Genomic DNA, 72089 nt, shown 5'->3' on the forward strand with positions numbered 1-72089 from the left:
TTCACTTTAATGGAACAGTGATGGTAGGACTGTTACACCTTTATTTTGCTGCCGATTTATTGAGAACGTCTTCACCGCCGACACAGATTATTCAGTGGTAGGTAGGTAATGGTATGTTGCACAGGTAACCGACATGCCCTGTGCTGCCTACCTAATGGAAGCTGTTCCTCAAGGTGCTGGATAGAGCCTGCGAATGGGACTTGCAAGGGATATGTAAGCTATGAGCTTTGGGGTGGCAGGATCACCCGACTGTTAGCATCCTCCCACACATTGTGGAGTGAGATGCCACTCTATTGTATTGTATTTGGTACTTATTGAGCGGTGCAGACTATCGCCAAAGTGCATGAAGGCACTGGGGAGTAACAGCAGAGAGCTACAAAGCTCGACGAACCCAATAGTTAAAGCAAATAAGTCTTCAAAGTTTTGCGAAAACTCAGATAATCAGATATCGCTCGAAGTCGAGAGGGAAGAGAATTCCATAACATTGGAGCACGGACAGAAAAAGAGCGGCCTCCAGCCTGCATGTTACAAAACCCCGGGATGCTCAATAGAAGTTGCACAGAGGATAATAGGCGTATCAAGAGAATATAGCAAGTCAGCTTGGATTGAAGGTAGAGGGCCTCCATTTGATGAATAGCCCAGTGTGCAATCCACAGAACTTTAAAGTCAATACGGCTTTTCACCGGAAGCCAATGAAGTTGCTGAAGTAAGGAAGAGGTATGGGCCAGCCTTGGAGAATCCAGGGCTCGACGCACAGTAGAATTCTGTAAGATCTGCAGACGCTGCCTTAAAAACTCAGGCTGGCCTAAGTAGATGTCATTGCAGTAATCCAGAGAACCCATAATGGATGATGTTAAACTGGAAGAATGATGCTCAACTGGAAGGAAAAGAAGAATCTTTTTGAAAAGTTTCAGTTTAAGGAAGCCAGTAGAACAAACTGACGAAATCCGGGGTTTCCTAGAGCCTGAGGGTAGAAGTTTGTTCTCAAGTCTCTTAACTGATACACTAGGAGCCGGGCAAGGGCCCCAAGAGTCAGACCAGTCCCCTACATTCCAAGACTCCTTAGGGCTAGGTGAACCAAACACCAAGATCTCTGTCTTATCCCCATTTAACTTTAAATTTCCTAACAACCAGTCTCTAATGAATGTCAAACAAGATCTCAATTTAGAAGGGGGATCTAACTTAGGTGTACCAAGGTGGAATATCAATTGAGAATCCTCGGCGTATGTGTACAAACACACATCCTGTCTCTCAATGAGGTCAGCAAGGGGGCAAAGATATACATTGAAAAAAATGGGAGAGAGGGAAGACCCTTGAGGGACACCACAAGTCACAGTCATAGGTGAAGAGCAATAACGAAAAACTGTGATCTGTGAGAAAAGAGGAGAACCAGGCTAAAGACAAGCCAGACACGCCTGATCCTTCTAGATGATGAAGTAAGATGTCATGCTCAATGGTATCCAAGGTCGCGGAGAGGTCCAAGAGGGTCAATACTCCAGCCTCCCCACCCCCACGGTCCCTCAGCAGAGCCATGTCGTCCAAAATGAAGATCAATGCAAGATGAGTCAGAAGCAAAAGAAAGGGGTCCATTAACCACTCTCCAAGTTGGAACGAAAAAAACCAGAAAAGAACATTCTCAAACACAGGTTTACTTCCCACCGACAAACTGAATGAATATCAAAGATCAGAGAGTGCATCGAAATGAGATTTAAGAGTGCATGAACAAAATCAGAAATATATGCAAAAGGTCTGGAAGGCCCTCTACCGAGAACGAAAACAGACCAAATAACCTGTTCTCTACGTAGGTTCCCACTCGGGAGGGTTTACATCCCTGTTTTAGCACTCTGTACCTTTCACAGAGGAGAAATATCAATTTGTATCTCAGTCTGGTTTTACCCACTGGGCAGTCCAGCACAGAAATGCTAGGCAATTCCCATCTGAACAAGAGTACCAACAGCAACTTCAGACACGTGTTTCGGTCTAGTCGGCCGCATCAATGAGGTGAATCTCTGCCTCTCTAAGCACAATGAGCAATGTGTCCATGTCTGGATTACCCTGGGTAACTCAGGGTGAAAACCTAAGTCCCTAAAAATAGAAATATGATTCTTTCCAGGTCTGAGATTGACTCCACTAACATAAATGGCATTGACCAAGAGTGAAACTGTACACACAGGTCTGAGATTACCATCCACTGACTGGTACCATGCTCCAAAGTGTGAGGCTACCACTCAATAAATGACTCTGTTTAAAGGTGTGAGGCTCAAACCAAAATGCAGAGACTGTTCCCAAGAAGACGCTTCATGCCCAATGAGCCAATGGTTTGAGTCCCTCACTGCATCAGTGAGAGTTCACTCCAAGGTTTGCAAGACACAGACAATAAAGGTCCTTTTATATAGGTGTGAGATTTGCACCAAAAGCGTGAGATTGTGCTCCAAGACATGAGCGCCACCCTCGGTGAGGGAGTCTAGGCTCTGGGGTATGGCATAATCAGTCAGTGGGATTGAGTTCCAAGGTGAGAAATTCAAGCCAAATGAGTGAGATAGAAGTCCCAGATGAGACCCACAACAAATGACTACCACTTTATTGAAAGTAGTGAAATGTACATAGAATGTGCTAAGAGGCTCACATCAGTTGAGTGGGATGATACGTCAAAGTGTGAGGCTCACAAACAGTAGGTCAGACCCTGCTACAAGATAAGGCCCCAGCTCAGTGAGTGAGACTGTGCTCCCATGTGTCAGATGCATCCAATGATTGAGACAGTAAATCCATGTGTTAGATGAAATGCCTTACCATGAGAAAGACCAGCCCAATGAGGGAGACTACCCTCTGAGGGATGAGTCTTTCACCCAAGGTGCCAGAAACTCTTAAGTCTGAAGTTCACATTCTGAATGGGCTTATGTCTTTGTTAGGTTTCAGGATTCAGAAGGTGTTATTAGGTATGCGACCTCCTAGATGTGATTAATCTGTTAGCAATTCTTGTGCAGCTCTTGAAATGAAATTATAAGAGATTGATTCCATACTCTCTTTTTCCCTTCTCCATCTAGTGGCATGTCATCTTGCTGATTAGCTTATCTGAATCGGTTCAATACAAGATTCTATGGAAGGACATATTCAATTAATTTCTCCTGTTTTTAGTAAGTATATGGTGCTTTGCAAACAACGTATTTGTCATCATTGCAGTAAGACTGATATCATTCATTAGTGTAGATATCCAGATGGATACCCTCCAACACATGAATACATGGGGGTAAGCAGCACTCTCGGAAGGTAACACATTTATGTTATTGATTAACTCTTTAGAAACTGGACAGTGTTTTGAATTAATCTCAGGAAGAGTAACTGTGTGTATTTAATGACTTTCAGCAAAACTCTTTTTGGGCGAGCACCACTTTTGGTGAAAATAGCTATTTGTAAAATGTGTTTATTTCCTTTAAGAAATATATGCTCCTGTTTCCACTTGTACTGTGGGACAAGAATACAATATGATCATTGCCCTTTGGTATGGCAACCCAAGGAATTGGAAGCGCCTCTTGCGTGTATAACACACCAAAGCCATCTTGTATACTCATGATATGTTCATATGAGGGGTTCAGTTATTGTAATTTACTAATTATTTCACAAAATACATTTAAATTCTTAACTCCCAAATTCATGTTTTCATTAAAAGTGTATTTAATCCAAACACACAGGCAAACCTAGACGTCCAATGCATTTCGGTCCTTTGACCATCTTTTGGGATCAGAATCTACAAAATAATAAGTAAACATAATTGGTATTGCAACAAATATTTCTGTCACCTACCCATTAAAAAGTAAAAGCGCATTCTTGAAAAAGTGAACAGAAAAGGCGAGATCTCCCTGCCTGCCTGTTTATCATTTTTATTTACATCTGTATTCAGATCTAAAAAGTATATATATTCCATAATTCAATGAAAAAACGTTGTTAAAAGGACGTTATGGCTACAAGTGAAACCGAAAAACCCCAGAAATTCTGGGTGTTAGTCTTAGCAGTGCACTGTGGTGGCGTGAGTTATGGTTGCTTAGCTTACCATAACTGGCGATTTTCTGGGGTTTTTGCAACTTAACCATAACGTCCCTTTAACAAAGTTTTTTAATTGAATTTCATAGGTTTTTATTAGTGCAACTTAACCATAACGTTCCTTTAACAAAGTTTTTTCATTGAATTTCATAGGTTTTTATTAGTGCAACTTAACCATAACGCCCCCTTAACAAAGTTTTTTCATTGAATTTCATAGGTTTTATTAGTCCAACTTAACCATAGCGTCCCTGTAACAAAGTTTTTTCAGTGAATTTCATGGGTTTTTACCAGTGCATGCTATTGTCCTACAACTTACTAATATCATACCTAGCCAATATAGCAATATTTGTGTCCAATTTACAAAGTGTCACCTTAACACTGTCATTTCCTACCTTCTAGAATCATTTTTAACACTTCTATACACTTTTTGCAACTATTTCAACTAGTTTTGCATCCGTAGACGTCTCCGAACATCTGACTTCGTTGCGGACCTTCCAGACAGTGCCACATGACCATACGCTGGCGCGCAGCATGATGACGTGTCCGAGAACCCGTTCGTACTTCACAATAAAATCCATGCTTCACGGACAGTTCGGAACTGCATTTTCTACTAATCTAGAAACTTTCAACTTCAAAATTTCCCTTGCACAGCTCCAACATCTATTGCTACTCATTATCCATTAACAATCTAGTACACAGTACATACTTTTAACAAAACTGCTATTTATCTTATCTTGGCATCAGCTAATGCCATCCTTCCTCCCCAAGAGCCACCACCACTGCTGTAATCACGGAGCATGAGAAACACTGCCCCCTACCTTAGAAATAACACACACGCAACATTTTCCCCTGTCCACCTACCCCTCCATATTAGTGTTTGGTGCCTCTTCCCTCATTTCCCTCCCCACCTCTCGTTCTTAGCTCTCCTGCCAAAAAAACAAAATACATCCAAAAACATCAAAAGAAATGTTCCTTTAGGAACCACATTTCACAGTTAAAAAATAGAACTAAAAATATAAGTATAGACTCCATCTACTTTATATTTCTCAGTAAAGTACATAGACTCAATAAGGTTTTCAATATTTCAATTTGCATTTTGTGTTATGCTAATGGGAATATTGTGGCGTTCATCCTCCGTTCCAGGGCCTGGAACGGTGGATACCGGCCCGGCAGCCCAAGTTATCAGCCCACGCGCAGCAAGGGTGGATAACGAGTTCTGTGGACCATTATCCCCCCATTCCAGCCCCTGTAATAGGGGATGAAGGCCATTAGCACCCTAGGTTCCCAAATCGGGAACTCAGGGTGCTAAAAAAAAAGGATTTCTTTTCCTACACCGGGACGCCTCCAGCGTCCCGGTGTAGGAAGGAAAATCCTTTTCCAAGATGGCAACCATTTAATCCTGTGTTGTCCCCCTTTCCGATGGATACCTTCCAAGATCTGAAAATGCATTTCTGACACTTGATGCTTTATTTCCAGAAAATCTTGTGTGACTGGTGATCTTATGTTCATAGTTCGTAAATTAGAATGGTGTTCATTCCAACCCAGTTTTGCCTTGCGTGTTGACTGTCCTACAGAATATTTGCCACTACCCGTTTGGGTCTAAGACCTAATTTGAACATTTTTGTGAAAAAATCTGAAGAACTTTCAATGGAGCTCAACATAGGGAAAACTAAGGTTATGGTGTTTGGTCGCAAGTGCAGCAAGAAAATAAGCTTGAGGGTCTCAATTGAAGAGTGTGTTTTAGAACAGGTATGTTTTTATGACTATTTAGGGATTAGGTTTACAGAAGATTTATCATGGTCGAGCCATTGTACCAAAGGTGTGGCCACCATAGACAAGTATAGTAGTGAAATACGGCATTTGTTTGATAAGCATGGGAAAGGTGCAATTTGACCCGTCCTTAGTTTTTACAAGGCCCAGGGATGTGCAGCAACCCTATACGGAGCTGAAATGTGGGGTCATTGCGCTTGTGCACAGCTTAATGTGGTTGATAATTGTTTCTTGAGGTTCTTACTTATGCAACCAAAGGGAGCCCCAATGGCCAGTTTACGTTGGGAATGTGATCTCAAGCCCTTCCATGAAGTGGTAGCAAGTAAGACATTACTATTTTGGGTGAGACTTTGGAACACACCAGAACTTGTAAAATATAGGGAGGTGATTTAAAGTTTGCAGAATGTACCTGTGTCAAGCTCACTCCCTTCGTTCAGGCATATTCGCAAAGGGCTTGAGAATCTGAATTTGTCATCGTTCTGGTCCAACCCTATGGAGTTACCCCCAGGACCAAGAAGGTACTTCAATCAAAGTATCATGACGCCACAATCAGGAATATGGAGAGGGTGTGTATTGTGTTAAAAATGGGTGCACCATATCTAAAGTCAAAGCAAACCGAATGGTTTAAGCCTTGTTTGGATTGTGTGGTACCTGGGTATGCTCATGCCCTATGTCTGCAGCACTGCACAAACACATTTACAGCAAAATGGTAGAGTCCCCCAGTTGTCAGATGTAAAGTCTGTGGCAATATGGTGGAATCGGTTAAACATTTCGTACTTTTTTGTCCTGGATACTCGGATCTCAGGAGAGGCTATTTGGTGCCCCTTTTTAAGTTAAGGGGCATCAGACAAACTGATGCAGCTGTGGTATACTGTAAAAGTACAATTTAGCTGAATGCAGTTTATTACATAACAATATTTCTCCTCAGTGCCTGGTTACAAAGATCTAAATTGTTATTATAAGAATGTGAAATTCTACTTTTTATTGGACTACTAGTTTTAATTATCCTTTATGTTTTATTTCTTGTATGACCAATGTGCAGATCATATCTGTAATTGGTATATGTGTTTTACTTTTTTAACTCCTCTAATTCTGTTGATAATGTAATGATGATTATATGGTTAGTATTACCGAATAAAGTTTTGTTTGAACACACACAATTTACAACATTCTTAGTGTCACATGTGTCAAAATCGGCAAAATAAATCTTTTTGCCTGTTTTTGGATGATGTACTACATTGCCTTCCAATACAAAATTGCAATTGGAACACTGCAGACATGGGTAAGTACGACATATGTTCTGCTCTTTCACTGTATGCTTTATATCACATGTCCTTCAGATTTGTACTCCTGGTATATGCAAACAATGGTGCCTCTCTATATATATGTCCCAATATTGTGTCCTCTACTAATACATGCCAATGTTTCTGCACTATTTTCTTGATCCTTTGACGCTGATTTGAGTATTTAGACACATATACTAATAATGGTTTGGGTTTTGTTGTTACTTTAGTAAGTTCTCTTTTGTTTGTGTTTGTACATAATCTGTGCAAAAGATTGTTGTGATCTGTGGCTTTCCTGTACAATGTGGTTGCTAACCCATCTGCCTTGTGTGTTATCGTGACATCCAAAAAGTTCACTGTGTGCTTATCATGCACTGTGACAAATTGTATCCAGTCATCAGTGTTGTTCACATTTTCAGTGAATGACAGAAATTCTTCCTCAGTGCCTGTCCATATGCCAAACACATCCTCATTAAATCTCCCCCAATATTTTACATAGTTTTGAGAAATATGATGAGGTTAAATAGGTTCTGCTTCATATTTATGCATGAATGCATTTGCATAACTGGGGGCCATAGTGGCCCCCATAGAAGTTCCTGACACTTGGAAATAACACTGGTCCTTAAATCTAAAGAAAACGTTTTCTGCAATAAGCTCAAGTAAAGTCATTAAGAATTCTCTCGAAGCTTTGGTGTCATCTGATTTGAGTAACATCCACGTGTGGCACTATAAATAATGCTGCTTCATTAATTTGCAATAACTGGTGAACAAGCCTTATACACCCAGTAATTAATTTATAAATATATGATGGACAATAACTCATAGGCAGGCATAGTGTAGAATATACGGATTGAGGGGTCTTTTGTATCACAATAATTGACAGGGACACATTAGGTGTAAAATAATTGGTAGGTAGGATATCTCACTGTATTCAGTGCTTGCCTCAGAAATATGTCTTTAGCCTGTAAGACACAGGTTCAAATTCTCGAATTCTTGCAGAGCCCCCTCAGGCTTTCATGCTTCCAATGCCAATTTGTGTACAATTACAATGGGCAAGAACAACACACAGTACTACACCACTTAGAAGTGTGAGTACTATCAAGTGATATACAAAACTGGGATATTGTGTGCATATTAAATGAAGAGCAGGTATTTGATAGCACATTAACTGATGGGTGCGATTTTTCAGACACATGAACTGGCTGTCATGAATGAACATCTGTCATAATACTGGATGATCAGTCAGGCATTTGGGAGCAGGGTACAATATACACACCCTCTGCTCTGTGGGGCAGATGGTGGGGCTGAGAAACCTGGACACAGTGACGGCCATTGTCATATTCTCTGATACAGGAATTTTGATGGACATATGTTTCCGGTGCGTGCACCACGACACACTTTGATGGATGTTCTTTGCAATGAGCAGTGGTGTTGCCTAATGGGCGCCCCACTGGAACATGCTATTGATTCTGCCGAGGTAGGTAGATTGTAAAGTAGTGCCTTGCTTCATGAGTACTCCTTCCCAGCTGTCTTTCATATGCAACATTTTAGCCAAAAATGTGCTTTAAAATGCAACATTTGCAGGGTAATTCATAGAATTTCGCTGAAAAGTGTCGCAAGCGGCTGGCGCAGAGTGTCCGCGTGCGATTGACTGCGCCAGGCACGTGCGCTAAAACCGATTTCCGCGCACAGCGTATTCATGGATTTCATGCTCCCAAACCAGCCGTGGCGCAGAGTATCGCAGCGACCCTGCAGCAGCGCCAGTAACGCCCCCAAGAACGCCCTCGCGCAAGGAAAAGCCATCAAAATCGCTAAATCATCGCAAAGGGCTGCGCTAACCCTGGACCAGTTTACAGGGCTGCCAAACAAGGAACGCAAAGCGGGTAACGTGCATATCAGGGGTACGCGTGAAGTCATACACGCGATTAGCCAGGGTACGTGTATTACAGGGGTACGCGGGAAGTTTAACACGCGATTGGCCAGGGTACGTGTATTACAGGGGTACGCGGGAAGTTTAACACGCGATTAGCCAGGGTAAGTGTATTACAGGGGTACGCGGGAAGTTTAACACGCGATTGGCCAGGGTACGTGTATTACAGGGGTACGCGGGAAGTTTAACACGCGATTGGCCAGGGTACGTGTATTACAGGGGTACGCGGGAAGTTTAACACGCGATTAGCCAGGGTAAGTGTATTACAGGGGTACGCGGGAAGTTTAACACGCGATTAGCCAGGGTACGTGTATTACAGGGGTACGCGGGAAGTTTAACACGCGATTGGCCAGGGTACGTGTATTACAGGGGTACGCGGGAAGTTTAACACGTGATTGGCCAGGGTACGTGTATTACAGGGGTACGCGTGAAGTTATACACGCGATTAGCCAGGGTACGTGTATTACAGGGGTACGCGGGAAGTTTAACACGCGATTGGCCAGGGTACGTGTATTACAGGGGTACGTGGGAAGTTTAACACGCGATTAGGCAGGGTACGTGTATTACAGGGGTACGCGGGAAGTTTAACACGCGATTGGCCAGGGTACGTGTATAACAGGGGTATGCGGGAAGTTTAACACGCGATTAGCCAGGGTACGTGTATTACAGGGGTACGCGGGAAGTTTAACACGCGATTGGCCAGGGTAAGTGTATTACAGGGGTACGCGGGAAGTTTAACACGCGATTGGCCAGGGTACGTGTATTACAGGGGTACGCGGGAAGTTTAACACGCGATTAGGCAGGGTACGTGTATTACAGGGGTACGCGGGAAGTTTAACACGCGATTGGCCAGGGTACGTGTATAACAGGGGTATGCGGGAAGTTTAACACGCGATTAGCCAGGGTACGTGTATCACAGGGGTACGCGGGAAGTTTAACACGCGATTGGCCAGGGTACGTGTATTACAGGGGTATTCGGGAAGTTTAACACGCGATTGGCCAGGGTACGTGTATTACAGGGGTACGCGGGAAGTTTAACACGCGATTGGCCAGGGTACGTGTATTACAGGGGTACGCGGGAAGTTTAACACGCGATTAGCCAGGGTAAGTGTATTACAGGGGTACGCGGGAAGTTTAACACGCGATTAGCCAGGGTACGTGTATTACAGGGGTACGCGGGAAGTTTAACACGCGATTGGCCAGGGTACGTGTATTACAGGGGTACGCGGGAAGTTTAACACGCGATTAGCCAGGGTAAGTGTATTACAGGGGTACGCGGGAAGTTTAACACGCGATTAGCCAGGGTACGTGTATTACAGGGGTACGCGGGAAGTTTAACACGCGATTGGCCAGGGTACGTGTATTACAGGGGTACGCGGGAAGTTTAACACGCGATTGGCCAGGGTACGTGTATTACAGGGGTACGCGTGAAGTTATACACGCGATTAGCCAGGGTACGTGTATTACAGGGGTACGCGGGAAGTTTAACACGCGATTGGCCAGGGTACGTGTATTACAGGGGTACGCGGGAAGTTTAACACGCGATTAGGCAGGGTACGTGTATTACAGGGGTACGCGGGAAGTTTAACACGCGATTGGCCAGGGTACGTGTATAACAGGGGTATCCGGGAAGTTTAACACGCGATTAGCCAGGGTACATGTATTACAGGGGTACGCGGGAAGTTTAACACGCGATTGGCCAGGGTACGTGTATTACAGGGGTATTCGGGAAGTTTAACACGCGATTGGCCAGGGTACGTGTATTACAGGGGTACGCGGGAAGTTTAACACGCGATTAGCCAGGGTAAGTGTATTACAGGGGTACGCGGGAAGTTTAACACGCGATTAGCCAGGGTACGTGTATTACAGGGGTATGCGGGAAGTTTAACACGCGATTGGCCAGGGTACGTGTATTACAGGGGTGCGTGGGAATCATCACACGCGATTAGGCTGGGTGGGTCCTCACAGGTGTTCCCTGTACACCCTCCACGGCCCCTGCAGGCAGCCTACAAAACAGGGGACTACCCTGCACACCTGCTCATGTCCCCCTGCACCCCCACCCCCCAGCAGTGCAGGGGCAGCCTCCACCAGGCCCCCACTCATGTCTCCCACCACCCCCACCCTCCCGCCACCAGGGGCAGCCTCCACCAGGCCCCCACCCATGTCTCCCACCACCCCCACCCCCCCGCCACCAGGGGCACTCTCCACCAAGCCCCCACCCATGTCTCCCACCACCCCCACCAGTGCAGGGGCAACCTCTACCAGGCCCCCACCCATGTCTCCCAACACCCCCACCCACCAGCACTGTGGGGCACGTGGCCAGCAGGCAGTCAGGCAGCAGCAGATGGCAGGTGGGAGCGTGCTCAGGGCTCTGGGGGGCAGTAATTTGGCCTCCTGGCCAGGAGCGTGGTCTCTCGTGTGTGAACGCTTGGACAGCCTGATAGGGAGTGAAATCCCACACGTCAGCAAAGGCCCTTAGCGCGTAAACCCGTCAACAGCATATGCGCGCCTATAGTCACCTGCACGTGCAGGAAATTGTTGCGTGACACGTCCCAGTGTCAAAGCGTGTGATTGGTGAAAATGGATGTACACGTAGAAGTGACAAAGCGTGTGATTGGTGAAAATGGATCTACACGCAGAAGTGACAAAGCGTGTGAATGGTGAAAATGGATCTACACGCAGAAGTGACAAAGCGTGTGATTGGTGAAAATGGATCTACACGCAGGAGTGACAAAGCGTGTGATTGGTGAACGTACACGCCGCGTAAGTGGCGCTGTACGTGTGGGCCTGTATATAAGGTACATGTAGAACACCATTTCCTTGTACGTGCTTTTCGTGGAGAGCGAGTGGGTGAATTCTGTACTTCTTGTCGTTTCACACGCGATTTACTTCACGGCGTTTCCAGTTCGTATTCCCTGTTACCTCTGACAGCTTTTTCTCTTTTTTCTCTTTTACTGGTTTACCTGGGCCTGTTCCCTCAAACAGTGTCCCCTTCTACTGTTGTCCTGTCTTCTCAGACAGCGTACACATCTTCTTTTGGCGGGGGTTTAGCCAGCCAAACGCGCTCATTCTTCACGCTCTTTTACCTGGCAGACGGTGAGTCACGCACGTATCCAACTTCTGTGCTTGCCCCGTGTGTAGCCTACCCCTTCAGAGGTCATTCTAGGCTGCGTGTGACACGCATACGTTCATTCTTGTGTTACTGGGTGCCACAGCGTAGTGCAGGTTTTTCTTTCTGCACACGTGGTCTAGGAGGGGTTGCGTGCACGTCATCTCCCTTTTTTGGGCCTCCTGTGCGTTGCGTGACCCGTCATCTTTCCCCAGGGGTTACAATCAGCCGTGCTAGAGCACTAGGGTACAATTACCATCTGGTACCCAACCCCTTTGACCCCCAATTGCCCAGGACAATTGTCTACAGCCACTCCCATACGCACATTAATATCAGTGCCATGGCTGGGAGGCGAGGATTCCGTAAGGGTGGCAAAGGTGGAAGAGCCACAAGTGGTGGCCGTGGTGGATCCGGTAGGGGACGTGGTCGTAACTTGCAGGGTGAGCCTGTCCCCCCATGTGTGGAGGACCAGTCAAGGGCACCCATCATCCCTCCCCCCCTCCCCCCCTCCCGTTGAGGCTGAAGTGGCTGACACCATCCATGCTCAGCCCTTGTTGGACCAGCCCATTGTGGCACCAGACCTGGCTGACTCCATGGCTGACTTCCAGGTCAGCAGGGCTACGACACGTGCGCTGGTGCACGTTGATGCCATCATGCCACGTGGATCTGGGGCAGCAAGGTCATCTGCTGCACCAAGGAGGCAGGGCGGAGTGGCTGCAGGGGCAGCTGCGGCTCCATCCACCCCAGCCCTCACACACCCAGCCAGGACAGTGTCGGTCCTAGTCCATGCTGCTGACATTCCCCCTGACACCATCACACTAGAGCCAATGCCTGCACCAACTCCCATGCTGAGTGTGCAATCCCACACTCCTGATACAGAGTCCACCAGGGCTCCTGCCCCTAGTGTCCAGAGCGGCGCAGGACACTCAGGATCACCACCACCTTCCAAGCGGAAGAGGAAGAGTGCTCGTCCGGCACAGGCTGATGCCCCAGACACGGCTACACAGTCCGGCCCGTCCAGGAAGCCCAGCTTCACGGATGACGAACTGAATGCACTTGTCGAGTATGTGTCCGGACATGACAACGAGATGGTCATTGTTGCAGGATCCAAGACCACACCTGCACAACGCCAGGCACACTGGCAGACCGTTGCGGACATCGTAAGTGCCCTTGGAATCGTGAGGCGCACAGCCAATGATTGCTATAAGCGCTGGAATGACCTAAAGCGCAGGGCAAAGAGTAAGCTGGCCTCAAGTCATGCCGCAACTCTAGTGACTGGAGGTGGGTCTCCAGTAGTAGACATGGAACTCACTCCACATGAGTCAGTCGCTGGGACCTACGTCACGGAGGAACAGATCCAAGGCGTGGGAGATCTGGCTGATTACGAGGCATTGTCCGGTGAGTGCACATGCATGTGTGTGTCATCCATGTGCATGGTGTGTGTGTGAGGGCTTCTATTTGGGTGCCAGGTGAGAGTGTGTGCGCCTCAGTCGTATGGGTCAGCCATGTGCTTCATGCAATACTTCCTGCGCAGCTGCATTTGGCCATAGCAGTATCCCTTCTGCCAACAGTAGACATCTAGCACAACTGCACGCCAGTTGCCCTTGAAGTGTCACCTTGACACAACATATTTGCTTATTTTTCACTGTTCATTCAGTCAGTTTGTTTGCATTCCACCACTTTCACTAGGCATGTCGCTGTCCACTAGTCACATGTCTGACATGGGTATGGTAAAGTGTAGTGACTTTGTTACCTGGATATCATTTGTACACACATGTCCCTGTGCAATTTGACCATTTCAGACTGGCAGCTCCAGGTGAAAAATCTGACCTGTTAGAATCAGAAAAGCTATTACATGCGGGAACTGGACTGAATGAATAGGTGCTGCCCTCCTCTCCATCTTCACTCAATAGCAATGGTACATGCCATCTGTGTGATGGCATGTGTGTTTCACCTGCCAATCACAGGCCAATGTGTGATGCCACTGCCAGGCAGCATGCAGAAAATTTGTTCATCTTCCATCTTGGTGTCATCAGTGTGTGCCATTTGCCTGCACTTCATACGCAGTGAGGGTGCATGCATGGGAGGGTTTTAGTCATGTGGGACATGTGTCAATCAAGTACTGGTTCTCTTGCTTCTCAGCCCTCAATGTGTGCCATGGTGCTAATGCCTGTTTCCATTACTTTGTTTTCATGTCTTTGCAGGGGAAGACGCACCTGATACTGCTGGGGTTGTGGAGATGGTGCAGACCCAGGAAGTGTCCCAGGGCCGACCAACCACCAGTGAGGGACGTGGTGTGGTGGTGGGGGAGAACCCACAAGTGCTGCAGGTCGTGCTCTCAAGGGGTGTCTCTGGCTGCACCTCCCCCGAGCTGTACTCAGGTGTTGATTCGGTTGAGACCTACGTGCCGTCGCTGGTGAGTGTTCCAGGGAGGGATTCTGTTCTGTCTCACCCACCTGCACCAGGGTCAGTACCCTCCATGGGGATGTCAGTGTTGGCAGCTACGCCTTCGGTGGTTACGGATGCAGGGTCACACTCCGCGACATCTGATCCTGTTCCTGGGCCAGCAGATCAGAGGGGGAATGCAGTCCTGCAGCCTCAGGCAGTGCCGGCACAGCAAGGCGCAGTTCGCCTTGCCCCAGACAGGTGTGGTGCCCGCCGACGTGGTGGCCGTACGCCACCCGGCAATACCGCATGGGAGCAATCCATTTACGGTATGGCTACCCAACAGGCTGCATCATCCGAGATGATGGCTCAGGCCATGGATAGGGTGGCCACTTCCATTGTCCCCCCAGAAAGGCTGATGGAGCGACTAGAGCAGGCAACCGACTCCATCTGCCAGTCACACAGGGAGGACATGTTGGGGTCCAACAGGGACAGGCGGGCGGCACTGGCGACTCTGCAGGAGGCCATCTCCATTGAGTCCCAGGGCAACAGGGAAGCCCTGAGGCAGGAGCTCCTACACCTCAGGACGACTCTTGTTGAGCTTGAGGCTTCAACACACCAAAGGACAGAACAGCAGCTGGAGCGTCTCACCCGTACGCTCTCAGCTGAGATGCAGGCAACGAGGGCGGAGGTCCGGGCATCCCGTGAGTTGTTGCATGGGGACCTCCGCACACTCATCCTCCAGAACCAGACCTACCACACCCGCATGCTTGCAGCCATGGAGGAGCAGACTAGGGCCTTGCGTGGGCTGCCTCCCATAGTGCAACCACCTCCGGATGCAGCTGCACAGGGTGATAATAGCGACAGCAGTGATACTCCCACAATAGGGTAGCCGTGTGGGCCATGAGCCCATGGAGGTGTTTTATCTTCCCAGGATCCACGCAGGTGGGTTCTGGTGTGCATCCTGTCCTCGGACCTCCTGGGTGGCCTCCCCAACCCCCCCGGGCCCATCAATGGCCATTTTTGATTGTTTCTTATTTTTATTTTTATTTTGATTTCTTTTATTCCCAATTCTTTTGGGACGATCTGTTGGCTCCGATCTGTTGGCTCCGATCTGTTGGCTCCGATCTGTTGGCTCCGATCTGTTGGCTTCGATGTGTTGGCTCCGATGTGTTGGCTCCGATGTGTTGGCTCCGATGTGTTGGCTTCGATGTGTTGGCTTCCGTGGTTCCTGTGGGCATACGCTGCATTGTGGCTGGGCACATGCAGGCTTGTAATGTATTTGGTTCAGATGCTTGGGTTTGAGTCACACACACCCCTCCTGCTTCCCGTTTCCATGGGCTTGCAAAGGGTGTGCCCAAGTGACAGTGAATTACACAGTGACGTTGGACTCCCATGAGCTGTGTGGCCAGTCTGTAGTCAATACTGTGTATACATTCATAGTGCATATTGCTGTTGTGTTGTACACTGCATGTTGCATTGATGTGTAACTCTTCTTCTGTGTCTACCTCCCAATTTGCAGGTCCCTTCCTCAAGTCCACACAAGGACCTCTAGTCTGGCGATGGGGACCATGTTGGCAGCAGTGCACCTACAACTCTACATGGCGCCAACACTGCACAGTTGGTAGTGGTGGGAGTGCAGGCATTTCCAGGTGGTGAGACTACTAATATGTAACATTTTTGATGTCATGTTAATGGTACTACGTGCTCAAGTATGTTGTTGGTCCGGCATTGCTGTGAGCATTTCAGGTGTTGCAGGTTTCTAATAGTGCCACTGTACATAGTGAGAGTGATGTCATGTTGTGGGGATTACTTTGTTTACCTGCAATTAGCATGACATGGCACGGTGTGTCGTGTGGCAGTGCTGGGGTTGGGTTGGCTGACATGGCACTGTCCTCTTGTTGCATTTTGCAAGTGGGTATTCATTTTAGCTGCTTCAATGTGTAACTTCACAAAACTGCATTGGTGGTGTCTGTGTGGGTAGGGATGCACACATTGTGACACTTCCAGGTGAACAATCTCAGGCTGACATGGAATTCCCGGTTCATTCTCCACACATTCAGGATCAGTGTCAGGTTGAGTCATCATTGATTGTCAGATGGAATGTGCCAGGGCAGTGTGCACTCCACAGGGGTGTGATTTCTATGTGAAGTAATTAGCCACTAGCTGTGTACGGGCTGCCTCCCCCCGTGCCCTTTCCCCTCCCATGCGCAGCGGCTGTGCATGTGGTTGGGGATGTGGGGCCACCACCATGTCCACGGCCAGGCCCCGGCGTGTTGCAACGTTGTGCAGGACACATGCTGCCACTATGATCCTGCACACTACTGGGGGAGCGTATAACAGCTGCCCGCCAGAACGGTCAAGGGAGCGAAAGCGTGACTTCAGCACTCCGAATGTGCGCTCCACTATGCCCCTGGTTGTAATGTGGGCTGTGTTAAATCTTACCTGGGGTGGCGTGGTGGGGTTCCGAATTGGCGTCATCATGTGGGGGCTGAGAGGGTAGGCACTGTCCCCTGTGGAGGTGGGGATTGGTATCATTGGTGAGGTTCTGACCTTGCTCAGTATCCAACATGCATGCATGTGCAGTGGCATACATACTTACCAAGCAGCCATGTATCGCCATGCCGCCCAGCTTCTAGGTCCCGGCTTAGGGTGGACATTCGGTAAATGAAGCTGTCGTGGGTGGAGCCGGGATAGTTGGCATATACTGAGGTGATGATTCCCTTGGCATTACATGCTACCTGCACGTTGATGGAATGCCAGTGCTTGCGGTTCCTATAGATGTGCTCAGATGCCCTGGGGGGACGTAGAGCCACATGGGTGCAGTCGATGGCACCTAGCACTTTGGGGAATCGTGCCACTGCGTAAAAATCCAGGGCGGCAGCATGCCTTTCTGCAGGTGTTCTGGGCAGGTATATGTGCCTGCGGACTGATGGGCGTGCAGTCATGATGTTCAAGACCTGGTGTAGGCAGCGTGACTGGGTGGCCTGTGACACCCCACCCACTATGGCACTTGTCCGCTGAAATGATCCAGTGGCTAAGAAGTGCAGTACATTGAGGACCTTCTCCAGGGGGCTGAGTGCTTGGGAGCACAGGGTGGGTGATGTGAGGTCATCCTCCCACTCACTCACCAGGTCCAGTATGATGTGTGGTGGAAACCTGTACCTCCCATACACCTGGTCATCAGGCATCCCGAAAAGGCTGGTTCTGGGTGTGAATATTCTGGCCCTGACTATCCTCCTCCTCCTCCTTTGGTAGCCCACTGCCACTGCTGCTAGGAACGGTATGTTCATCCTGGCGTCTGAGCTTGTTATTGTTAAAGTCCGCAATTTATGCTTAGCGCGTGTTCTAGGCGAGCGTGTGACCCGCGCACCCCTGGAATCCAGTTCCCAGTCCAATAGCGTGTGGAAATTCACACGCACCACGGGATACAGCGTGTGACCCGTGCACCCCTGGAATCCAGTTCCCAGTCCAATAGCGTGTGGAAATTCACACGCACCACGGGATACAGCGTGTGACCCGCGCACCCCTGGAATCCAGTTCCCAGTCCAATAGCGTGCGGAAATTCACACGCACCACGTGATACAGGTTCGCTGACGTACTTGCGTGTGTAAGTGGCCGCGCACCCATTAAATACACGTACATAGGCCAATCGCGTGTACGCGCACTTTTGTCCAATTACACGCGATGACACTCTGACGTGCAGTACCTCCACGTGTGCCCCGTCATCACGTGCTGAGTGGGGAACACCCGTGCGGGTCACGTCACAGACGCGCTTACGCGCTGAGGGACTCTGGTCCAATAGAATCGCGTATGCGTGCTGACGCGCTTACGCGCTAAGGGCCTTTCCTCGGATTTCACGCTGACGTGCAGGATTTTCACGTGCCAAATCACTCCGTATCAAGCTGGCCACGCGAAAACACACGGAAGCCCACGCTCCTGCCCAGAAGGCCGAGTTACTGCCCCCCAGTGCCCCGAGCAGCCTCCCACGTGCCATCTGCTGCTGCCTGCCTGCCTGCCTGCCTGCTGCCACCGTGCCCTGCCATTTGGTGCCTGCACATCAGCCATCTGCAGGGGTCCAGTTGCTGTGTCCACCCCTGCTGGAACTGAAGACTCCCGACTGGTATTACATCGCTCCACAGCCCAGCCCCAGGACCCAGTTGCCCACCCACACCTGCCTCTGGGGTTGCCATGTCGGGCACTTCCACATCTGGCACCAGTGGCAACCCCAGGCCAGAGGGGCAGAGGGGCACCAGCTTCACTGTCACCGAAGTTGGTGTCCTGGTGGAGCATGTCCTGGGGCAGTATGATGCCCTCTTTGGATCGTCCCGCGCCAGCAAGGAAGGACGGCAGAGGATCTGGGCCGACTGTGTGGTTGCCATCAACGCGGAGGGGGTGGCAACCCGCGACGTCCTGAAGATCAAGAAGCGCTGGGAGGACTTGAGGTCCAGGACCCTTGTGAAGGCCCGGCGCCTCGTGGAGGGGGGCCGGGGCCGCATGAGTTCCATCCAGATGAGGGTCCTGGAACGCGTACGCCCAGCGCTCCACGCCCAGATCCTTGAGAGGGAGGCCCGTCTGGAGTTCAGCGGTAAGTGTCCATGCATTACTGTGTGAGACAGGGCATGTTGCGGTGTGCTGGTTCTATGATACTTGCCTGTATGTGTGCCATAGGCCATGTATGCATGTATGTGTGCAGGGACATCATGGTAATGCATGTGCGACCAGTGATGTGTGATGCACATGGTTGTTGCATGTGTTGAAATGCCGCATGGGGAGCCCTATTCAGATTTTGAACATGAGAGCATGCCAGTCTCTGTACCTGGACATGGGTGGGGGTGAGGGATGGGTGCTGATGCCAGGTACATATATGGTAGCCATGTCTGTGTGCCTGACCTGCGTGTCTGTGACTTGTGCATGCCATGGATGCATGACACATGTGTGTGACAATGCAGAGATTCAGTAAAGCAGCCAAATTACCCTTGTAACCGCTGTGTTTGGTGTGTTTGGGGCCAGATGGATGTGACTGAGGTGAAGTGTGTGCATGTGATGGGCATGAGGCATGATGCATGTGAGTTACATATCATTGAATGTTTCAAGAGTCCATTGGACATGCATGGAAATGTCCATGGCATGCACCATGCCTGTTACTGTGTGTGTTTTGCCTGGACTGACCCATGTGTTGTGGAGGGACATGATGGAAGTGTACTTTGACAGTGGTGCTCATCTGCTATTGCTTCCTGTCTAGGGGACCATTGTACAGTGCCCTGATGCTTGTGTTCTTTGTCTCCCTCTACGCAGCGGCTAGTGAAGAAGAGGGCGGAGACGGCGCTGTGGAGCAAGGCGGCGGGGATGCCCCCACGGCTGCAGCGGAAGGGGTGGGTGAGCCCCCACAGGGGCCTGCTACGGTGGGAGACGGTGAGGAGCCATCCAGGTTGGTGGTTTGCACAGAGGAGGAGGAGGCCGCCACTGGGGCACACATGGGGCCTGGTGGGGGCATCCCTGCTGGTGCAAGTGGTGCAGTCCAGGGCCAGGGGCAGGAGGCAGCACAGGTCACCGTGGAGGGGCCTGTGCATGTCGCTGTCCCTGACCCTGTGAGTGCACCACCATGCACCAGCAGGGATGCCCCGTCCCAGGCCTGTCCGCAGGTAGAGGGGATGTCCATGTCACCTGACTCCCCTCCACCTGCGGACGTGGGAACCCCTGGCCGTGCGGAGAAGGTCCTGATTGGGGTCGCGATGCGCACGGCTGTGATTCGTGATGCCGTGCGTGCTTCCCGGGAGGAGCACGCACGTCATCACGAAGTGCACCGTGCCGACGTGGCCCAATTGGGATCGGCCATGTTCGGGGGTTTCCTGCATGTGTTGGCCAATGTGGCGGCCCTCTCCTCCTCTGTGCAGGCTATCCACCAGTCGTTCTCCTTGCCGTCTTCCAGCCCAGATGCCACCAGGGCCCCCTGTGGACCTGCCCCAACCAATGCAGCCAGCTCGGTGGGGATCCCATCCCTGCCACAGTCGGGAGTCAGAGATCCAGCAGGGGTGGACACCAGAGCAACTGGACCCCAGCAGATGGAGGATGTGACGGCATCATCGGGCAGGGCACGTGCACGACGGCGTCGGTGGTTTCCATCAGCCTGGATGCCGTCGTGCTGGCACAGGCAGTTGCGTCGGAGGCAGCAGCAGGCTCAACGTGGGAGGCATCATGGCTCGGGGCCATAAACATCAGGGGTGCAGGCATCGGCCGGAGGGCAGGAGAACCCTGGAATGGGAGTGGCTTCCGTGTGGGAGAGGTTGTGCCAGCGGATAGGTGCGGAGCGGCAGCGGGCAGAGGAGGAACGGCTCACGATGGTCAGGGCGGAGGACTCCATGCGGAGGGCGCTGAGGCGGGCTGAGTGCCTCGAGGGTCTTCGCAGGGAGTTTCAGCTGGACACTGCGTTATCCCTGCGGGACCTCGGGGCCAGGGAACATGCCCGCCTCCAAGCCATTGACCAGGAGTTCGATGATGCCCTGGCCCATGACAACAACCAGTGAGCCGTCCGAATAGCCCGCTGCCTTTGTATATAGTTGTATAGTTAGGGTTAGGTTTCCTTTGTTTTTTTGATTTTTTTTTGGTTGCGATTGGACAATGCACCACTTTTTTGTATATAGTTCACTTTTTAGTTAGTAGTCAGTTAGGTTTAATTTGGTAGGGCTCATGGACCCAGGATGATCTTCTTAATTGGCTTATTTTAATTTTTCAGAATTTTTTCTTGGACATTCATCTTGTATTGTTTGATTTGCTTTGTGTTTTTTCTTATTTGCTGTTCAATACATATTATTTTTTTAATCTTCAATGTGTCGTATCATCTCATTGCTTTCAGGCATGTCATGTTGGGTGTTTTGTCATTCACTTGCAGCCATTGTGTGTGACAGACATGTGTTAAATTGCATTATTTACATTGGGGGTGTAACATGTAATTGCCTTTGATATGTGGGTGGGTGTGATAGTTGGTTGGGCCTTTTGGCAGGGGAGGATGGGCATTACGGACATGATTGGGGAATGTTGGGACCCAGGTGCAGGGGGGCATGGATTGGACATGGGTGGGGGCCTGCTGGCAGGTCCCACACAGTGCTGGGGGGTGGGGGTGGTGGGAGACATGAGTGGGGGCCTGGTGGAGGGTGACCCAGGTGGCTGGGGGGTGGGGGTGGTGGTAGACATGAGTGGGGGCCTGGTGGAGGGTGACCCTGCACTGCTGGGGGGTGGGGGTGGTGGGTGACATGAGTGGGGGCCTGGTGGAGGGTGACCCTGGTGGCTGGGGGGTGGGGGTGGTGGGAGACATGAGTTGGACATGGGTGGGGGCCTGCTGGCAGGTGCCCCACAGTGCTGGGGTGTGGGGGTGGTGGGAGACATGAGTTGGACATGGGTGGGGGCCTGCTGGCAGGTGCCCCACAGTGCTGGGGGGTGGGGGTGGTGGGAGACATGAGTGGGGGCCTGGTGGAGGGTGACCCTGGTGGCTGGGGGGTGGGGGTGGTGGGAGACATGAGTTGGACATGGGTGGGGGCCTGCTGGCAGGTGCCCCACAGTGCTGGGGTGTGGGGGTGGTGGGAGACATGAGTTGGACATGGGTGGGGGCCTGCTGGCAGGTGCCCCACAGTGCTGGGGGGTGGGGGTGGTGGGAGACATGAGTGGGGGCCTGGTGGAGGGTGACCCTGGTGGCTGGGGGGTGGGGGGGGTGGTAGACATGAGTGGGGGCCTGGTGGAGGGTGACCCTGGTGGCTGGGGGGTGGGGGTGGTGGGAGACATGAGTTGGACATGGGTGGGGGCCTGCTGGCAGGTGCCCCACAGTGCTGGGGTGTGGGGGTGGTGGGAGACATGAGTTGGACATGGGTGGGGGCCTGCTGGCAGGTGCCCCACAGTGCTGGGGGGTGGGGGTGGTGGGAGACATGAGTGGGGGCCTGGTGGAGGGTGACCCTGGTGGCTGGGGGGTGGGGGTGGTGGTAGACATGAGTGGGGGCCTGGTGGAGGGTGACCCTGGTGGCTGGGGGGTGGGGGTGGTGGGTGACATGAGTGGGGGCCTGGTGGAGGGTGACCCTGCACTGCTGGGGTGTGGGGGTGGTGGGTGACATGAGTGGGGGCCTGGTGGAGGGTGACCCTGCACTGCTGGGGTGTGGGGGTGGTGGGTGACATGAGTGGGGGCCTGGTGGAGGGTGACCCTGCACTGCTGGGGTGTGGGGGTGGTGGGTGACATGAGTGGGGGCCTGGTGGAGGGTGACCCTGGTGGCTGGGGGGTGGGGGTGGTGGGAGACATGAGTGGGGGCCTGGTGGAGGGTGACCCTGGTGGCTGGGGGGTGGGGGTGGTGGGAGACATGAGTTGGACATGGGTGGGGGCCTGCTGGCAGGTGCCCCACAGTGCTGGGGTGTGGGGGTGGTGGGAGACATGAGTTGGACATGGGTGGGGGCCTGCTGGCAGGTGCCCCACAGTGCTGGGGGGTGGGGGTGGTGGGAGACATGAGTTGGACATGGGTGGGGGCCTGCTGGCAGGTGCCCCACAGTGCTGGGGGGTGGGGGGGTGGGGGACATGAGTTGGACATGGGTGGGGGCCTGCTGGCAGGTGCCCCACAGTGCTGGGGGGTGGGGGTGGTGGGAGACATGAGTGGGGGCCTGGTGGAGGGTGACCCTGCACTGCTGGGGGGTGGGGGTGGTGGGTGACATGAGTGGGGGCCTGGTGGAGGGTGCCCCTGGTGGCTGGGGGGTGGGGGTGGTGGTAGACATGAGTGGGGGCCTGGTGGAGGGTGACCCTGCACTGCTGGGGGGTGGGGGTGGTGGGTGACATGAGTGGGGGCCTGGTGGAGGGTGACCCTGCACTGCTGGGGTGTGGGGGTGGTGGGTGACATGAGTGGGGGCCTGGTGGAGGGTGACCCTGCACTGCTGGGGTGTGGGGGTGGTGGATGACATGAGTGGGGGCCTGGTGGAGGGTGACCCTGGTGGCTGGGGGGTGGGGGTGGTGGGAGACATGAGTGGGGGCCTGGTGGAGGGTGACCCTGGTGGCTGGGGGGTGGGGGTGGTGGGAGACATGAGTTGGACATGGGTGGGGGCCTGCTGGCAGGTGCCCCACAGTGCTGGGGTGTGGGGGTGGTGGGAGACATGAGTTGGACATGGGTGGGGGCCTGCTGGCAGGTGCCCCACAGTGCTGGGGGGTGGGGGTGGTGGGAGACATGAGTGGGGGCCTGGTGGAGGGTGACCCTGGTGGCTGGGGGGTGGGGGGGGTGGTAGACATGAGTGGGGGCCTGGTGGAGGGTGACCCTGGTGGCTGGGGGGTGGGGGTGGTGGGAGACATGAGTTGGACATGGGTGGGGGCCTGCTGGCAGGTGCCCCACAGTGCTGGGGTGTGGGGGTGGTGGGAGACATGAGTTGGACATGGGTGGGGGCCTGCTGGCAGGTGCCCCACAGTGCTGGGGGGTGGGGGTGGTGGGAGACATGAGTGGGGGCCTGGTGGAGGGTGACCCTGGTGGCTGGGGGGTGGGGGTGGTGGTAGACATGAGTGGGGGCCTGGTGGAGGGTGACCCTGGTGGCTGGGGGGTGGGGGTGGTGGGAGACATGAGTTGGACATGGGTGGGGGCCTGCTGGCAGGTGCCCCACAGTGCTGGGGTGTGGGGGTGGTGGGAGACATGAGTTGGACATGGGTGGGGGCCTGCTGGCAGGTGCCCCACAGTGCTGGGGGGTGGGGGTGGTGGGAGACATGAGTTGGACATGGGTGGGGGCCTGCTGGCAGGTGCCCCACAGTGCTGGGGTGTGGGGGGGGTGGGAGACATGAGTTGGACATGGGTGGGGGCCTGCTGGCAGGTGCCCCACAGTGCTGGGGGGTGGGGGGGGTGGGGGACATGAGTTGGACATGGGTGGGGGCCTGCTGGCAGGTGCCCCACAGTGCTGGGGGGTGGGGGTGCAAGGGGACATGAGTTGGTGTTCATTAGTTCAAGGAGACATGTGCCTTTGCTGGGGGGCATGCCCATGGTGGGTGGGCTGCCTGCGGGACATGACCAGGGATGCAGGGTAGTCCCCTGTGGTGTGGGCTGCCTGCAGGGGCCGTGGAGGGTGTACAGGGTACACCTGGGAGGACCCACACTGTCAAATCACATGTGGAACTTCCCGCGCACCCCTGAAATACACGCGCCCAGGCTGTTCGCGTGTGGAACTTCCCGCGCACCCCTGAAATACACGCGCCCAGGCTGTTCGCGTGTGGAACTTCCCGCGCACCCCTGAAATACACGCGCCCAGGCTGTTCGCGTGTGGAACTTCCCGCGCACCCCTGAAATACACGCGCCCAGGCTATTCGCGTGTGGAACTTCCCGCGCACCCCTGAAATACACGCGCCCAGGCTATTCGCGTGTGGAACTTCCCGCGCACCCCTGGAATACACGCGCCCAGGCTATTCGCGTGTGGAACTTCCCGCGCACCCCTGAAATACACGCGCCCAGGCTGTTCGCGTGTGGAACTTCCCCCGCACCCCTGAAATACACGCGCCCAGGCTGTTCGCGTGTGGAACTTCCCGCGCACCCCTGAAATACACGCGCCCAGGCTGTTCGCGTGTGGAACTTCACGCGAACCCCTGATATACACGTAGCCCGCTCCCCCAGACCCGATCGCGTGTGAAACTTCACGCGAACCCCTGTGATGCACGTACCCTGCTGAAATCGTGTGTTAGACTTCCCGCGCACCCCGGTATACACGCACACGTATTTTTTGTCAGCGGGTGTCCGTGTTTGTGGGTACCCCTTTGCACGTCTTTTTTCCTGGAGGGCCACAGTATGGGACATTCATCATGGCAGTATATAGGTGCGATTTGTTGGCGCACCTTTTGGCGCACATTTCTTACAGCCGCAGAGACGCTACCGCCTGCTTTCTTGTGGCGGTCGTGTTTGTGCCTGTGCGCTGGTTTGAGCGTGCGCTTTTTTCCCCTATTCTATTCCATGAATACGTGTTGTAGGCGAGCGTGTGGGCGTTCCGCGCACTTGTGCCCTGTACTTCCCCCGTGACGCCCACGTTTTGGCAAGTTGTTCCCCATTCCGAGTGTTACGCCCGTGTTCCGCCTACTTTTGTTGCGTGCGCCGCGCTATGTGCGATTTTCGCTGTGGCCTGTGCGATTTTCGCAGTGACCTGGCGCACGCTGTTAGATGGCCTGTGCGCCAACGTGCGCCGCGCACTTTTTATCGCACATCCGCTGGTTTTCTCGCGCACGGCCTTCCATGAATCGACGTGCGCTGCTTTTCGTGCGATTTTCGCAATTGCACTGCGATTTTCGCTATTCCACTGCGATTCGCACGTTTTTGCCCACTTGCGCCGCGCTAATTATTCCATGAATCAATGTATACTTAAAAGAACATACTAGGAGAGGCAGGCTTCCCTAACACATCTATTATGATTTGTTGTTACTGCTTGCCATGTACTCATGGCTACGGTCCTTCTTTCAACATCAACCACCAGAACCTCTCTGCACATAAACACTTCGATGTTATGTGTGATGCAGCCATGGCAGAGGGGAGGGGTGAGGGAGGTATGGGGTTGGATGGAATTTACTACATTACATCAAATTGACCAGATGGTCAAATGGGAACGAGCAGTGGAGCTCATGGGATTTTTTTACTGGGTTGTGGCAGCACTCATCTCCCCCGGCATCCATCTTTGAGTCAGGCACTGATCTGTTTTACATACCAAGCAATTTCAGGATTCCTTAAGTTTAACATAACAGCTGGGATAATACTGATTCCTTTCACATTAGGCCAAGGAAATGCAAGCATATCATATGCAAATGGTGCATTATTGGAGAAACTGAAAGTACGATGCATGGTGCTTTCATTTTTTGCCAAGCAACAATCAAAAAAGTCTGTACAAGTGCATTCCAAAGCCTTGTGCAATCGATGTCCATTCTTTGTATGGCATTGGCTTTGCATGTCATACTTGAAAATACAACATGGTGAATGCACAAGGTAGGCTCAACTCTGTATTTGTTGTATTTATTTATTTGTGATTTTTAACACCCTTCACACAAATCGATGGGGTTATAACATTAGTGGTAGGGGGTTTGGTGAGGGAGGTGGCAAAGAATGGGGGTGCATGGAGGTTTACGTAGGGGTAAGGTGGTTGACATTTATGCTGCTTTAATTCATATTTCAGCTTAACCGCAGTTATCCATTGCTGAAAATCATTTTTCATAACAACCTGAGACACACATAAATTAACAAGGACAACACTAGGGCAAGCAATATCATGCAGTGGCTTGAGTTAACAGGTCCATTGCGAAGTTGGGTGTGTCTTCCTGTACTCTTAAAACGACTGTTCCCGAGTCCTGTGCCACGAAAAAGTGGACATTCTCCAGTTCCACTCCCATTGGTTGGGCAGGAATGGAGTTCCCTCTCTGTTGTGGATTTGAGTGACCTTGACAGGTTATGCTGAGGGAGGCGGTTGGTCATGTTTTCCGGTCCCATTGATCAGTAACTGCTGTATGTGAAGCAGAGTATTCTAATAGAGAGAGTGCAAGGCAGCGGTGATGTGGCCTCTTAGAGGTTCCTGGTTAATCTTGCAGCCTGGTTCTGGGCCAATGGACATTGATGGATTGTCCTCCTTTGTAGGCCAATGTAAAGGCTGTTTCAGTATCCCAGGCGCCACATGACCCATCAACTTCCACCGTATGGTTAAAGTAGAAGGAAAGGAGGCAATTCTTAATGCGGTAAAGATGGAAATTGGTTTTACAGATCAGGGAACAGACCTGTACATCAAAGATTAAACCAGATTTCAATAAAAGGACCATGTTTTGTTTCATCTACAGGCACATGGAAATTGTCCTTGAGCTCAAGACAGATGTTGGCCCACAAGATTCTGTAAGTGGCACAGCCGGGCTATACAAATCCCATGTTACATTACATTTCATAAAATAACGTAACAGATTAATAGTAGGCTGTGTGCAAATGTGGTTATAAATGAGAATTGTGGCATTGGGCAGGTGTTCTTCCACATGGAACTGCAGTTTCCTGGCAATGGACTCCAAAATCTTCCCAAGAAATCAAAGTGGCAAAATGGCCTTAAAATTAGTGGGGTTCACAGGATCAAGACCAGGAGGAAGAACTAACTCATGTTAACAAACTGGGGGCACAGACCCTGTAAGGACACATTGGTTCATTAAATGCATGCTCCAATCCTTAAACATAGGGCAAAGCGACTTTACATTCTTGTTTGGCCAGAGGTCTTTTGATGAGCCCAAAGTCTTCACTATCATGAGGGAAATACTCATCCACAGACCTGATATAAAATTAAATAGGGGTCGTTTTTGGAGTCTCAAGTTGGTAATACAGCATTTAGGGCAGGTTTCTTCAGAATAAAAGTAGACCTAAGGCCTCAAAGTTTATCACTAAAGAATTTTGTGATCTCGTAACAGGCAATATGAGGCTTGAATATGTGCTTCACTGTGGCTTCTATCTGACCTGCCCCAGTAAGGCCCCACCCGAAGGGGTTTATTGCTAGTCGTATCCCAGCACATTGTACAGAGATACTAATAGTTGTTTATTTTCAAGTTGAGAAACAGTGTGTTTCTAAAAAAAACAACTACAAAACCAGATGGCTGCCATGGATCCGGGAGACGGAGGAGCACAAGGTAAGTGGGGTGGGGGTGGGTAGGACTGTATATGTGAAACAGGGGGTTGGGGAGGGGACGCGTGGGAGCGTGTATGCGCACTTACCTCGGTCCCGGTGGGGGAGGATGGAAGTCTCCCACTCTGGCCTACCCGGGCTCGGGCTGGCGAGCCTTTAAAGGCCATGTCCACCCCACACAACGGGGGTGAACGCCATATTATTTACCCAACAAGAAAAGTCTGATTACTCCTAGCAAGGTTTTTCATTTCTTTCCCCACTGAAATATCTGCTTATTTTCTCTAACAGCAACCTTTAACAGTTTATTCTGCTTCTTAGATTCAACCAACTGCCTTCGCTTGTGGTTACTGGGCTCCGGAGCAATATACAGAAGGATAAACATATTTACAGATTATGCACTAGAAACCACTAGAGGTCTGCTTACTCAATGCCCTTATTTATAGTAATTATATCAAAAAATATATCGTAATTGTGTGAATGATAGCACCAACATTATTACTGATGGTTTCTGGGCCTTTTGTGTCTCTGAAAAATTAATATTGTTTTCTAAACATTTTATATTATGGATCAAATTGTGGCAATTAACTGTAATTTAAAAGTGAATTAAATTGTAAGTTATATACATAGGCGTCCATAATAATTTACTAGTGTAATGAAATGCAATTATTGCTATCACTACTGTATGTACTGCTGCTTTTTATTGTCTTAATTTTATTTGGGAATCAGTGTGGAAGGGGTATTATTTAATTGGATCACACGTTTTAAACTTTTGTTTAATAAAACAATAAAAACAAGAATAGGTGGAGTACAGGCTCGAGGCGTTGGAAGCTCACTAATCAATTTAAAAGCCCACTCGTTTGTATTGTCTGAGGAAATAGTTCTAATGTTCAGAAAGTTCTTTTTTTACATCATGACTTTCTTTCTGTGGTTGCGGTGCCAAGAGCAAGCTTATCCTCAGAGTTGATCAGTATCCTCCAAAGGCGCTCTAATTGTCTGACATTAAGTGTATCCTTAGCCAGATCCGGATTATGCCAAGTTTGGGTGCTTAAAGCAGAGTTTTTGTTTCCAATGGTTCTGTTTTGGTTGATGCCTCGATCAGATATGAAATAATAACTTTTGTTATCAGACAAGACTGGGATTTGTGCATTGCTTGATTGGAAAGATTAGTAACAAATGGCGCCAGATGGTCGATCACAGCTATGCACCATTTTCAAAAGGAAATTATTTCCCTCTTTTATCTGAATGTAAAGATGGTGGAATACGCCTGCTCTTGAACACCACTGATGCATGATCTGGCCTGCTGAGATCCATAACTCAGCAATAAAAATCAGATTATAGAATCCATTGGATGAAGGTCATATTTTGAAAGGATTCCAAAAGTGAAGCCATTTCAGGTTTAAAATGTTGTATTGAAAATGTTTATAAGAGAGAGCAAGAAGATGACAACCCTTAGCAAGTCCCTCGCAGAGGGTGACATAATCACATATAAGTGGAGTTCTTGATGTACATAGCACCTGGTCCATAAGTAAAAGCCCATACACTTGGTATGCACGGAGAGACACCATTTCTGAAACACATGTTTTTTACAGAGCATTTACTGTTTCTAAAAATAAATAAGTAATAGAGACATCATAGTCACATAGCATAGACTTTACTAAGTAGCATTTTGCTTTGGACAACCGAAGAAGCAGCAATGATTCACAATCTGTGTTATTAGTTATCTGATTTGTTTAAGAGCGGATGGACACTATAAATACCTAGAGACAGTGATTTCATTGGTGGAAATGACCTATAATGGCGCCCATGATAGAGGAATACGAGGGTTGCATGCGTTTTCTTGCCCAAAATGAAAACTGTTTTTTTTTAAGAGCTGAAAGGTAAATATTACCCTTTTTGCCACATAGTTGCTAATGCAGCCTGAAAATCCTAGTCCAGACCAGGGAGTCAAGAAAGTGCAATTATCTCAATAGATGTCTTTGTATTAAACCTAGATTGACATGTCATAAATGGCTAGAAAAGGACCCTTTATGAATGAGTCCAACCCTGTACCTATGATGCGAAGAGTGATGTGTGTGAATGTTATGTTATGCTATGTTACTCACTGTGCAGATGGATTATGCCTTTGGGCCATTCCTTGAGGATATGGAATGATACTTATTATAATCTAAAAGGGGATTATATTGGAATAGACGACTCACAAATTACAAACAGAGTAAAATGAATCTATGAGCAACAAGAAGAGTGCATTAATGCTATGACGTGTGTTGTTCAAAAGTGAAAATGAACAAAATTAAGTTATACAAATGGGTGTCTTGTGTTTTATCCGACTATTAATAGAAATTGTTGTTATGCTATTTTATAGTTGTATGACACCTCCTACCATGTATAATGGCATAGAAAGCATGGTCTTTCATCAAACCACGGCTGAAAGTATGAGTGAGAGGAGAAATACAAATACACACAGCGGAAATGAGAGCTTATGCACTGTATGGAAAAGCAGAAATGTCAAGTGTGCAGAACTTGGAAGTGTAAAAATGAATCGAGCTGAGGTAAGGATACTAATGACAATGGTAAAGACTATGTGACAGCATCTTCTCATGGGACTTATCTGTATCCTATAGGGTGCAGCGCTATAGGTGGAATGTAGCAGGAATGAGAGGTGTATGAATCCCTAGTGCAACTGTCTGCAGTTGAGGGCTCTGCTTTACTTTGTAAGCAGTGTACATGCTTATGGTAAAGACTATGTAACAGCTGAACCGAATTTCCCATCGATCTCTGGTATGCTATGCAGCACAGTGCTACAGGCAGCATACTTGGACAGTGACATACACATTAAAGAACAATCGCATCTCTTGCAGCTAACAGCACATTTCTATATAGAATCAAAAGGCATGCTCTAAAATAAATAACAAATCTCAGCCTCTTCAAAGACTTCTCTCTGTAGTAAGAGTAGATGGGCAATTACAATGTCTTTCCAACAGACTCCCCAACACTTCAACGACAACACACTACTCTGTAAAGTATACTCATGGTTCTGTGATACACACACTGGCAGCATGTGGTGACTCAATAATTAAATTGTGCACGAGGAATATTTTATTGACAAGGGATCTTGCATTTAAAAAAGCGCATTTAAATATTAAAAAATTCATTTGGCTTTGGAATACCACCAGTGGTACATGCCTGCACATCATAAAGCAGAATTTTAGCCTGAAAAATACTGCCAGTTTCATCTCCTGCTGTGTTACAGGGTCCGTGGTATTCACCTCACAATCACAAACCTCTGAATTCCAGTAATACCACCCACCCTGCTGGAACATCATGGTAGTTCAGGAATGCCGCCAGAGGTATTCCAGAAATACCATATGAAGTATTGTCTTTTTTGCCCATTTCCAGCTTCATGTCTAAGTGGTCCGTACAACGACTGTACATTTTTCTAAACGCATTCAAGAGCCAATGCCTATTTACTCCTGTCAAACATTTTCACCTGCACTGGAGGGAAGCAACATTTATATAGTACAGGTCCAGAGATACCCCAAAAGCTTCACCCACTCTAGGGTGAACCTGTCTCCACTTTCTGGGATAGGACAACATATACTAACCAAAAAAGGAGGTAGGAATTTACTAAGTACAAGGATTTTTAGGGTGACCCGCTGCTTCTCCCAACTACTCCGGGTCCAGAAAAAATGTACTCGGTAGTCATAATCTAAAAAATATGATTTTTATTTCACCGAAAAATACCAATCTAAAATATATTCAAAACACATAATCCGAAAAAACCCACACATATAAACATGAAATGTAGAACATACTGTACTATAAACATAACATAACTCCTAATAGGATTGGTGGGAAAAGATGTCTTCATTCGCCAAAATCGTTGTTCACAAACGTACACGATGATCCACCACGAGGATCCATCACATTTGGAGGCCATAATTGTGGCTACTGTATGAATTGAATTCTAATATGATTTGACTGGTGACTCACTTTTCTCACCCCACCCCTCTTTTTTCCTTTCTCTGTGTTTGTCTCATGGATTCTGAACTGGACAAATGCCTTTTTTTTAAATTGCTTTTATGAGAAACTTCACCCAAGACAAACAAAGAACTGGAACAGGAGAACCCCTGATGAATGTCCTTCCAAAGTGGTGTTAGGGACAAAAACCTGTTGGGTTTTTCTTTCTGCAGGCACAATAATTCGGTCATCGTGTTAGTGTGTGTATCATTGTGTCCTTGTGTTGTGTTTATAGTACAGTATGTTGTCAATTTCATGTTTACATGTGCGTTTCTTTTCTTCGGATTATGTATTTGAACAGTGTTGTATTGGTGTCTTGAATATATTTTAGATTGGTATTTTTCTGTGAAATAAAAATTATATTTGTATTATTTGACTACCGAGTCAATTTTTTCTGGACCAGCAGTAGTTGGCAGAAGCAGTGGGTCATCCTAAAAATCCTTGTACTTTGCACATTCCTACCTCCTTTTTTGGTTACTACTGCGAAGCAACGTTTTACAGTTTGTACCTCGATCGCAGGTATCGAGGTAGAAATTGGCAGTTTTCCCACACACATTTTTATTTGGGGATAATTTTACATGGGGCAGAGAGGTGAATCGAAGCGTAAATGGAAGACACAATGCTTTTAGCCTCCAGCTCCTTTTTAATTACTTTCAAGGCGGAGAAAGGGAAGGAAGCAGAGTACGGGAGAAAGCATTGCAGTTTGTTCTCATATGGGCTCCAAAAAATGGAATCTTATGGAATCCACATCCATTTAGAACCTGCTAGACAAAAGCAAGCGGAATCCATTGGTAAAGATCGCCTGCAAAGCCTAATTTGCAAGTAGCATTTACTTGTTTCCAACACGGAGAGTTACAGTAAAGAGCAAAGGCAATTTCAAATGATCCCACTCTTGTCTTTTGCTCTCCACCTTGCTCACGCTGGTGGGTCCCATGCATGCAATTACCACTTGATACAACATGAATGCCACCCAATGCCACCCATAATTGGCAATTAATTGAGGCACAACATGATTTTGAAGTTTCATGTGCCCAACCAAAACAACTACATTAGTTTAAATTCACAGTTGTTCTTCTAATGACATTGTTATGAATTATGCATTCAACAACAGGCAAACTATAATGCCGAGTGTGGGCTAGATAACGTTGTGGATCGTCTTCAAATTGGATATCTCAGACGATTTGACAGTTATACCTGGGCGTCGCAGTTGCTCTTGCACAAATTACCTATAACCAAGTTGGATGTTGTTTCAACTATATTTTTTCCGATAGGGGCAGTGTAAAATGTTCCTTATTCACGTCTGCCATCTTGTGGTTGTATTTTATAATTACATCGTAGGGTCGGGAAAATCTCTTCATAATCCCGCCTCTTAGATTCTGTTGAAATTATGTAGAATGGTGACTAACCTTCAGTCATCAGAATCCAGTAATAAAAACAGCCCTCAATACCGGTTGCGCCCCAGAGGCTTCTTTTTAGCTTATTTGAAAATGTCTTGTCCTTCAAGTTCTTGCCAATGCCACCTCCAGCCAAAGGTTTGTGCGTCATCAAGCACAGGATAGAAGAGCGAAGTGTCGGAATCAGTTTGGTCTGTAAAATCTTCGGAGAGTGTAAAAATGTCATACTTTAAACGAGACTAGGACAGATGATTGGCGTCGTCCGTTCACGTGGAACGTTGCTAGACATGCTTGTTTACCGAATAGGAGGCGTCACGACACCCCTAACCTCGCCTTGCAAATTGAGCCAGAAAACACAACCTCAAATCAAGGAGGAAAACCGTACATTCCCAGTTCTGACATTGTGGATCCGTGTTTATAAAAATGTGCATAGAAGTCTCACAACTGATACATGCCAACTTGTGATTTTTGAGCCTGTGCGCTCTCCTTTGACAAGGCGTTTTGGGTTTTAGCGTGTTTACCCATAATGCTCTGCCTGTAGGTGTACTTGACCTAGCAGTACCCAGCGTATCGTATGTCAATCTAGCGTTCCCTTTCTCTTTTTGGCTTACTGCACAAAAACCCAGACTCATTTAAAAGTGGAAAAGGTCGCTTTAATGTGACAGGCCAAAGCTTACAATTAAACGCTTACCTGGCTCCATGGCCTTACAGACTAAAGAACTATTTTAAACACCCAATTAAATAATAAAACATTTTCATTTTCCCCCAACAATTAAATAATTAAATAAAACCACTTCCTCCCCAACTATCCCTTGGACCCTAGCGTCTCCTTACCCCTTCTCCAGGTGTCCCGCTTTCTCCCCGGGGCCAGGCCCCTCCAGGCTCAATACCTGTTTCCCCGGGGTGGCCCGCTTGTGCAAACAGCACCACCCCATCCTTTCCCGCACCATTCCCCCATTGTGCTTCCCTCCCACCACATCTAAAGGGGCCATGCCCCCGGCACCAGAAAAACCCTCCACCGAGGTGTTCTTTCTGCCCCAACCCCCCGCCAGTTCTCCTTACCTCCAACTCCTTAACCAATCTCCCAGCCAAGACCTCAAGTCCGCCAGATAATGAATATTCCCAAATACCGACAAGTGCGCTCCATCCTCTCTAAATCTCATGAATCCTTCCTAAACTATCTCCTTATGGTCCAAAACCTGTACCGCACCGATGCACAAAATTCTACCATCTCTCTGTTTATCCCCTTCCTTGCCCGCTCTATCGCTCCCACATTCCTCGCTCCCCACCAAACTCTCCGTGGCAACCATTTAGTCCCCACTACAGATTCTTGAGGCCACACTTCTCGGACCCCTAACATAATCCCTTTTTATTTTCCTAAGAAGAGCCACACCCATATCCCTTACCAGATCATTTTCTCCACCATGAATAATCACCCCATCTGGAGGCCCCTAGCTTTCCCTCAACCCAGCCAACATTGGAAGCAACTGATCCCAGCGCAGCCCCCCAAACCCGGACCATCTTACCACAAAATCTTTCTAGCTGCAACCCAGTTGCCTGCCAACAACCCTTTTCTCAGCTTCCTTCCCCGCCCACTTAACCATTGCATGTCCCACAAACCAGATTTGTGACCTCTGGCCCGTCCTCCTAGCAGCATCTGAAAAAGAAATTACAAAATCACTCACAAATCAACAACATCCTAATAAATGCAACACTCCTGCTACCTACTGAAAAATTCTTTAAAGACATACCGTTTGCCCCGGTCCCTGACATACCCTTTGTATCTCCCTTATTTACAGCGTCCCAAACTTTTCACCTACTCCTCTGAATAGCCCAGCCTGCTACCTTCAGATGCTGCACCCCTCCTAAATGAATGAGTTCCAACCTCCTAACCTTTCCCACACCACTAGTAACACCTTCCTCAGTAACCTATCCTTCCAGGCCATCTCCTTATCCCTCTCAGTAAACACCCCCGGTCCTCTCCTACCTGTCCCCCTATATTTCGCACCTTTCGCCTAACCTTTAAACAATACACCTAATCCCACTTAGACGCCCTTTCTCCTCTAACCTATTACCTGCCTGCTCACCCTTTCCCCCCACCTTCCCTCACCTTACTAGTATGGCCCTGCATTGCCCACCCTGCACCGGGGGCCCACGTGCACCCGTCCATGCAGGCCCTTTTCTTCATTACTCCTCTTCGCCACTGCATCAGGGGCCAAACCTGTACCCCCATCCATGCAGTTAATTCCATATAACTAATCTTCAAGCTCCTTGCGTCCATTATCACCTGTTTCCCCACCTGCACCAGGGGCCCTAGTGCACCCCCGTCCATGCAGGCCCCTTTTCTGCCTTACTCCTCTCCACTGCTGCACCAGGGGCCAAAACTGCGCCCCCGTCCATGCAGTCGATTCCATATAAATTCCTCTTCCTGCACCTTGCTTCGTTGCTCCATTTTTCCCACCAGCTGCACCAGGGGCCCTAGTGCACCCCCGTCCATACAGACCCATCTCATCCCTTCCCCCTGCTGCACCAAAGGCGCTCCCGCACCTCCGTCCATGCAGCCTAAAGCTTACTCACCTTGTCGTGCGGCAAGCGTGAGGGCTTCGCCACCGTTGTCCATGCCCTCCAAACGCCAGCCACCACCCCTTAACAATTTCCACAGTTACATTCCCCCTGCTGCCCTCCCCTGCCCTACCTCAGCGTCTTCCTCCTCACCCCTCTCCTACCCCCTTTGAATTGCCCCCAAAACCTCTCATCAAACCTTGTGCCCCCCCCTCCTTTTCCGATAAACTGAGCCTGACCTACCAGAACACCCCAATTTACCTGGCATGTGGTCCTTCCCCCCACCTCCTTGCCCCGCTCCTCGCCCTGACCCACTGTCCCCTGCCTGAAAACAATCTGTAACCGGATGCCGACCCGCACACCTGCTGCACTCGTGTTTAAATTTGCACATCCCCCTCGTGCAGCCTTCTTTATTGAATGCCCAACAGGCTGTCCTCTGCCTCCTCCCCTCTCCCCTCATGGGCGGGGCGACCAAGAAAGGGCCGGTAAGGCACAGGCAGACCACTTGCTGTGTGCAATGTCGGGGCAGGCCTCATTGGAGCCATCCATTGCAGCCAAAGATCCATGTCTATTTCCCCCACACAGCCTGACTGTCCTCCGCCATTCTTGCTCTGAATTCCTCATCATAGCGTACCCAGGCAAAACCCCCAAAACTCGTGAAAGCCTTCCTAATTACATCCATATATTTGAGCAGAGCTACGCATCGCTCCGGGAATTTCTCACAATATACGCTGGCATAAATGATAAATGCCGACGTCCAATTCTCAATATCACTGGGACCCTTGGGCGCGACACCAGTTTCCTCTCTTCTTCCTTAGACCCCTCCTTTGCTCTCACTTCCCTATGGAGCAGCTTAAAAACATCTACAAATTCCCCCGCCTGAATCTTCTCCCTGGTCGCTGCCATCAAGTGCGCCCCCAAAGGTTTGTGATACCCATGTACGGCAGTTTTTTCTCCTTGCCTTTCACTTAAACCTCCTTTTCTTTTGCAACTTGTACCTCGAGCCCCAATGGCTCCACCACCTGGTCCATTTGAACCTCCACTGAGCAAATGCCCTTCTCATCCCCCAAGGCTCCAATGGCCTATACACCAACTTCTTTCCTTACCCCTTGCAGGCCAGACCCTTCATTACCCGTCCCCATTCTCGTGTCCCCTCCCTGCCATGCAGATGACCATTCCCTTTCCCGCTCACCTCTTTCCATACAGCCCGTCTGTGGTCTGGCGTCCACACCGATGCTCCTCATCTCTTTTCTTCGAGGGCTCCTACTGCGGGGACAAAACATGTCAGCAGACTCACCCAGCCAATTGTTCCCCCGACCTCTTGCCATCTGACTGCCCTGCACCTGTCTTTCCCACTCCCCCCTCAAACTTATTCTCTCCTCCCCCCTTTCCCTTACAGCCCTATAACCTTCTTCCTCCCATTGCCCCACATAATCCTCCAAACCAACTTCATCACCCCTTAAATACCATTGTGGATGCGAGCTCATGCCCGAGTTGAGTCGATCTTCTTCCTGCGAGCCCGGAGCGTCCGCCCCGCCACTCCTTTGATGTCTTCTCGGCGGGGCCGCAGAAACCCCTACCTGGTCCTCTTCTTTCGGGCGAGGCGTGCATTCCTCCACCCTGTAATCCTCCTCGCTAGGGGCCGTGCTGCACCCTCTAGGCTCTCCTTGCACTGACCGAGGAGGGGCCGTTCTTAAACCCTCTCCCTCCACCTGAACAGTGGGGGCTGCACAGTGCCCTCTGCCCCACACTCCTTCTAACCGGGGGAGCCGTTCCGCGCCCCTCCCTAACCTCATCAATTGATGGGGACCTCTCTCTCCTTCTCCCACCTGCACTCTTCCGCAGGTATATACCCCCTTTTCCCCTCTTCCCTGTTGCCCCCTTCTGTGCTCTATCACACCCCCCTCCGTGGCTCCCTTGACCCCCCCCCTTTTTGAACACTCCTCACATCCCCTAATTCCCCCTGGTCATTGTTAACTCCATCCCTATCTGGCTCCCCACCCGAAATCATTTCTCCCCTGGATGCTCTCCTGTCAATCTCCCTCCACATCTTCCTGCCCCTGGATTCCCAAACCTCCCCTCTCCCCACCACGGGGGTGCAAGCCACCACATGCCGCGAGAGCCCCATCTGCTGCAGCTCTACGCTGCGGCCTACCACCACCTAACTCCCCCTCACCCGTGACCTCTTCCACCGCACCTTCCAATTGGACCTTAGATGCCCTGCTGATAATTTCCAGGGCTTCCCTCAGAGCCCTAGCGTCCACCATACTCTTCTTACTGGCTCCCTGGCCCACCATAGTGCACCAATAATCTGGTTTGCACCAAAATAAGCCCCTCCAATCTAAACTATCTAACTAAGCCCCCGAGCCAGCACCTACCCGTGGACCAAAACCCCTAAACTTGGAAACCCAGAAAAGAAAATGGGTCTATAAAACTTAATCTCGCTGTGAAGTGTTAATCAAACTCTATAATTCCCAAATAAAGAATATAGAACCACTTATTAGTGTAGGAAAAAATATATCTATATTTTTTATTTATTTATTTATTTATTTTTAATACACCCCCCCACCTAAATAACACCCCTGCCCTAAAAAGCCCCCTCCCCTAGCTCCTCATCTGCCCCAAGACGCAGAACATACAAAACTAGCAACCCACGATCAATTTGTGGCTGAAAAAGGAGCGTATAACACTGCCACCTGGCGGTTCATAGGCTGCACCGCACCAGCGCAGTTTCCTCACTGAGAACAGAAAAAATAAAGCGGTCCCTATAAAGGAGCCACCCTGCCCCCTGCCCCCTGTCGGAAGCAGGAGAAACCCCACGGCAACTAAGCAGCACACAGAGAGGGATCCCCAATGGCAGCTGACCCAGCAAAATCACCCACGGCAACCCCCAGCGACCCAAACAAACTCTGCGCCTCCCACCGTGATCGGCAGGAAAACCGCTTTGCCCCCGAAAAAGAAACGGCAGAAGCCGGCACACGCAAAGCCACCGGGCCACACAAAAACCCCAGAAAGCGGACAGCCAACGGCCCCGGACCAAGATAAATTGGAGGTACCTTATTTACGATACCTCCGCTAATTTATACAAACTTATTAAAATTAATATTTTATTTATTTATTTATTTAAATATACTAAAACTGCCTACCCAGAATAACTAATGCTACTCTACCCAGCTACTCACCTCCCCTCACAAAAAAACCCCTCACAGGCCCAAATCATGTTCCCCTTTTTTATTTTAATTTTTTTTTAAAACCACCAAATGTAAGAAATGCTTTTAAAAGGAAGGAGCCCCAACAATATAACAGGGCCAAAAATGAGTAATCCCAATGCTTCTCTAATTAAACCATAAATGTGCTGTAAAGCACACACTGCCCCCTGTCAGAGTGCCGCGTCAACGCACGTATCTAATAAACAAAGCACATAAAATGTGCTGGTCCCTTTAAATATTACACTGCCGCCTGTGTCCACAGCTTGACACCGCAGTGCTAATCTGAAGCTGAACACGGGGATAGAGCACTAAATCAAGTATGCTCGTAAAACACAGAGAATGCCGCCCAGCCTACACGCTCCCACCCCCCAACCCAAAGGAAAGGATTTCACAGAGAAAACAGCCCCTCCGGAGCAGGAGGCGTAGAGAAAGCTGTTCCCCACCCCCGGACACCAGACAGGGCACACCAGAGCAGAAAACAATACTCTTGAATGTAATGAAGGAGGTGCCTTGTGTACGGCACCTCTGCTATTTATTATTCACTTAAAAAAAAAAAAATGTTATGCTAGCTAAACCTAACCGCCCACCAGATAAACTCATACACTAACTACCTCACCTCCTGTGGAAAATCTCTAACCCAGATCAGGGAAGGCTCAGGAGCAGGCGACCAGGACTGCTCAATCTCAAAGTCCAACCGTCGCCTGTCTCCCGAACCTTCCCTGACAGCTTAAGTACCCCCTGGAGGCGCTCTACCCCCCACGGCCACTCGCTGGCCGTGTGCAGCGCCAAAATACACCCCGGGGGGAAATGCTTTGCGTTCCCCCCGGGGCTCCCCTTCTCTTGGTGAGAGTCACGCGTTGTCAGTTGTATGATTTCTAGAGCCACACCAGCTGTTGGTAAAAACGTCACAACCAAATAAAAAACATAAATAGCTTGAAGGAGGGGAAATTAGTGTTTTTTTATGGTTACCGTAGAAAGGGAATATCAGTGAGAGAGCCATACCTCAAGGTCAGGAGTGTCTTGGCATTTGAGGACATATATTGTCACTGTGCGCGTTCTGCAAAAATGTCTCCATCAGACTGAGAGTACATTGTCCGTTCCTTGGTGGAGTGGGTTGACGGGGTGGGATAGGCTCTGTCGGGGGCCACTGGTTTTTCCCACAGACCTTATAAGGCACGAGAGGATCAGACTGCATGCAAGGGTTAACAATGCATTTGCTATTTTGTATTTTCTTATTCTTTTGTCAAATTACATTTTATTGAGATGTTATAATGTCAAACAGAAGCACGAAGCTGCGAAGAAGGCACATTATTTAATTCCTTAGTAGGCAAACAAAAAAGACGTTGAATTCTGAGATGTAGCAATCTCACTCAGGAGACAAAGAATAAATGGCAACACCACACTACTACAAGAAACTGTAAAAGTAACATCCAGCCTATCACATAATTTGAACTACATGCCATAGCCGTTTCACATAACATAAGGTGAACTACATGCCATAGCCGTTCCATATAACATGCCATAGCCGTTCCACATAACATAAGGTGAACTACATGCCATAGCCGTTCCATATAACATAAGGTGAACTACATGCCATAGCCATTCCATCTTATTTGTGACCTTTGCCTATATGTCCTTTAACTTCACCACCCACTCCCACCCCTCCTCACTGCATTGTTTTAACCAGAATCCATGTATTAGAACTTTTCTTCCTCTGAAGACGTAGGTCCCCATCCACTACCCTTGTGCCATGCGTGATGAAACCAACCTCTGCAGATATAAGGGGGGTCAACACGTTGACTATACCTTTTTTCTAACAAGGGGTAACCACTCTCCTTGAACAATGAAAGTGGATTGATTTAGCAGAGTAATACATTTTTCCATCTCATAAATGTCCCATCCCTTAGTCACCTATTCCTTCTTGGCGGAAGAAAGGGTTTTTCCACCCCAATACTGAAAACACTCTTACTTCTAGAAGTAAATCAAGGGCCATATGGATTAGATCTAATGACCCTTGGGCACAAATGCCCTCCTGGTCCAGGAGCATTATGGGATATCAAGGACCATATATAAATCAAACAAATGGGCCAGAGATCCAAAAAATAAGAGGCAAAAAGCTACAAGTTTAGAAGACCCTACAAAGGGCCAAAAGAAACTGTAAAAATGAAATTCTGCCCTAGCACCTTTCCTAAGCCTTAGTTCTTTGATTAGGGTAATGAGCAGAGTCCCCTTTCGGCCTGTCCCCGCTTCACCTGCCAACTCCCTAATCCTTGTGGCATAAAGTGGAAAAGGTATCGATTTGATGGCAGGGAAAAGAAAGAAAGAGAGGGTTTGACAGTGGATGGACACCACTACTGAGATGTCACCTAAGAGACAACCATATTGAGACATCGGCCATAATGAAGAGATGCTCAAAGTTTCCCTCCTGCCCCTCCGCTAACATTCTCAAACTCCACGCTCAAATATAATAAGCACATTCCAATAATGTCACTTGCACATGCTTATTTCTGGTGGGAGGGTAATTTAATTGCCAACAGAATGCTATACCCCAAGAATGTATTTAAACATCACAGTCCAGGACAGTTCCTCCTAGCACCACAGGCACACAAGCTCCCCTCTTGAGGCAGAAGCTGCTATGCTCTGGCACAGAACACGTAGAAACTGACCCCCATGAAGATCTCAGAGTACTTCTGGTCTACATGCAGCAACACAACAGCAAGGCTATTTTGCATTTTCCCACTCTCCCCACTAACCTAATCCACCCCCTCTCTTTCAGGACTACCCCAACAACTGGAGACCATGCAAATGGTATCAGTGTGGGTATTACTCCCAGAAGCAAACCATAACAGTCCTATGCAGGCTTAGAACACGCTATTCATGCACCTTTACAGTCTTAGGTACTAAGATGAGTGAATGAGAGAGGGAGAAACAGAGAGAAAGACAGATAGAGGAACTAGAGCCAGAGAGATGATGCATAGAGCGATTATGAGTGAGCCACTCGCTATGTCTGAGAATGATTGAGAGACTGAATATGACTGACTATGATTGAAACTATGACTGGGAGACTGGTGGTGACAAGCTATGACACAGAAACCATTACTGTGATAAGGATTAGGCTGTAGGGGGGATTGGGACTGTGAAAAGGGATATGCTTTTGAGAGCAGGATCTGTGACAAAGACTTAAACAGTTAAAAAAAATAGGATGAGTGCTAGGACTGTAATGACCACTAGAACTGTGATGATGATTAGAACTGTGATAAGGACTAGGACAAGAACTGCGATGATGGCCAGAAGTGTGACGAGAATTAGGAATGATGATTTCTAGTAATGATTGGGACTGTGATTGTGGCTAAATGTATGATGAGTAATACATCTAGGACTAGTACAAGGACTAGAACTAGGATTGTGATAAGCAATGATGGGAATCAGGATGGTGATAAGGACTAGGACAGTGACCAGGACTAGGATTGTGACAAGTGCAGATATCTACTTTGACAAGTACTGTAATGAATACTAGGATTGTGATGAGGAGTAAGATTGGGATGAGGACTGAGACGAGGACTAGGATTGTTACAAGAACAAGGACTGTCAGAGGACTAAAGCTATGACTGTGACAAGGACTGCAGACGTGGAACTATGCTTGTGATGAGGACTAGTAGCAGGGCTGTGAAGAGGACTAAGGCTTTAATGAGGGATAGGACAAATACTGTGACTAAGACTGTGACAAAGACTTGGACATGACAAGGACTAGGAATGTTTTGAGCACTACGACTGTGATGAGATTTAGGAAAAGGACTGTGACAAGGGCTAGGACTGGGATGCAAGCTAGGACTGGGATGCGGGATAGGACTAGGACTGTGAGGAGGTCAAGGACTATGACAGTGATGAAAACTATAATGAGAATTAGGACTAGGATTGGAATAAGGACTAGGACTGTGATGAGGACTAAGGCTATCATGAGGACGAGGACTGTGACAAGGACCTAGGACTGTGATGAGGACTAGATCTGTGATGAGGATGTGAGGATGAGCAGTGTGACAAGGGCAAGGTCTTGTACCAGGATGGGGACTGTGGTGAGGATTAGAACTGTGACAAAGTGTCATACATCGCCCCTGGAAGTGCTGGCAAAGATGGAGATACACCTAACATGGCTGTCTATGGTTCCACTTTGCCGGTCTAGTCTTCCCCCAAGATGTCCGCCGACCCTTTAACACTAGGGGAAGTGCATTGCTTCCCTCCGTTGTATCCGTCTCTTGGACTACGCGGCTGGATCCTGTTTTCGTACAGTGTTCTCGCTTACTTCTATCTACCTGCCGCTTTTGCTATCTGCCAGTTCTTGTCACCGTAGGGGTGGTTCCTCTCTGTCTCAGGTAATTTCCGTGGCTTCTGTTTTTTCCTGCTCACTTCTTACTCTCTTTTGATTCCTTCCTTTTTTCGCTTCCTTGGCTATTTTTTCTTCCTTTCTTTCATCCCGTTTTTCCCCCTCGGCTTTCTATCTCTTTACCTTTCATTTGTATCTTAGTATATTTCGTCTTTACCCGGTGGTTCACCTCCTTATTTTCATTCTATTCAACTTTTCTACTCTCCTGTTCGCCTCTCCAGTCCTGCCTCCGGTGGCCGCGATCAGCTTACTTTTCTGCCTGTTCTGGATCGCGTCTGCTGGTAGAACACTTCCTTTTCTCCCGGTGACCGAGCACTATTTTATATCCGCTTCCTTTCATATATATGCTTTCTGTAGTCTTATCTCTCACATTTATGTACTGAGTCTTACCTGCTTCTGTAGTTCTGTCCACAGTCCTTTTTCCTATATTTCAGTCTTCTTCCAATCCTCGAGTCTTACCTCCAGGCCACAGACTGTCATCTGTGGAACGCTTGTTGAAGGAGTCCATCCTTACTTGCAAGGAAGATTACAAGTCGAAGACAACTCCATTGACTGTTTGCTTTGAATTCTCCACTCCGGATACAGACCTTATCACCTCGCTGTATTTCTATCATCAAAAAGATTCATTCATAATCAGCTGCTACCTTGAGTACAGCATTTTTGGGCAAACCACAGTAACCAACACCAATCCCAATCAAGGTTTTTTAGGCCAGAAGGCTTTTTCCCTGACCTTTTGGGGCTTGCTCCTTGGGGATCCCCTGGATCGGGCTCTATTTCCAGTCAAGGTGGCCTCTGAGGGAGCTCACCCCTATCTCCATCAGAAGAAGGAGAGGAAGCCCAAGGAACTCAAGAAGTCATGCAGGAAGAAGGACTCAGAAACTCCAGACAGCTCTATAGAAAATACAGGTAAGGAGGAGTGTCGGGAGGTACACCCAGGGTTTGACACAAGGGCTCAGACTGTGATGAGAGCTAGGACGGTGACAAGGGCTATAACTTTAATAACGCCTAGGGCTATGATGAGGGTGTAGACTGTGATGCAGGCTAGGACTGTGTTGAGGACTGTGACTAGGATCAGGACTGTGATGAGGGCTAGGATTGTGACAAGGACTTGGATGAGGTCTGTCACAAATACTATGACAAGGACTGATGAGGAATAGAATGACTGTGACTAGTACTGTGTTGATAGCAAGACTGTACAAAGGACTGTGATGAGTCTAGCACTGTGATGAGGACTGAAGAGGATGAAGAATGTGACAGCGATTGTGACAAGGGATAAGACTGTGTTGTGGACTAGGACTTTGAATAGGATTACAACTGTGACTGGGATTGTGATGAGGGCTGGCACTGGGACTTTGCCAAGGACTAGGGCTATTTTGAGGACTAGGACTATGAGGACTAGAACTATTATAAGGATCAGCATTGCTAAAAAGGACTAGGACTGCGAAAAGGCCTATGACTGTGATGAGGCTGGAACTATGAGGAGGACTAGGACTGTAACATGGACTAGGACCGTGACAAGGGCTGTGAATGATAGTGAAAACATGGAATGTGATGAAGGCTAGGTATCTAATGAGAGATAGGAATGTAATGAGAAATAGCGCTGTAACCCCTTTAACAAGCGTAACAATCGTAACTGCCTCATAGAAAGGAAAAGGAGAAGGGTGTGGCACCTTAATTAAAGAAAAATATGTTGTCAGCAGCAGAAGGTGCCCAAATCCAGTACCCTAATGAAACCTGTGACAGCGACCATTGATGAAGTAGTCGGCCAGCTAGGAGAAGAGACCATATAAAAGAATTTCCCTCAACCAAATTCATTTTGTGGAATTCATATTTCCTAAGATATGTAACACGTAGTTGAGAAAGAGCCCTACAGTCCAGCACCCAATGTTGAACTATGTCCATACCATTTGTGCAGAATCTACAACTGACTTGATCCTTTGGAGTCAGACCAAATTGGGAAAGCAAACATTTGGTGGGAATTATATTCCAGCGAAAAACCAAGGAAGCTCAACCGAGTTAGTCTGTCCGGGTACATGCTAAGGAATAGAGCTGATATGATATACCCAGATCATTGTGTTCTCCATGCAGATATTGAAGGGAACTATAAGATCGCAGATTCCTGCATTTTAATCCAGTCCCAACGAAACAGTCTATATTTTAGTTTCATGGGGTTGTTACATAGTTCCTCGGATGAGCTCCCTATGTCCTCCAGAATATGACAGCACAGTTGATGGATCACTTTCACATGCATACCTCTTTGACTTTACAGATCTTATTTAGATCTTTAAATAGTGAGTTCACAGGGGGGCAGAAAAGCTTTCTTGCTAATGAGAGTATCTTCCAACATTCTATGGCCTTTAAAGACACTATACCCAGATCATATTTTATTACTGACAACTGAAGGGAGTTTTTAACATACATTATTCTTTTCCATGTTTTACCTTTCAAGAAAGGGAGTAATTCTAAAATCTTCAATGGGTACACCTCTACTCCATATGGCAGTTTCGGAACTACCTTAGCTTCATAGTAGCGAAGTGCCGGTTTTAGTTAAAATTTACCGAATTTGGTGTCTACTGTGGCCAGTTGATTAGTCAGAGCAGAGGCTCTAGTCTTAAACCAGGAAGATAAGATAGAAATGCTCGGACCCGAATTCACCATAAACTCCAAATACGTAAGGGAGTTAACCTTCGTCATTTCTGTTTTATCAATGTACCAACTCTGTTTAAATTGTTTCTTTGATTTTGTTAGCTGAATGATCTTGAACTTTTCGGCGTTGACTATGAAAGAAAGATCTTTCACATAGATCACGAGAACATCTATTAGTCTCTGCAGACCAATTGCGGGCACGTCAACCAAAAGATAGTCATCCGCATATGCTAGCCATTTGAAACTAAGCCAAAAATGTTTGGGAGATACTATTCCTGCAGAAGATATATATGTTCATCAACATCCGCTAGGTACACATTAAAAAGCAAGGGCGCTAACATGAAACCATGCCGTACACTCTGTTCTGAAAAAGATATGACAAGACCTCCACCCACAAGTGGGGATCGCCCCTGAATAGGAGGTTTGAAAGGCTGTTAGGACCTGGGGCATGAAAGGTACTAATCTTATGCAGGCTTTCCCAAAAGGTTTCCACTGTAAAATCATCAGGGGTTAGGTCATTACCATTGTCACATAAACCGAGAGTTTCAGACTGTCCTGAGTATAACACATAATAATCAAGATTCCACTGTGATAGGGCTCTTTGGGTTCCCTAGGGTGGGACTACTGTGAGCTTGAACCCCTCTGTTTTGTTTCCTGCTCTTAACATTCTCCTTCAGGGGCTTTCAGCACCCCATCTTGTTCCCTCTGTGTCCTTGACTTTCTTTCTTGTGCCCACTGGCTCCTCTCTTTCCTTCTCCTGCACACTTGCACTCTCCTCTTCATGTCCACTGGCACCTTTCTTTCCTTCTCCCGCACACTTGCCCTTTTATAACCTTTCCGTGCCCACTGGCACCTTCCTCCTTGCTTTCCCATGCACTCTTGCACTTCCTACCTTTCCGTGCCCACTGGCACCTTTTCCACTCTGCCGGGTCGCTTGCACACTTCTCTCTCGTTTTGGGTCGCGAGCACCCTCTTTAACATAGTCCTTTTCCTTTGAGTCCCTTGTGCTCTCTGATTTCTGACTTTTTCTTTACTTTCGATCTGGCCACTCTTCTTTCAATCTGCTTTACTAGTTTCCTTTTCTTTCCTCTTTTCCACTCAGCACCACTTTATGCATTTCCTTTCACCCGCTTCAGTCAGTTGCATGCTCCCGAGTCTCTCTCTCTCAGGCAACAGCGCACTGACAAGCATTCCCTTGTGGTTGTGCGGGCCTGAGGTCAGGGTCTCACCACTTGCCCCTCAGACACCCTTGGTGGCGGCACAGGTCCCAAGGAACGAGCAATGTTCCAACTGCCAACAGAAGCCTACACGGTGCTTCGCTCCAGCTCTCTGGAGATCCCTAGCCATGCTGCAGCCCCTCAGAAACACCAGGCCAGCGTATCGGCACGTGATTCTCCTCTGAACCATCGATCCTGCTGTCCTCTGCTTCTTGGCTTCTCAGGACCAAACAACGTCCCCAGCTCGCTCATTCAGCTGTGCAGAACCACACCTTTTATTGTTGGAAAAGCAATCAAGTGGAGTGAGGCATGAGTGATAATTAGTGAATGCCTGTCTCAATAAATGAGAGAACTTAAGTTCTTTCTACAGCTGGTTTCCCTTACAGTCCCCATGTTATTCCTATGGGAAATCTTCACTACTCAAAGTTGCCTCTTGCGGATACCAGTACTTGTTTGAAATAGGGAGGGGGTGATGGCATGAAAGCTGAGAGAAAGGGTTTTGAGGTAGGATGGGAAAAGGGGGAATACCATATCTCATCCTTGGATGTTCCCTTCCCAATCCCCCATGACCCTCCACTCAGGTGATCCTCCCTCACTTATCCACCCCCAGGGTCAGGATCCAAAAGCAATGGCCCTTTCCTGGCCACCTGACTAGAGTATCTCAGGGGAGTAGGTGGGAGAACACCATCAGGTTTCTCACAACCAAACTGATTAATGCTGCCAGGTCCTTCCTCTCCCAATGACAGTTGTCTCACTATTGCTCATGCAATCATAGGATCAAGGCTGAATTACTGTAATGCCCTATTTGCTGGCACATGCTGCCGGAACATTGCAAAGCTACACAAGATCCAGAACAATGCCGTTCGCGTGGCACTTAATATCCCTGACGCAAACATATCTCTGCTGCTAGGAAAAAAATCCACTGGCACCCTATCAGAGAGCATGCACATTATTTTTAAGTCACTATCCATCACGCACAGGTGTCTTTCCAACTGTGCCTCCCAATACCTGACCCAGAAAATTGTCAGGGATCAACAAACCACACAAATCGCCCTACAGCAACAAACTATTGCAACCAAAATGCAAACGTGCTAAAGCTGGCAGCGCTAGCTTCCCAACCTTTGTAGCACAACAGTGGAACCCTTCCCCCCTTCTCTGAGAGCAGAGAAATCTTACTGGGCCTCCAGGAGATCACTAAAAACTTGCCTATTTGCATACTTGCATATGGTGGGATGTGCAAACTGGGCCCTGAACACTTGTCCCGATCAGAGGCATTGCTATGAGGGGCTAAGCGGGCTATAGCCCCAGGCCTTTTGGTTGTAGCCCCGTATAGAAGCTCAGGTGCTACAACCAAAATGCTCTCTAGCCCCGAGTCCCGTCAGTCCTGACATTAGCTTAGCCCCTGATCTTTTCGCAGACCTAGCAACACCCCTGGTACCGATTATCACTTTTTGTATATGTAACTGGTTTTTGTAACATCACCTTCATGCCCCTGGGCTTAGTGCACTTTAGCAATGAAAAACAAATACTAATAATAAATAGGCCATTAGGGTATTGGGTTTCAAGGGGTCTTATTCATGGGCAAATGGAGAATAGCATGTGTCACCCAAGGTAGCCATGACATCTTCCCAGAGGCTATCTCCTCCCATGTGATCCTCCCCCATATAGCCACCCCCAGGGTCAGGATCAGGTAGCGGCTACTGTCCTCTGGTCACAGGGGAGGAGGTTACCACTGGGAAATCCATAATGACTCAATTGGATTAATCACACTATACAATGTTCAAATGGTCCTTGCCTGTGTACTTCCCTACCAGGGCTTACTTTTATATAAACACTTGCAACTGCATTATATACTCTCCTGCCAGGGCTTTCTTAGATACTCTCACGTGCAACTGCCTGGTATTCTCTACTGCCAGGGCTTTCACATATAGGTATCTTTCTTAAACCTTTAATTTGCCTGGTATACTTCCATCCCAGGGCTTTTCTCATGAAGGCTCTGTACACCCCTCAATCCTGGATAGTCTCTTGCTTTTCCTGATATTATATCTGCCTGGTCTATTATATTGCCAGGACTTCATTCACATGTGTATTGCATACACTCAAAAACTTGAAAGTCTTGCATTTCTCTTATGTTCTTTTTTCTAAAGAAATGCTCTTTTGCTCTTTCTCACACATATGGTACTTTATCAATACTTGTTTGGTTTTGGTGTGCATGCCTATATGCCCTGGCATCCCCGCTTCCCTCGGGTGGACTCACCAGCTCTGGCTGGCGTATTCTACTTCTTCCATGGCAAGACAGTAATGGTCGTTCAGTGTTTTCCTCTAAGTTTCTGCATCCATTTCTCGGCCTCTCTCCCTCTCGCAGTCCCCGGTGGGCTCTTCTGCTTTGTGTCTGCTGGGCTCTTCTGCTTTGTGTCTTCAGGCGCTAGTAAGGATAAGAATGCCTCAAAAACCAGTTAATGCCCAAGAACCCTATATTGTCTTCTGGTGTTTCTGCAGCATATTTCTTCCTGCAGTCTGCTTCCCTTTCTTTTCTGGTTCCTGAGCCAGTCGGCTGAACGGCTGTCTCTCCAACCTCACAATCTCTTGGATCTCACTGAGAGATCCAGCTTTCTCCCTCCAGCCGCGCACCTCAGTCAACTGAATGACTGGTTAAATCTCCTGGTCACAGGTATGCGCTAGCAACAACTAGAGCGCAGCCTGTGTTCCTGGCCTTGGTCGATCTGCATTACTCTGTTCATCTTCCTTGTTGCAGTTATCTGGTAGTTATGGGAATAGAAGGCTATCCTTTTTGTTTTACAAGTAAAATCTGGGTAATTGTTCTTTACAGGCAAGTCAGCTGCGGATGACTTGTTAGAAGAGGCTGAGAAGGTGTTCTCTTTAATTTTAAAGGGCATATCAGAGTTTGATGACTCACATATAGCTCTCATTAGAAGGTCTGAGCATCCTTCCTAGGTGTAATGGGGGAGGTGTAACAGTATGCCATTAAGGCATTAGGCAGGGATGGGGTATTCTCAAAAGGAAAAAGGGGATACCATGTCTCATCCGATGGTGCCATGAAATTCTCCCGAAGGTTGTCTCCCCCCATGTGATCCTACCTCATATAGCCACCCCCAGGTCAGGATCAAGTAGCGGCTGCCGTACCATATCCACATGGGGAGAGGTCACCAGCGGGAAAGGAGTGATGATACCATCTTATTCATTATATACCATTCCCCTAATGCTGCTGGTTCAATCTTCAACTATTGGGAAACGGGAAAGGAAGTCTGCATTTCCCTGTTCTCTTCCTTTGTGGTGTTCAACCGTAAAACTGTAAGAGGATTCAATTCAACACTACAGCTAAGTCAATGCCTAGTCTGGGATACTGAATGGAAACCCTTATTGATATATCTTTATGTCCAGTTCATGCGTTCTGGATGACTACCCCTATATAACACCCCTCTCTTGGAATCCCCCTGACCCCACTGAGCCAAGAAGTAGTTCTGTTTTGCAAGTTTAAAAGGTGTATTTGATAATTTAAACAATAGATATATATATCACACTTTATAATAAATTAATAATTGAATATCACACTTAATCTGAGCAGTAATCAATAATGGATAGTCCGGCACTAGCACACTTCTTTATAATCAATGATGAGTGGTTATAGGATGGATAAGATAGCAACACTGGTAAATAGGGACAGAAGAATAATGTGGTAGAGAATGCTTTATAGGGTTCAGATGGATGCAATGTTGAATGAAAATGCAGTACAGAAAATACTCAATATGATTTCACCAAAACAATGTAATCACTTTTCTCTGGCAATCCACTCCCCCCTTTATGCAATGTAAGGAAATGGAAGGAAAGCACACAGTTCTTAGAAATGCAATCAAATGTAATTCAGTTCACCCCAGCAAGCTTAGACAACAGAAGTTTGAAACACAGGCCCAAAATGCTTTTATATGTGATAGCACTATATTGGAAAATGTGCTAAAATGCTTTTATATGTGCTGGCAATGAAGTGAAAAATATGCTAAAATGCTTTTATATCTGCTGGCAATGAAGTGAAAAATATGCTAAAATGCTTTTATATCCCTCTAGAGGTTCAGGGTGAGTGGTATCTAGTTAATATTAGTCCAGGCTCACTCTAGCAATGATTCAGGGATGGTTCTTAAGAGGCAAACGAATTGTTAGCAAGGAAAGCAAGGAAACTGCTGTTTTCACACGTGGAGAAATTTGCAAATCGCGGCAAATTTGCGAGTGCATTCTTCGCGATTGCGGCAAAAGTGTGTAGAATAGGAATGCGGTTCTAGGTTCGTTGAAAAGCCAAGATTCGCAGCTTTCAGAGGAAAGTTACTGCAAGTCTCTAAGACAAACGGTCACAGAGATATGAGCGATATGGTAAAGGTCGTTTTTCAGATTTGAAATTTTAAAGTTCAAAGTGACAAGTGACAGCTAGCAACTAGAAATGACAGGTGACAGCTTTACAAAATGACAGGTGACAGTTAGGAGGCAGTTCTACTTAGATTAAAATAGATTGAATTATATTATTTTAACTAAGAGATTGGTTCTGCACAGTTCTGCTAGGTACTCACAATATATTTAGAAATAGAATGGGCCTCGCCACGGATCTGGTCAGGTTTTAGACTGGACTCTGGTCTGGTCTCGGCACTTCACAGTGATCTGGGTCAGCTCTCTGGTTCTGCTAACAGTGGTCTGGGTCAGCTCTGCTCTCTCTGGGTACAGCACAGCTTCTGGACCTTTCTGCACAGCTTTCTCTGGAGATTGATGGATTTGAAGTCTGGATCTCTGGATGTGGTATGGTCCGGCAGCATGCTCCGCAGCAAATGGAATTGAATCTCCCTATCTGTCCTGACTGTCTGCTTTTATGTGTTTTGAAAATGGGTGGAAAGGCTAGCTTCCTAGGCCTTACCCCTCTCCACTTGTCATTGGCCACTTCATCCTCTTCCCCTTGATTGGGGGAATGAAATGAAGTGTCATCATGATGAGGTCTGTTTATGGTACAGAGAACCCACCCCTGTCAAATTACACACAATCTATATTTTGACCCAAAAGACATATTTGCACAGGTACACATTTGTTTAAAATTACATGCACCCATCACATATCACAGGAGGTATACCCTGTCCAAATCTGCTCTTCCTGGGAGCTTGCATTCAGAAATGGCAACATTTGCACTTTTTAACTGGTTTCGTAATATCGGACATTACCCCAAATTTATACACATGTGCGCAAGGAGTATGGACATTACTTGATGAAGTGTCAGATTTTTAACATGCATACATTTCAAGTAATACCCTCTTAACTGCTAGTTTGCCCCCAGATCATGCCACCGGTTCTAAAAACCTTTTAAAATGTGGGCAGAAAAATCACAAGAATTATGGTATCATTTAAATAATCATGACAAGTCCGTACTATGAGTTATTCATCTTTTTCTAAAACCATATTCTGGCTACAGGGGTGTGTCTTTTCAGGTCACATGGTACATAAACCAGTCTTTCCACTTTCTTCAAGCTCAGCCTCTGTCTCCAGTTTCTCCCCCTCCCAGTTTCTGCCAAGCCAGCTTGCTCTCACATGCAGTGCTCCTCCCCTTTCCTTCCAGGAGGAAGCCACTTTTACGGCCCCCATAATAAAACATTTGCCTGGGCCCTGGAAGGCCCATTGTTCAAGAGGAAGCCATTTATGGCCACTTCAATAAACCCTCTGCCTGGTTCCTATGTTTAGTCTCTAGCAGTCCCTTGGTAATCCAATCAGAGAAGTGTCATATCCCTTTTGGTGGGAACAGCAAAAGGCAGCTAGGCCTGGGAACACAGCAGTTGTGCAAGTCTCAACTCCTTTCGGGGGTAGCTGGTGGGCAGAATTCAGTTCCTTAAGCCAGGCCCCAGCTAATGTCACTTTTAGTTACCCAGTTTTCTGCATTCAAATAAAACTACCAATTTTTACATATGCAGCTAAAATGCTGATTCTAAGTTTAAACTATGACATTTAAACAATTGCAACCTATGTGACACTCAAAGTAGGTCACTCATTTCTTTTAAACATTTAGATTTTTAGTGTCTTTCAGTCCAAATTTACTTAAACTGCTGAAATCCACAGCTCAGCCAGTCTTGTTATAAACCTTCAAGTCACTTCAGAATATAACTTTACATTGGATCCACCTCTCAGTAAGTCTTTTTTTTGGCCTGCTTTGGGTTCATTTATTCAGTTTTACACAAAAAGAGAAAAAAGTCTGGTGTTGTTTTAAAACGCCGGCTTTCTGATAGTGGTGAGTACTGGTAATGCACCCATTTTTGGGATTTAAGAAAATGAATTCCCCACAATTCTAGGTTGCTTTTGGCAATCAGCATTGCCATTCCCAATGGTTTCAGGCTACTGTGTGGGTAGTCCAATGGTGGTTTTAGGCAGTGCCCTTCTGTGCCCATAACATTGGCAAAATGGGTGGCAGCCTATTCTTCATGCACTTCCCTGGGCATTTTCTGGGAATCTCTGGCCATCATGATGTTTTCCATGTCAGTACTGCACAGTTTTGAGGTAGGGCTTGGATGCGTGGATAAAAACATCCCACAAAACAATAGGGCTGCATGTCAAAGTACCAGTACTTGATCTGTGCATTGGTGTCCTTGCAGAGGCTCATCCATGTTAACGGAGAGTGAACTGCGACCAATCTAAAATTTCTGCCAGTGAGGTAGTACTTAAGGTAGGATATTGCCCACTTTTTAGTCAAGCCCTCCAATTCAATAGTAGCGTAGTTCTTTTTGCAGGGGTATAGTTTCCTACTGATAAACAGAATAGGGCATTCTATACCATTGTGATCTTGTGAAAGGACAGCCCCCAACCCGACATGTGAAGCATCTGTCTTTAAAATGAACTCTTTGTTAAAGTCTGCTACCTTCAATACTGGTTCATTGCACAGAATGTTTATGAGCTTGTCAACACATAGCTGGTCTCCATATCTCCACTTTATCATTTGGGTTTCTACATTCTACAGTTTATCAGTGAGGCAAGACGTGATGGAAGAATAACTGGGGATAAAGTGTCTATCGTACCCCACTAAACCCAGAAAGGCTCTTACATCTTATTGGTTCTGGGCACTGGAGTTTCCTGGACAGCTTTTACCTTCTCACTCTAAGGTTGATCCAGCCCATTATCAACAACAAATCCAAGATACTTGATGGCTGATTGTGCAAAGTGGCACTTTTTTGGATTGGCTGTGAGCCCAGATTTCCTCAAAGCTTTGGTAACTAGGTATAGGTGGTGTAGGTGTTCTTCCCATGTCCTACTATGGATGATTATATCATCAATAGAAGCCCAGCAGAAAGGGCAGTAAGACTTGAAGACCTGGTCCATTAACCTATGAAAGGTTGCAGGGTCCCCGTGTAGGCCAAAAGGTAATAGTTTGAACTGAAATAGTCCAATGGGGGAGAAGAAACTGTTTTCTCCATGTCCTCTGGATTAACAGGGACTTGCCAATATCCATTTGTCAGATCTATCATGGAGAGGAAGACAGCAGTTCCCAGATTGTCTATCCTTGGCATAGGGTCTGTTAAATTAGGAAACCCGCATTCTCACTCCTGAAGTCAATGCAGAACCTGCACGATTGAGCTGGCTTGGCAACAAGTACTATCGGAGAGGGCCATGGGCTCAGAGATGGCTCAATGATGTCAGATGTGAACATATTCTTCACCTCTTCGATGAAAATTCCTTTTCTGGCCTCTGGGATCCGGTAGTGTTTTAAATGGACCACTTTCCTAGGGGTTTTAGGATCTAAGAAAAAAACCCTTTCACTCTTCCTGGCTTAGATCTAAAGACATCAATTAATTGTTCTAGCAATTCTAAAAGATCTTCTCTCTGATTCTCGGATAGGTGGGAAGGAATCAGGGTGTTTTTATCTGATTCTTCAGTCAATAAATAAGGCAATACTACTGTAGTGTGCTCAACAGGATCCTCTCTCCGCTCCTAGAGGCGTTTTACGTGATAGATATGGGTTTTAATTCTTCTATCGAGAAGGTCATATGACCCTGTCTGCTCGTTCACCTCATAAGGACTGTGCCATTTGGACATTTTATTCTCAGATGATGGAAGGAGAATTAGAACCTTTTGTCCAATTGAAAAAGACCTAAGCAATGCTTTTTATCATTGTAGGTCTTTTGATTTTCTTGGGCCTTAACCATGTGAGCTTGAACTATAGCTCTAACTGTAGCCCTATGTTTCTTTAACTGTTGAGCGGTTTGGGAAAGGGTCTTTCTCCCGCTCTTCCCCAGTCTCCCATAACATGTCAAGGACATTTAATGGCTCCCTGCCGTATACAAACTTAAATGCACATAATCCTGTTGAGGATTGTGGAGTTTTCCAGATGGCAAAAAGGGCCCACGGTGTCATGATGACCCAGTTTCTGCCACCTGCCTCTACTAACTTCTTTAGGGCATGTTTCAGGGTTTTATTAAATCATTTCACTAACCAATCAGTTTGTGGATGATAAATGGAAGTTCTACAAGTTTCATATGCAGGATTTCCTTTGCCTCTGCCATGAGTCGATTCATGACGGTAGTTCCCTAGTCCATTTGGAACTCCTTCGGGAACTGACTTGCAAGAAAAACTGAATCAAATGTTTAAAGATTTGTGTGGTCATATTATTGCATAACGGGAATGCTTCAGGATATTGTAAGGGGGGGCATGGTATCACAAGTATGACATTGACACAAAATGTGCAATTTGTAAAACCGTTATTCAAGTTTCGGGGGTTCGGAAAAACTCCTACTTTGCCCTATGGCTAAGATGGGAGAAGTCTCTACCATCAAATGATAAATAAATCAGTCCTAGTTGAGTCCGTCAAATCAAAATGGCCTACACTAACAGAACCTAATGCCTGCCCAATATCTTATACAAAAGTGTGTAAAGGAGAATATGAATGCAAAGGAAAATCAGTGTTAGAAAGAATACATGTAACTGAGTACACTCTTCTCCCCACGTTAGACAGCAAGGAGTAAGGTGGTCCCTGCAGACAGGATGACACACTCTGGCTCAGCTACTCAAAACAAAGGCAGTTCAAAACGTGGATCAAGGCCCGCCTGGCATTCCATGTTAAAGTTTCTCTTTCCAGCTTTCAAAACACAGTTCAACAAAAGGTTCACGTCAGTCTCCCCCAATCCGGTTCGGACATCTCAAAGCAACAAGTCCACCTATGTCTCCCTCAGTCGGGCTCAGACCTTTCAAACACAGCACTTTGCGGGGTTCCCTTCCCCAAGCTTAATTTGCATCCTTTAGGGGTTCCCTTCGCCTAACTTATCGCACTTCCAGTCTCCCTCAGTCAGTCTTTGACCTTTTTCTGATGTCGAAGGCTTTTGAATGTGCATGGCTTTTGCTATAGACTTCCACAAGACCACTTCAACTTTCCCTTCTACTCACACTCTTGTTTTATTTTCCCCAGTGTCTCTTGGTCTGGGTAGTTCGATGTCAACATTCACCTTTTTACTCCCCACTTTTCCCCGGGATACATTTTGATCACTTCGCTTCTTATAGTTCATTCACTTTATTGCTTCATAACAAAGCATTTCACCTTTCACGGAGACTTTCAAATGCGCTACTTGCTTTTGCCGGACCACTCATCTACTCAGTATCGCTGATTTCATAGCTATTAGTTATTCAAAGTTCACCGCAGGTCTGCCTTTCTTCATGTCTCATCCACACACGTGCAGCCTTCAATTGTGCGAAATACTGTTGCAACTTCAATCTTTGCTATGTCACTCACCAACTCACCAGCTGTGTGCACTCCTTTCTTGTATTTGCAGTTTTAATTCACGAGTCAAGGTTAATACCACAGGCTGGGCCTCGCCTCTCCAGCTCTACCGTTCATGCGGGTGGGTCGCAGGCATCCTTGAAACTCAATGCAGACTTCTTGTCTGGGATTTGGCGCTCTGCACGTGTCTTTCATAGCCTTTTGGAGGCAACAACCTCCTGCGGGAAACTCCTGGGGTTCTCTACCCTTTGCTCTCATCCCTCTGTCTGTCGCTCTGCTCCAGTAGGATTGCCTTTGCCCTGGAGGTTCTGCTCTTGCTCGTGTACCACCTTGCTCAGAGTGTGTCTCGATGTTCAACCCTTTTATCCATGTGGGGAGAGCTATAATTTTTTTAGTGGGGCATGTCCAATGAGATATGTAAGGATTTGCCCTTTTACTCTCAGTTGCCCTCTTCCTCGGCCCAGTGTTTGAGTAGAAAGAGGGGGATTGGGACATTGGAGAATCCTAAAAGAAAGGATGGGCCAGGTGCACGGGAAACGGGGGAATGCGCATCCCACCATCAGTCGCCTCACCCCCACTACCCAAAGACCCCTCACCAAGGTGATCCTCCCGCACTGGTCCCACCCCAGGAACGGCATCCAAAAGCAATGGCCGGGTCCTGGCCACCTGGATGACAAGTCCCAGAGGACTACCAGGTGAGACACCCTTTGGTTTCTCACAATACTGAGTTGCATAGTCCACAACTACCAATATATATCTATTTCCTAATTACGATGACTCAAGGGGCCCAACTATGTCCATGCCTATTTGGGAAAAGGGCACATCAATTATTGGTAAAGGCTGCAATGGAGCTAGAGGGGGCATCTGAAAACTGGTCTTTTGGCAAAGGGCACAAGTAAGCACAACATCTTTCACATCGGCATAAATTCCTCGCCAATAGAAACGACTTAATATTTGCACCTGTGGGCAAAGTACCTTGGAGAAGTACCGCTTGGCCGCTGTGGAGTGCTGTCTCCTGTCTCTTGGATTTGGAAGTTACTTTACATTTTGCAAGGTGTTTTAGGTGTATGGAGTGGGTCTCACGTGATTGAAGGCACGCCTGTGCCGCCCATTGCACCGCCTACAAAGTTAGAACGCTTGCACCCCTACGCGCGCGCACCTGTGGGAAAAGTACGTTGGAGAAGTACTGCTTGGCCGCTGTGAAGAGCTGTCTCCTGACTCCTGGATTTGGACGTTAAGTTACGTTTTGCAAGGTGACTGAGCCTCGGACTAACATAGCAGCTGTATTTGGACAAAGGATCAGCCTCTTATTTTAGGTGTTTGAAGTGGGTCTCACGTGATTGAAAGTATGCCTGTGCCGCCCATTGCACCGCCTACAAAGTTAGAATGCTCGCGCACCGGCGTGCACGCAGCTGTGGGCAAAGTACCTTGGAGAAGTACCACTTGGCCGCTTAGCCCGCGACTGAGGACATAACGAGAGTATTCCCAGCAAAAGGTTACATTGGGAAGTACGAGAACGATTGCATGATTGTAATACGCGAGGCAAATTAATTAATTGCAAGGTTACTGTTGAAGAGTTTACAGAGATTGATGACATTTCTTGAAAATATATGTAAACAGAGAGAATAGACTGGGAGCACTAAAACAGGGAGAATAACAGATATTGTGAATAAAAGAGATATCGTAGCGTAAACTACAAAATGAGGAGGATGTAGACTGCATGAAGTAGGGGAAAATCGAGTCAGCCTCATACATGGAGAGAAAAGATAATAACATCAATTGTAGGGCTAGGGTACCAGCAATAGAGAGAACCAAGAGAAAATGTTGGTGTGGATTGGAGTATAGTACCAATGGGAAGCCCATATCTATGGGTGAATCAGAGCATAACATAACAAAGGCATTTTGTGAAACAGAGGGTCTATTTTCAGCAACCTTATAGAGATGTATGCTCTGTTTTTGAAGGGATTCTATGTCAGCAGGGCAAAATTGAAGCAACTAGCCTGAAGTTAATCTGAGACTGATTGCGAAAGTAAAAGAAGGGATACTACGTAGAGTGACCCTATACTCATTAACCAAAAGTAAGTAATGCAGTACATATATGGTGGCTATTTCCTGGAAGGGGATGAGAATACATACAGAGTCTAATAAAAGCTCTTTTTTCTTCGTAGAATCTGCATCAGATAAGTGTCAAAGGTGATCCTATCTACACTGATATACGAGTGTTTGTGACGGAACAGACACGTGATTAAAGAGATGGTGCTTGTTTTGGACTTGTGGAGTCATTTGTCGTCAGTAGGGATACGTTTCTTCAACTAAAAGGCGACGAAAGGTGCCCTGTGGCATCAAAGAAGTGAGTATGTGAAGTTAACAGGAAGTCTATGCCTGTCTAATTTTTAAGAATAGACACTATAACAGGAAGACCTGATTGAATGGGGTCATTTACATTGCATCCTTATGGGTGGGTCCATATCATAGTGGAATAGACACACAGGTGTGGGGAGGATTTATCAAGTGGATCGGCACTTTCATTGTAATTAAAAAACAATGAAAAATGCAGACAAGATGATTACTTCTGAGAATCACATGTGCTCACATCAAGAGTGATATATAATTGGGAGAGGATGACTGTAACGCGTACCTCTGGGGCCCTGCAGGAGTGCCTGGTCCGGTCTGTAGTGTCTGTAGTGCTGGCCTTTCGTAGTTCTTCCAGACCACTCCCATCACTCTGCACACTGCTGGATGAATACCCAGTGGACAGAAGACATAGAGTGATTTGGTATGCGTTGGTGGATTTCGGTTCTCACAGGAGAGTCTATCTGACCCTCTCAGGAACCCTCTTATGTTCGATGGTGACAGCCTGTTCTTCTCCTTGCAGGTCATTCCAGTTTCTTCACTGAGTTAGGTGACCCAGACCAGCTGTGGCACACCAGTTGCCTGAGAGGAAAGTGTCTTGGAGCATGAGATATGATCAGTAGCTGACGTGCTACCACAATGTCCATTTAAGAGTGAGGCTTGGTTATTGTTGCTGTGTCCTCTTTATATGATGTCCGCGTTAGGCGGCTTACTTCGCTTGCCGCGCCCTCATGCCCACATGTGTAGCTCTCTTTCTGTTTCCTTTCAGGTCCCAGGATGTCTTGCTCTTACGATGCGTTGTTTGTAGGCAGCAGACCCTCGTTGCGTGCTTACCAGAGCCTGTGAAGCAGAGCAGCGTAAGTATATTGAAGGACGGTGGGGCAGAGCTGAGCGCTGAATCCGCGGGATGTCACAGCATTGCAGAGCAGATTCCTGGATCAAGGCGAGATGAGTCAGGTAAGTTCAGCTACAGGGTGGAAGCGCTGGAGTCTTCGCTCATTAGACACCATAGCTGCAGCTGGATTAATTCTGGATGAAGCACTGAAAACGATGGAGATGTGGCACGTGGATCAGAGGAGGGAAGCGTTACGCTGACTTCTCTCAGCCGGAAGAAATGCTAAGCGCTGGGTGTGGCCCTGGGCGGGGCTTATATAGCCCTGGGCCCCACCCAGCACCACTACACATGAGTTCTTGTACTGTAGGCCCACTGGGGGCCATCTTGGATTTTACTGAATGGTCTGTCCTGTGGGGCCATTTTGGAATCGGTAATTAATGCAATGTGCACGCAGAAGTCTGTTCTTATGCCATATACCCATCTCCCTAGTCCAGCCATTACCTGCTTCATGTGCTGGTGCCTTGGGGATCGTGACAATGACAGTTGGATAGAATTTCTAATAGCTTTTATTGTTTTTTAGGTGGTGTGGCTCACCCTACATTGTTAAATGGGAACCACTGATTTTCCTTTTTTGTCCTGAGGAAGGTTGCATCATCAAGTGGACATTATCTTTGAAGTCCTAATAGACAACCGAAACACGTGTTGACGATTATATCTGTGGAAATAACAATATACAGACTAAATCACTTGACAACAGGAGGAGGGAATCTAACAGTGTTAACATTGGATATTGTTTATGGTTACCAAATGGCTCATGGAGATTGAAATGAAATAAATTGCTGTAAGAAATAGTGAGATAGACGGTGTGGTAGGTATGAATGTGTGTGAGTCGATCTGTAATAGATTGAATCTTATTGTGAAGGAAAAGTTAATAATTAGTGATAAACATTTTTTATGATTGAAATAAAATGAAAAACTGAATCTAGTCTGAGGCATTTATTGGTATATGTAAAACAATAAGTGCACATGATCTGTCATCCTCTATCCTATTGGTCCATTATTTTTGGTTGTTTGAAGTATTTAGCCTGTGGGACCTAGGATTATAATCAGGCACCCCTTGATTTATAGCGGTATAGCGGGGTCCTGCTCTCTTTGCATTCTTGATTGGAATTTATTATATAGTTAACGAAGGCGGTGGTGAGTTGTGTAGTTTTATATTTGTGCCTGTGTCAGCTATTCCTAAGTGAGCATCAGTTTAATTGGAATGAGCAATTTCAAACACCACTCTTTTGTGGCTTTTGGGTACCATTATCTGAGATCTGGGAGCAGCATCGGTACTAAGGCCACCCCTATAGATTAGTCCAGTTTTTAGAAAAAAAGTCCCCTCCTTTCCTTTCTCTCTGCCCTCTGACCTTATTCTAAAGAGGAGTTTTCCTACCTAAAAACCAAAAACTAAGGATCTGTCTTTCAAAAATTCAAAAGCTGTCCTTGTATCGAAAATGTTCTATCCGAACCCTCAAACTAATACAAAATAACAAAGTGACAATGGAAATGTGTATAACCTGGCATTTGCAAAAAGGTGTTCTTAAATAAAAGTAGAATGGCTTCAATGTAAATTTTCTCCAAAATGGAAAAGACCTTAAATCCAGAGGGTGATTCCATTCTCCTAGATTCTGCACAGGTATCACACATGTCTCGGGGATTAACAGTTCTTTATGCCTTTCTTTGCCCACAACAACCCTATTAGATGAACACAGTTCAGTATTCTAAGTTCTCCTGCAACAAATGTTCCTTCTTTTAACACAAGTTCCTTCTTTTAACGCAAACACTGTTTAAGTTTGGTACTCCTTGTAGGTTTGCAATTTTCCTGGTATACTCCTATGCCAGGACTCCTTATGTCCTTCCAACTGCCTGGTGTACTCTCCTGCCCGGACTCCTCTCGAGCGCTTAAATGCCTGGTGCACTCTCCTGCCTGGGCTTTTCTTTGCACTCTCAAATGCCTGATGTACTCTCCTGTCAGAATTTTTCTTTGCACTCTCAAAATGCCTTACAGTTCCTCTTTATTATTCAAGTAGCATATACCCTTCTTCGTGGCTTGGTAAATCTACATAATAAACAATCCTCACTTTTACATTGCTTTCCACAATTTCACAATGTTCAAAAATAATCTGCCCTTTTTATTCATATACAATCTTCTTGTCATTTCCCTTTTTGTAACTTCCCAATGTTCAACTTCTCTTCAGCATGGTTGCTGAAACGCCCCAGGGTCCCCACTCTGATCTGGCAGACTCAATGGCTTACTGTAGCATTCCAGGCTGGCTCACGATTATGCAGCGTTCCTTCGCCACGGCTCCAATGTCTTAAAAGTGATCCGCTCCTGGATGGGCAACCAGTGAGCTTCTCTTCTGGCTTGGGAAATGTTTTCTCATTTCTGGATATTAAGGGCTGCTCTCAGAGCGTTATCTTGTATAACTTGCCATTTTCGGAGGTTACCAACAGAGGGGCCTGTAAATAGGATGTTGCAATAGTCTATGTTGGAGCCAATTATGGCCCAAGCAATGGTGAGGCCATTGTTTTAGTGAGGAAGGGTCTGGCTGCGTTGAGGACTTTAGTGGCGTAGGCTGCATAGGAGGCAATGGCTCTAACTTGTCTAGACAAGGTGAGTGAGGCATCAAGGTATACTCGTAGTGTCTTTACTGTAGTTGAGACCGGGATCACACACTGGTCAATCCAGAAGGAAGTGTATTGAGTGTTCAATGACTTGTGGGCATTAGGTGTGCCGACAATTAGGATTTCTGTCTTGTCGCCATTTAGGCAGAGTTGATTAGCTGCCATCAATGCCTGAATTGTAGAGAAAATAATGTTGAGGTCATTAGAGTCATCTGTGTAATTGCCTGAGAGTGGGATCAGGATTTGCATGTCGTCAGCATAGTTTGTGTATGCTATGTCGAGGGAGTCTAGTATGTTAAAGAGTGGCCTGGTGAAGATATTCTAAATGGTGGGGGCATTGCAGGACCCTTGGGGTACACTGCAGGGGATGGGGGGGAGAAGCATTGGCAGTGTCTGAGAAGACTCTCATGACTCTGCCTTCAAGGAAGGATGCAATCTAGGCTGTAGCATGTGGGGAGAAGTTTGCGTGGGAAGTATGGTGTTGGCAGAGGATTTGATGGTTGACCAGGTCGAAAGCTGCAAGGAGAAGGAGCAGGGCACAGTTTCCTTCATCCCTGATCTCGTCAAGCTGATTTTTAAGATTGAGAAAGGCAGATTCTGTTCCATGTCCTGGGCAGAACCCAGATTGGCGCATCCCTAGGATTTTGTTGTCCTCCAAAAATTGCTGAACCTGCAGGTAGACTGCACTGTCTAACATTCTTAGTCGAAAGGGAACAATTGTAATTGGCCTATAGTTGGAAGGAATGGAAGGGTCTAGTGAGGTTTTTTCAGGAGGGGGATGACACAGGCTTCTTTAAGGCTGGCTGGCCTTAAGAATGAAGCATTCATGAAGGCTGTGATAACTGGGGCTAGCACGTCAGCACAGTCTTAACTAGGGATGCTGGTAAAATATCGCCTTTACATTTAGAGGGTTTCAGGCTTTGGATTAGCTTTAAGACTTAACGTTCTCTGAAGGTGAATTGTTTGGAGGAGGGAAATGGGGGGGAGGAATAAGATTGATGTTTGTGGCTGTCGGGTCATTATTGAAGATAGTTTGTTGTGAGAGTATTTTGTGTTTTAGGGTGTCGATTTTACCTAGAAGTGCTGCTTGAATGTCAGCGCACCATGTAGCGTCCTTGGTGAGGGTGATGGGTCGTGAAGTGGGAGCTTTTTGAGTTCTCTGTATATGGTAAAGATTTCTTTAGTGTTGGAAGTGGCCATGCTAATTCTAGCATTGAAGGAATTTGATTTTGCTGTGATGTTGGCTGCCTTGTATTGTTTGGACATTTTTCAGAGAATCAGAGGGGTCCTTCAGCCAAGTGAGCTGGGCTTGCCGTTTCCGAATGCAGAGTTCCATGAGGTCTGGTGTGAACCAGGAGTTGGCATGTCTGACTATCTTGGATTTGTGGGGGTTTGGGGGCACTAGGCTATTCACAGCTTTGGAGAGGATAGTGGTATATATTGCCACTAATGTGTCAGGGTTGGACGTGAATGGGGGCTGGGGGTCTGGCGTATTAAGCAGAGGAAGGATGTGGTCTCTGGTGAGTTTGCGAGACCCTCGGGTTACCTCAGGAGGAAGAGGGTTGGAAGTGGTTTTGACTTTTGCTGGCTGAGGGATAGAGAAGAAGATGATGTGATGATCGGACCAAGGACAGGGAGTAATGGCACTGGTGGTGATCTTGCAATTGTGGTCAGCAAGCCAGTCTAGATTATGTCCTTTGGAATGTGTGGGAGAGGTAATGTATCAACAAAATCCTAGGGTGTTTAGGGCATCAGATAGGGAGGATGCCTGTGGGTCATTAGGGTCATGGAGGCCCAGGTTAAGGTCTCCCAGTAGGATAGTTTTAGAGGAGGCTTTTAGATTGTCTTGAAGAATATGGAGTAGGTTTTGCTCGAAGTTTTGTGGGGGGCCTGGTGGGCGGTAGAGGAGGTGGATTGTGATGGTGCATGTAGGGGATGGAGAGAATCTGAGTGATAGGAGGTCAGAAGAACCCTCGAGGGAGGACATGCATCTCCTGATTGGAAGGGATTCTTTGGCTATAAGGGCAACGCCTTCTCCTATGGCAGAGGATCTGTCATTCCGGAAGATGGTGAATCCTGGAGGTATCGCTAGGGAGAGGGAAGGGTCAAAGGCCTCATGAAGCCAGGTCTCAGAAATGGCTAGGGTGTCAAGGTTGTCTTTGGAGATCAGATTGTTAATGTCTAGAGCATGTGCAGGCAGTGATCGTGCATTGATGAGGGTGCAGTTCAAGGGAGGCTGGCTGGCTGTGAATGGGGCCAGTGGACCAGGGCCCTGTTTTGGTTGGGATGGAGAGGTGGTGTGTTGAGTTGTTGGAGTCTCTGGGCTGGTTGTTTGTGATGGGTGTTGTGTGTTGATTCTATGCTCTTGATGGTGTTGTATGGATGGATAGCCTTCATGTTGGCAGCAGGGCTGGCGGTAGTGGTGATTTGGAGAAGCTTCCTGGAGCTTTTAGCTGATCTTGGGGTATTAATGGAGACAGGGCCATAGCTGCATTGGTTGGGTTGCACAGTGCAGCGAATGATTGAGTTGGCAAGTGTAAGGGGAGGTAATGTTGTGGCTACGTAGGTGGCTTGGACGGGAGAGGCATCTCTGGGGATGTGAGATGATGTGCACAGGCATATGATGCACAGGCATACATGAACGGTTTACATGATTAATACACTTGCCGCATTTGGTACAGCAACAAACAGAGTTAACAAACGCTTCTAAGTGTTGATGTAGTTCTGTTCAGGGGATACAACAAAACAAACCGGCGCCCCCCTCTAGAAAGAACATGGCATGGTAACCTGTTCAGTGGTTTCTATCCACTTTGAAAGTCTGCAGCCATTGCTTTTTCTCACTGTAATTTTCACAAAAGTGGACTACCCATTTGCATATCAGTCTTTGTTCCATCCACAAGGGCAGTCCAGCACTGGAATGCCAGGCAAACCTCCTTTGAACAAGAGTACCAACAGCAACCCCAGACACATGTTTCAGCCTTGTTGGGCCTCATCAGTGAGGTAGAGCTGAAGGGGCCCCTGAGGGACCCTCGGATGTGGAAACAAGGCACAATCACCACACACGAATGGATACGCCAGACACGAGGTTCTGTTTCCAAAATCTAGGGTTTATTGCAATACAAAATAGTCCCAGTTGGCCAAATGGTCCTACACCCCGCGACGTGTGTTTAACAGACCTCGGGGGACGCAAGAGAGTGAGAGACGTACATCAGTTACATATATACAAAAAAAGCACCTTACAATCAGCAATGACACAGTATGACACATTCGATGCTGCCCCCAATTCATTTCCCTTTGAATTAGAGGCGATGATTGACCATTGTGACAAATATGACACCTTAGACCACCATATTTAGTAACGGTTTGCAATCTCCAATTTTACAGACACCATTCTTTATTTGCGAGAACACAGCGTTTCTGTTTTCATGGGCAAGCTGCGCGTAGGAGACTGGCACATACCAGGCCTCACTATCCCTTATTTTCACTTTTCGCTCTAGAAGTCAGACTGCTCTCCGGGGCCTCACTGTGCACAGAAAGGGGCCGTAAAGAAGAACATAATTCAACTCTTTAAATGCAAGTTTCATACATTGCCATTCTTTCAGGAGACTCGCTGGCATCCGTGTACTGATTAAAATGCCTTGCTCCCTGCCTTCAAAGATATGTGAGGGAGGGAATTGGGCATTTCTGTCTGGCTTTCCAGTGTAATGTTTCAACATGTTTCTTAGCCTTGGATAATTGAAGTGAAATAATATCTACAGCAAAGCAGTTTTACATGAGGCAAAGTGGCAACGTTAGAGAGAGCAGAGACGCAAAACAAAATGGCGATTCAGTATATCTTAAAATGGCCTCACTCTAGTTGAACTGATAGCTACGTAATAACTAATGAGTATATTTTCTTAACACTGTAAATGAGGCGATTGGTCTTCGGCCAACCAATTAATCATGCATTTCCTTCCACCCAAGGGGTGTTTAGTATTTCTGGACTGACAGAGCTGTGCCTCTCTGAGCACAGTGAGCAAGGGGTCCGCGTCTAGTTTCCCCCAGGTAACTTAGGGTGACCAACTCCAAGTTCCTTGCAAAAATACAAAAAAGTTAGCAGGCACCCCTCTCCAGAAAGAACATGGCATGATAACATGTTCAGTGGTTTTTACCCACTTTGAGAGTCCGCAACCATCGCTTTTTGCTCACTGTACTTTTCACTAAAGAGGAATAATCATTTGCATATCAGTCTTTGGCCCTCATTACAACCTTGGCGGAGGACCATGGTGCTGCTAGCACCATGGTCCATGCCGCTAAGGTTACGATTCCGCCATGGTGGATGGCAGAATTACCGCCCCATTACAAGGTGAGTGGGGCGGTAATTCCCCATTCACCAATGGCCCCTTCCCATTCCCATTTTTGCCCCATAGGGCATAATAGGAGTGGGGAAGGCGCTAATTACGGCACCGTAAATTACGGTGCCGTAATTAGCACTAAGGTGGCTTAGCTCCTTGCATTTTAACGTCTGCAAAAAGCAGGCGTTAAAATGTGAATCAGGCGTTAAGGGTTAACGGCGCCAACGGCGCCGTTAAACCCTTAAAGCCTGAGTTGTAATGAGGGCCTTTGTCCCGACCACAAGGGAAGTCCAGCACCAAAATGCCAGGCAAACCTCCTTTGAACAAAAGTACCAACAGCAATCACAGACATGTGTTTTAGCCTTGTTGGGCAAATTGGAAGGAGCAGACAGCTGAACAACAGTAGATTGATTATTCTGCTGGTGTGCATGCACGCTGGCACAGCCTTGTGGGGGATGTGGTCCCATGTGCGGGGCTAGCGAGGCAAGTGGCATCTGGCTTGCATTCACACTGGGGGTAAGTGATGAATGAGCGAGCGCCCTGTGTGAGGGAGCTGCAGTGTTTAGGGTCTGGGTGTACTCTGTTGGAAATCGAGTGGCAGATATGTGCTCTGCTCATTCCGATGGTGCGTGCAAGGTCACGTGCATAAGCCGTGCGCTGGCCATCATATGAGAACGAAGTGGCAGCTTGTACAGACAATGGGGGGGCATTAAATCATTGTGCGTTGCTCAGAGCAGGTTTGAGGAAGCAGCTGCGTCGTGGCAGAGGGATACTTGGGTAGGAGGATATGCGCGCATAGACATTTGAACTGTTTACATGATTAATAAACATGCAGAATTTGGTACAATAACAAGCAGCGTTAACGTACGCTTCTAAAGGGTTTGTGTAGTTCTGTTCAGGGGAGTTTTCTGGACCGATAGTGCTAGGTACAGTAGTTAGAGGTTAGAGGTGTTACTTTACACAGGTAACGTTTGAATGGCATGATAGTATTACAGATACCAATTTTAGCATTTACTTTGTGATCAGCATTTCTAACATGGTTTTAAAGGCAGCGCAATGGTCAGACATTCTAGCAGTAGCTGGGGAATTAATTTTGTCAATGTTATGCAGCACCTATATTTGGCAGATATAGTAGTCTATGAGGGTCTGAGCCCAGCATCCATTAGTAGTTGCAGACAGTACTGTAAGAAGATTCAATTCAACACTACAGCTAAATCAATGCCTAGTCTAGGATACTGAATGGAAACCCTTATTGATATATCTTTATGTCCAGTTCATGAGTTCTGGATGGATGACTACCCCTATATACACCCCTCTCTTAGAATCCCCATGACCCCACTGAGCCAAGAAGTAGTTTTGTTTTGCAAGTTTAAAAGGTTTATTTGAGAATTAAACAATATATATATATCACACTTTATAAAAATTAATATCTGATAGTACACTTAGACATATGATGATGATCAACAATGGGTAATCTGGCACTAGCAGACTTCTTTGCAATTAATGAGGAGTTAGTATAGGATGGATAAAGTAGCAAAACTACTTTTATGATTTCAAGGGAAAAGCAATGAGGAATAAAATGCAGTACAGAAATACTTGATATGATTTTAGCAAAAGATAAAATAATCACTTTTTCTCTGGCAATTCACCCCCCTCCCCTATGCAATGTAAGAAATGGAAGGAGATGGAAGTAACACACACAGTTCTTAGGAATGCAATCAAATATAATTCAGTTCACCCCAGCAAGCTTAGACCACAGATAGAGGTTTGAAACACAGGCCCAAAATGCTTTTAAAAGGTGATGGCAATGAAGTGAGAAATATGCTGAAAATGGTTTTAATTCCCTTTAGGAGGTTCAGGGGGAGTGGTAGCTACTTGGGATAAGTTCAGGCTCACTTTAGCAATGATTCAGAGATGGTGATTAAGAGGCAAACGAATTTTTAGCAAAGAAAGAAATGACTGCTGATGGTTACACGTGGCTGGATTTTTAACCAAATCGCAAATCGCAGTAAAATTCGCGAGTGCGTGAATCGTGATTGCGGAAAAAGTATAAGGAGTAGGAAGTCGGTACTAGGCATGTTGAAAAGCTGAGATTCTGAGCTTTCAGAGGAAAGTTAAACCAAGTTCCTAGCCCAAACGGTTCCAAGGATACGGACAATTAAATAAAGGTAGTTTTTCGGATTTAAAGTAAACTCAAATTGACAAGTGACAGCTATGCAGCTGCAGAATTGACAAGTGACAGTGGTGCAACTTTACAAAATGACAAGTGACAACTTCTAGGAGGCAGTTCTGGCTAGATTAAAATAGTTTGGATTAGATTATTTTAAACTAAGAGCTTATTTCTGTCACAATCTGACCTAAGTACTCACAATATATTTTGGAAGGATTGGACCTCATCACGGATCTGATCAATCAGGCTAGCGGCACTTCACAGCGATCTGGTCTCTGGGTCTGCGGTTCTGCACGGTCTGGTCTGGTCTGGCACTGGTCTGGTCTGTCAGGATACATCGGTCTCTGCACGGCTCCTGGATCTCTGCAGTGGTCCTGGCAAAAGTTCTTGGCAAGGGATTCAAGCAGCTCGCCCGGCTGTGAGTAGCTTGCAATGATTTGAGGCCTGCTGCAGAGAACTCAGCTTGTGGTTTTAGGCCTCTGATTTAGGTTCTAATGTATACGTTCTAGGTTCTGGAGTATGCAGCTGGAGTCAGTCTGGAACTGGTATCTTCTGGATGTTGTGTGGTCCGGCAAAACGCTCCGCAGCAACTGGATTTGAATCTCTCTACCTGTCCCAGCAGTCTCTTTTTATGTGTTTTGGAAATGGGTGTGTGCGCAGCATCACTAAGCCAGCCCCTCTCTCAACTGATCATTGGTCAAGCTTTTCTCTCTTCCTTGATTGGGGGAAGGAAACGTGAGTCAGAGTGATGCTGTTGGTTTTATGGGTCAGAGGATCCTCCCCTGGTCAGTTTGCCCACAAATCTATATTTGATTCAAATACATCCTTCCCAGATATACAATTTGTTGGAATTACATGTGCACATTATATATTCCTTATGGTCCATGCTTGTCCGCCTCTGATCTTCCTGGGGGCTTGCATTCAGAAATGGCAACATTTTGCACTTTTTAACTGGTTTTGCAATATCGGACACTTACCCAAAATTACACACATGTGCGCAAGGAGTATGGACATTAATTGATGAAGTGTCAGATTTTTAACATGCAGACATTTGGAGTGACAACCTCTTTTCCACTCGTAACCCCCCAGATCATACCACCGGGTCCTAAAACCTCTTAAAATGTGGGCAGAAAAATCACAAGAATTATGGTATCATTTAGATAATTTTGACAAGTCTGCACCATGAGTTATACATCTTTCTTAAAATCATATTCTGGCCAACAGGGGTGTGTCTTCCCAGGTCACATGGTGGAGAAACCAGTCTATCCACTTTCTTTAAGCTCAGCCTGTCCTCAGAGGGGGCTGCCCCTCCCCGTTTCTGCCAAGAGGAAGCCACTTTTATGACGCCCCCAATATAACATTTGCCTGAGTCCAGGACAGGCCTTTGTTCAACTCCCTGTAGCTGCTCCACCCCTAATCTAATCAGAGAGGTGACAACTCCTTTTGGAAAGGGGAAGAGTGGCTGAGCAGGTTTTAACTCCTGTGGGGGTAGATGTCAGGCAGAATTGGAATCTCTTTAAGCCAGTTTTTAGCTACATGGCATTTTTTTGTTCCCAGTTTAAATCACTTACTATTTTTACATACACATTAAATAATGACTTCCTTTAAGTCATTTCAGAATATAGTTTTAGATTGTATCCACCTCTTAGCAAGTCTTTCCTTGGTCTGGTTTTGTTTCATTTGTTCAGTTTTACACAAAAGTCTGGTGGTTTTAAAACGCTGGCTTTCTGATAGTGGTGAGTACTGGTAATGCAACCATTTTTGGGATTTAAGAAAATTAATTCCCCACAGTTCTGGGTTGCTTTTGGCAATCAGCATTGCCATTCCCAATGGTTTCAGGCTACTGTGTGGGTAGCCCAATGGTGGTTTTAGGCAGTGCCCTCCTGTGCTCACAACATAGGCAAAAATGGGTGGCAGCCTATTCTTCATGCATTTCCCTGTGAATTTTCTGGGAAGTTCTGGCCATCATGATGTTTTCCATGCCAGTACTGCACAGTTTTCCTATTCTGGTGTACATGTGGGCTTTTTGGCCATCTTGGATTTTCTAAGCCTACAGCACCAAATGTTGCAGCATGATAGCTCAAACGTGGGTCAGGACACCCAACAGTACCTGATGCAAAGCATGTCTAACTTCGTGTTTAATGTGTCTAAGAAGCCTTGAGTGTTGGCCTTCTGTGGGGGCCAGCTTTGCCTGCCGGCGAAGGGGGTTGGCAACTTCAAGCGGAGACACCAACCAATCATGGTGCTGCAGTCCCAGGGCAGCCTGGGAGCCTGGTGTGCACCAGTAATGTTATTATAAGAGGTATGGTCGGTGGACTTGCTGTTTTTAGATGCTTTTTCTTTTTTTTTTAGGCCCTTTAGGTTGCCCTTCAGGAGGTTTCATTATTGCAATTAAAAAAACTCATTATTGTCATGATTTATTAGACTGTCA

Source organism: Ambystoma mexicanum, chromosome 6q, assembly GCF_040938575.1.
Source record: "Ambystoma mexicanum isolate Mex_15411 chromosome 6q, UKY_AmexF1_1, whole genome shotgun sequence".
Lineage (NCBI taxonomy): Eukaryota > Metazoa > Chordata > Amphibia > Caudata > Ambystomatidae > Ambystoma > Ambystoma mexicanum.